Source organism: Euphorbia lathyris, chromosome 8 (assembly GCF_963576675.1).
Source record: "Euphorbia lathyris chromosome 8, ddEupLath1.1, whole genome shotgun sequence".
Taxonomy (NCBI): domain Eukaryota; kingdom Viridiplantae; phylum Streptophyta; class Magnoliopsida; order Malpighiales; family Euphorbiaceae; genus Euphorbia; species Euphorbia lathyris.
The window spans coordinates 68,302,455-68,374,543 of NC_088917.1; the positions used below are offsets into that span (position 1 = coordinate 68,302,455).

Genomic DNA, 72,089 nt, shown 5'->3' on the forward strand with positions numbered 1-72,089 from the left:
TGTTTACCTTCGTACATCCACGCGGAAGGGCCATCCAATGTATCTCCAAAATAAAATAATATAATTAAGTACTTCTACATTTTTGGTAAAATTTTCTTGAATTATAAAATTGCAAGTTTAATTGTATTTTTTTTTTAAACAAAAGACATTTTATGTTAATTAATTGACCATCTAGTCACTATATGTAGGGACCAAAGTAGCACATATTTCTAATTTTCTACACACATAAGGATATAATTTATTATGAAACCTTTTTTCATTTTAGCTAAAATTAGAAAGTGTTTAAAAATGAAAATTTATTTGGTATAGATTAGAGAATTACAAAATCAATTATTGCCACTAAAGAAACCAAGCATCTTCATATATATACCCACCTATATTTGTCTACCAATAATTTTTATTTATTTAATATATTTATATTTTGGATGGTGCAATTAATTTGATTCATATGTTTGTACATAATCATAATTTGATATATAGTCTTGAAAAATGGTCTTGGTAGCATGCTTTGTATTGTATCACATTTTATTACTATATAATATATTTATATATCATTTTTGAAGAAAAAGATGAAAATTGCAAGTGCACAATATATTTCCACTAGGTAAGTGGATATGATATGACATATTGCCTGTCTTTATCATAATAGTATTCTTTTTCTCATTTGGTGGCTACAATTTTTTAGTATGTGAAAAAGATAGTCTTGCATAATTTTGTGCCAAAAACCATCATTACTTTCCTCAACATTCTAATATGTTGGATTAGTATTTAATCTTTTATTTTAATATATTTATAACATTAAGTTTTTATTTGTAAAATTAATTAGTAAACATCTTTTAAAGTTGGACTAGCTTGTTATTGTAGATTTGTTGCAAAATTTTGATAGCTTTTTGATGTATGAATAAATTAAGTAGTTGTCGTTTTATTTTATTTGTTGCGTTTCGGTTGTTATAATCTTTATTAGGAAGATTAACAAGTATCAGGTTTTCCCCACAGTATCCAAGATGCAACGTTATATTCTCTATATTGTGTTTGGCAAAAACTATCAATGAATATTAGCAAGTTCTTCTTCTCTTTTAACTTCTAGTTTCTTCTTCTCTTCAATTAGTTTATCTGGTATTATTTAGGATCAGAGCATCCTTTCTACCCTGTGAAAAAGCTCATCTCGTCATATCCAAAACCTTCATTTCTCTCCAATGATAGATGACATGGGATCTCAGGGACTTGAGAAGATTAAGGGCAACCTCAAATGGTTGGTTAAGGGTCTATTTGTTGAGCACAAACAAGGGCAGTTAGATGAAGAATGTAAGAAGAGCCAAGAACGGTTGATTGAAGAATTGATGACCAAGCAACAGAGCTCCTTCATTAGCGAGCTTATAACCTTCTTAGCAACTCAAAACCCACATTGTTCTTCTTCAAGCCATTCCCAATCAGGTCATACAGTAAACCTTCAAACTAACCAACCCATGGTAGGTTCCTACACTTGGTGAGATCCAATGCTTAGAAGAAAATGGTAGATTAATGGTAGAGGACAACAAAGAACTCAAGTTCAAATTACTTCAACTGGTACATGACTCTTCTATAAGAGGAGATTCTAGGGTCCAAGCTACATATAAGAGGTTACAACAACTCTTTTATTGGAAAGGGATGGAGAAGGACGTGAGGAACCATGTAAGGGAGTGTACATTTTGCTAAACTTGTAAGTACGAGACAGTGAGCTCACTAGGATTGTTGTAGCCTTTACCAATCCTAAAAGGCACATGGACTGATATTAGTATGTATTTTATTGAAGGATTGCCTAAGATACGGGGCAAATAGGTCATTACGGTGGTGGTAGATAGACTGAGAAAATATGCTCATGTTCTTCAATCTTGGTCATCCTTATATAGTCGTTGATGTAATTTCAATTATTTAATGATATATTTAAGTTGCACGGATTACCTACATACGATTGTGTCCGACAAAGACCTAATATTTAAATTGCAGGGAATTGAGCTACTTAAATCTATTGTCTATCATCCTCAAACAGATGTCAGACTGAGGTAGTAAATATATGTCTGGAAACCTATATGCATTGTATGACTCATGAGAATTCTAAGTTATGGGTGAATTGGTTGTCTTTGGGTCAATGGTGGTATAACACCATTTTCATACCTCAATCCATATGACTCCTTTTGAAGTTGTCTTGGGCTACCTCCTCCAATTCATATTCCTTATTATCCTAGTGATTCCAAAATCGAGTCAGTGGGCCAGCTCTTAAAAGATAGGGAGTTAACTTTGCAAGTTATGAAATTTCACTTACACAATGCTCAGAATAGGATGAAACAACATGCAGATTCTCATAGAACATAGAGGCAATTTAGCATTGGAGATTATGTGAAGTTGGAGCCCTACAGGAAGCAGTATGTGACTCAAGTCAACGCCCAAACTACAAGCTTTCACCCCTTTATTATGGGCCCTACAAAGTCGAGTATAAAATTGGTTATGTTCCCTATAAACTGCAACTTTCAGTGGGATCAACAATTCATCTTGTTTTCCATGTATCACAGTTGAAGAACAATGTGTCAGACCGAAATGTCATTTCTACTGAGTTACCAAGTATTACAATTCAACCTCCTATTCCGATTGCAATCTTAGACAGAAAGATGGTTGATAACAACCCAAATTATTCTTGAATAAAGAATAAGGGAAAATTAATAGAAATAATGGCAAACCATTATTCCTTCTAAAAGAGATATTTATGCATGATTAATGTGGAATTAATGATAATTAATGTAGGAGTGAATATGCAAATAATGAGGAAAAGGAAGGAGTTTCTAGCATTATGCCACACCACGTGGACCATGGCGAGATACGCCATAACGAGATACGCCCGATGAGAGCGAGTAATGGAGACCCGCCATTGTTCTCAAGGAGAGCGTACATACGCCTTGACGGATCCAAGAATACCAAAAGGCGCCTTTATTACCATCCATGAATGGGAATAAATACAATTAAATGGCAATTAATAGCCATTAAAGGGGAATAAAGACTTGACTGTTCGAATACCTCAACTCTGAGGGTTTTAATGATAAATGCTGGGATTAATGGAGAATTGATAGCAATTAAAGACGAGTAATGACACGACTCTTCACCTGCTTCCCCATTAATGCTGAAGGTTACAAAAACCTATATAAATACCCCAGCTTCCTAGGATCAAAGGTACACTTACTGATTCTCTACTTTTGTGCTTACAGTTTATTCTTAGAAATATTACTGACTTTGGCATCGGAGTGTCCCCAGCCGATCCCAACGGTGCCTCACAGGGAAGTGCTCCGATCAAGGATTTTTCCACAAGTTATCAATTGGTGCGGTGAAGGTGGATCTCTAACAAACATAAGATCACAAAATCTTGATTGTATAGAGTTTCACAAAGAACAAAATAATGGAGTCAACGGAATAAAAATCTCAATCTCAAACCTTGGCTCAATCAGTACAAACAAATCTATCCAAAGATAGGCTTCTCTATAGATTGGTGGGAAAGAGTTTTCTACATTAAATCTGGAGTTTTATGATAAATAAGATAAGTTTCCTACCCTTTCTTATTCCATTTTTAATTAAAGAAAATTAAAGTTTCTTACCTTTATCAAGTTGCTATGAATATCGTTACATGTTATTATGATAAATCTAATAAACTGTGAAAGATGAAGTCATAGACACAAATCTTTCATTAAATCTTGCATGCTTACTATGCCCTCATATTTTTATGAATGACAAGTGTAATATGATATTATCACTGAATTAGTACAAACGCATGTATAAGACCCGTAATCTTGGGATTTACAAAAAAAAAAATCACTCATTCAATGTGATTTTTCATTTGATATTAAAATATCATAAAAGGGCTCATGTAATTACAAATGATTTAGATCTGATCGGTCTTTTGGATGAACATGCATATAACTATTAGAAGAAATTACAAAAAAATCATATTTGGTTTTTCCTTGTACAATTCACCATCTATATATGGCTTTTCTCCTATATAGTACTTTTAATATCAAAAATTCATATTTTTGAATATTGTTTTGTCAAACAGTTATTTCATTCCCTTTTTACAAGGATGTGTCTGTTCATATAAAAACTGTTTATTTGACATTGTTAGAATTTCTGTTACCAACACAAGAGACTTGAAAATATTGAGTCTATTTGTAATTATCCTGTAATTGTCCCTAACTATTAAGGCCGTTATGGGCTGACGAATTACCAAATTGGATAAACAAAACTTTCATGTCCTGAGCTAACTACAAAATAGTGCAAGTGTCGGTTTCGGATCAGAACATTAATTTATGCAAAATTCTTAGGATATACATGAGAATTCCTTAAAGATTGGAGGATTGTATGTGAAGGTAGGTGAGAGTGGATTTAGAGTAATTTTCCTTACACTCTAAATTGGAGGAGAATCATGGTACATGTATTTTTCTTCCAAAATTACCCATTCTCTTTTATTTTATTCGTACAAATGAAATGATATAAGAGTAATTTTATATATAACTATATTATTAAATCATCACTTACCTTTCTTTAATTACACCTCATTCAAATGAGGCTTTAATGATCTCTGAATGCCATTAATGTATGGATGCACAATATTAATTGCAAGTAAATAGCAACTATGTAAGATATCTTACCCAATATAGTATGTCATAACTTTTATGACGTTTAAAATAAATATGCTATCTTGGATATTAATGTGCATTGAAATACAAAAGGACATTATTCTTAAACCATTCTCATTATGATTACTTATTAAGAATTCATTATGATATTCATGTGCAGTAGCAATCTTTATGGTTATGACCGTTATACGTGATATTATTATTAAAACAAGCAAAATTAAAATTCTATTATGAATTTGTTTGACATATAATATTTACTCGGTTTTATCCTTTGACTAAGTTCATTCTAGAGTCAGGGACCAACGTGAAGGAATTATTAAGTTGATTCCAAGATGAACTAAAAATTTCATAAAGAGACATTGCATTATACATGATATTTGCCAAAAAGGCTAATGCAAACAGTCTTTTGCTATGAAGTATGTTCCGTGGATCAAGCCACTGATCCCTAAGGTAAGTGAATATAGCTTTTATGCCTTACCACAATCTTTTAATACTGGACAGGGTATGCCCCACTTTTAGAGTTCTTTCAGTGCTAACCCACAGGTACAAGGGAATTGCTAATAATGCAACCAGTGCCAAACACTAGCATGAAAAATAAAGCTCAATCCAGAGAAGTGTATATTCAGAGTCGCTTCAGAAAAATTCCTTGACTATGTCATTAGCAAAAAAGGAGTTAGAGCAAATCCAGATAAAGTAAAAAGCCCTGCGAGGAAAAAGGTGAAAAGAGCGCCTAAATAAAAGCCATGCGAGGAAAAAGGTGAAAAGAGCGCCTAAATGAAAACCCCACAATGGGTGAGAAAGATCCAGAGGTTGAACGGGCGGATCATCATACTAGAAAGATTGTCAACAAGCATATCAAGGTATAAAATAATTCCTAGCAGAACCACCCTTGATGAGCAGACCAATCTGAAGGGGAGACCTGCATTTGTATCAATCTGTCATGGATAAAGTTATATGCACCGTGGTTATTCAAGAAGAAGAAGGTCAGCAGTTCTCCATCTATTATGTTAGCAAAATGTTAAAGGATGCGGAGACAAGATATTCGAAGCTAGATAAAATGGCTCCCACGGTTGTGACAACATCCATCCGCGTTAAACCATAGCTCCAAGCATAACCTCAATATGATCGATATCAAGATCAAGAGCCGGATTTACCACCACGATTCAACATTGAACACACGGATGATGAGATTGAAAGATGAGGGCATACCACTCTATATAGACAAGAGAACAATGCAGAAAGGTACGCCATCAAGTTAACATGAATTCGCCATTCACAGCACAGATCCTGGGGTACGAAGCGGACAGAATGTTTAAAGCTTCCAACTTGTCACAATATAAAAGAAAAGATTCAATATAAGCGGGACATTACATATCACGAACCCAAAGGAGGGGAGCATGTAACCGTTGGAAGAAACGCCAAAGCGTACTACAGGTTGGCCACCACACTAAAGCTTGCTAGGAGCTGGCAAACTAGATAGCTTTGTCCAGAATAACAAATAACAAGATGACAATCAGAAGACAGATCCCAAAAATAAATTCAAAAGTGTCATTAATGTCATAGCAGATGGACCAGTGTATCAGCCACCCGTGGAAAAAGCAAAAATATCCGCTCTGGATAAAACATCCCTCTATTGCTCCTTTTGCAGAAACAGGTCCAGTAATCTCTCCACATGCAGATGCATTAGTAGTAACAATGGCGATTCAAGGATGGGAGATAAAATAAAGCGCGTAAAGACACGGGCAGTTCTCGCAATGTCATCACCAAAGGTGCATTCGCCAAACTAAAGGTTGATCCGATCCAAATAGAAACAACCATTATTGACATCATTGGAGTGACGGGTCACACTATCCAGACCAAGGGCTAGAGGTTGCAGCCCTAATTTCCATCCGTCGTCTGACAATGTACATTCCCACCAGCAAAGGAGGAGTAATGATTAGCGGGAACCAAAAGGTGGCTAAAGAGACTTATACTCGGCGTCACTATCAATCCGCCCACAATCCAAAGAGGACGAAGGTGAGAAATATTAACTTGTCACTACAGCTTTGGGCGACACAGAAACGCTCCTTATTGCTGATGGAAAGCGGGTGCGGATCGCCAAAGGATTAAAACTTGAGATCAAAGAGGATGTTAAAAAAGTTCTCATTGAGTCTGAAAGCGTATTTGCATAGGAGAATGAGATCCCCACAGGAGTCAGCCCAGATGTGATTACTCATAAGTTAAACATCATTGAGGATGCGGTTCTAGTTGCTCAGAAAAGACGGAACCATGGGCCTAAAAATCAGTATTTTTACATATTCTTATATGTGCATTAAACTGTTATAGTATCCTATATTTTATAATTTATTCTTTCTCGCCATACTTCTTATATTCATTTGCCTAGCTTTTAGTGCTGATATACGCCCAGTGGCTAGCGAATGAAAAGTTCCACAGGTGGATCAATTACCTCAAAGATAGGACAATCTTTCCATAAAGATAAGAAGCACAGACCCTCAAGAGCTTTCAAATGAGCTCAACTCTCTCCTCAAAGACAGGAAAAGGATTGACCACCATCAAAAGCGGGTTAAAATCGTCTCAAACATGAGATCATTACTTTCTCCTCAAAGATAGGAGAACACTCTCATGGGCGGATCCATCTTTAGATGATCACCATTCGAGAAAGAGTTAAAACATTCCTTGGACGCAAGGACTTTACACTCTCTCACTCCCTTCCCAAAGAAGGGTTCACAAGTCCCACGGGCGGATCGCTTCACCTCAAAGATAGGTAGCAAGTTGATCCCCTAGGCAGCTTTACTTCCTCTAGAAGGAATAGAACAGCTTCTAAACCTTCACAAAGGTTCACACATTGGGGTACGGCTGGCCACCTACCCTAAACAATCAGAGAAATCCTAAACCAGATTCTAGAAAATTACTTGCTAAAAGATATAATGCATTAGTAAAAATAGTTCTGGAAAGCAAAGGGTTCATCCAAATAATGAAGCCTCGTCTTCATCTCCAAATAATGAAGCCTCGTCTTCATCTCCAAGTAATGAAGCCTCGTCTTCATCTCCAAACAATGAAGCCTCGTCTTCATCAAATTAATGAAGCCTCGTCTTCTTTCAATTCATGAAGCCTCGTCTTCATCCAATTCATGAAGCCTCGTCTTCATCCAATTAATGAAGTCTCGTCTTTATCCAAACAATGAAGTCTCGTTTTCATCAAAGTAATGAATCTTCATCTTCATCATAGAAATAACAAAGTCTCGCCTCCACAAAATGCACAAAAGTCCCTAAATGGCTGATCATTCTTACTGATCCCTAAGTGCGGGTCATTCTCCTCAATATGGCAGAACTGAACAAAAGAAGTCCCTAAGGCGAATCATAATCCTATGTCGTAGGAACAAATGGTCCCATAAAGGGCGGGTTATTCCCTTTCTAAAGGAAATATAACTCTGAAGAAGCCCCTAGAGGATAACAATGGATACGGTTGGCCACCTATCCACAAGGAAGCAAAAGCCCCTAAAAGTGCATCATATCCATATATGATCCCACATAGGGCGGATCTTGTTCATAAGATCCCGTATAAGGAAGCCCCAAAAGGCGCATCATTTCCATATATGATCCCCCATCTAGGGCGGGTCCACTTTCCTCCAAGATAGAAAAATAAAACACCATTTAGACAGCCCTAAAGAGCTTTTTATACCTTTAGGGGGGGCTTCTGATAACAACCCAAATTATTCTTGAATAAAGAATAAGGGAAAATTAATAGAAATAATGGCAAACCATTATTCCTTCTAAAAGAGATATTTATGCATGATTAATGTGGAATTAATGATAATTAATGTAGGAGTGAATATGCAAATAATGAGGAAAATGAAGGAGTTTCTAGCATTATGCCACACCACGTGGACCATGGCGAGATACGCCATAACGAGATACGCCCGATGAGAGCGAGTAATGGAGACCCGCCATTGTTCTCAAGGAGAGCGTACATACGCCTTGACGGATCCAAGAATACCAAAAGGCGCCTTTATTACCATCCATGAATGGGAATAAATACAATTAAATGGCAATTAATAGCCATTAAAGGGGAATAAAGACTTGACTGTTCGAATACCTCAACTCTGAGGGTTTTAATGATAAATGCTGGGATTAATGGAGAATTGATAGCAATTAAAGACGAGTAATGACACGACTCTTCACCTGCTTCCCCATTAATGCTGAAGGTTACAAAAACCTATATAAATACCCCAGCTTCCTAGGATCAAATGTACACTTACTGATTCTCTACTTTTGTGCTTACAGTTTATTCTCAGAAATATTACTGACTTTGGCATCGGAGTGTCCCCAGCCGATCCCAACGGCGCCTCACAGGGAAGTACTCCGATCAAGGATTTTTCCACAAGTTATCAATGGTGAAGAGAGGCAACAAGGCTATCACAAATATTTTAGTCCAATGAGTGAATCAAGATCCAAAGAACACTGAGAATTCGCTTTTGACATGGAAAGAAGAGGTTCCCAGATTTCAACTTTGAAAACAAGGTTCCTTAAAAAGAGTGGGTTGATGTGTGAATAAATTAAGCAGTTGTCGTTTTATCTTTGTTTACTACGGTTTTGGTTGTTATAATATTGGTTAGGAAGATTAACACGTATGAAGCTTTCCCAAATCTATTTGCTCAAATTTTAAGTTCTTCCTCAACTTGTTGCAACAAAAAACAAAAAATTAGTATTATATCATTAGTCTTCTCCTAATTCATTACATTCAGGACATGTTTGTTTCCAAATTTAATGAAAAAATTTGAGAGGTTGGAATTTTCTTAAAAGTAGATACTCATTTACTAACAAAAATAACTATTGTAAAAAACAATGTGTTTTAGCATAGAAATGTGACATATGTGCTCACTTTCAATTTATAATGGGATGGTCAACTTATTTTGTGGCTCAGATTCTTTTATGGGTTGGTATCAGTCAACTAATCTTGTAGCTGAGATTATAAATATTTCTTTTTCCATTTTTGCCCTGTTTGTGAAATAGTTTTGGAGATAAAATGAGAGGTTTAAGCTCATTTAGATGTTTTGACTCGTCAAACTTTGAATGGAGTTTATTGGGTTCAAAAACTAATTTTGAAAATGCTGGTTTTATAAACTTTTTCAATTAGCTTATTGTTCTATCTCTTTGAAATGACATTTTTACCTCTAATTACTACCATTTAACTTCAAATAAAGGTTTTACTGTATCCTTATTTTTCATTTTACTCCATAAACAATCAGTTAAGTTTTACCAAACAAGTTTACACAATTAGCTAACCAAAAAAGATAATCAACTAATAGTTAATCGTTATTTTCCAAACAGGCACTTTGTGTTAATATACATATACATGTCATTATATTTATCTGTTTTAGCACATACACTTTATATCAAATAAACTACTAAATATGTCATCGTAATTGTTAATGACAGACAAATATACCCTTATTTGAACAGTTAGCTTATTTGGTATAACTCTGTTAGTCTAATAATCATATCACTAATGCAACACCAATTAACAATAAGGGATGACTAAAATTTGTAGAGGAACGATTTTTATCGGTATGGCCTTTTTTAGCGACAAATTTGGAGAAATCGGTACATAAAATTCAGTACTATAAAATTTATCGCTAAAAGGTTTAACGTGACATTTTTTTTAGTTGAGCTGGAGGTATTGTGATGTTAATGTCATCAAATTAATATAAGATTTTATTAGGAAATGTCACTTTTCTATAAAGTGAGTAAACAAAAGAGCAGTAATTTTCAAGCCTATTCAAAAGACAAGTCTAGTCGCATGCATGCCTCTAAACATCGTTTCAACCACTTCAAAATCCATTGACCTCTCCATTAATTTTAGATTAATTAGACTTCTTAATTGTCATTAACTTAATAATTAATTTAAAAGTTAAATCATACATGATGTAATAGTTGAATGAAATAAAATTTAAACTTAATAATAATAATTAGAAATTGGTAGATTGATTTATAATATAGCAATTATTTAAATTTGTTAAAGAAAGGATAATAAATAAAATGGAAAAATTGCTGTCATAGACGTAGCTTCAAAGTAGAAGAATTCAATTAATTAGCTCAATCTCAATCTTTTTCTATGGAGTAATCATATTGATTTTATACATAAGATAATGGATTAAAATGAAATTTTACATGTACCTCACAAATATTTGCCTTAAAATTAATTTTATTAATTATTGTTTTTTCACAAGTCAGTTCAAGATATATCACTATCAGTACTACATTAAATCAATCATAACAATAATTTAATTCTCACAAAAAATCATTATTGAAACAAAAGATTTTTTTTCGGTTATAATTATCACAAAAAGGTAAATTGGTGATAATTTAATTAAAATTATTACAAATAGATAAATGATTTTGTAATAATGATTTGTTATTTATAACTAACAAAATTTATGTGAACATATATTGGCCCTGTTTGGTAAATAGCATTTTGGGAGAAAAATAGCGGTTTTGACCAACTTTAGAGGTTTGACAAACCGCTAATTGGAGTGTTTGGTGGAGAGAGGTTTGGGAGAGAGTTTTGGGATGAAAACGCTAATTTAGAAAAAGCTCTTAAAGGGAGCTTTTTCAATTAGCGTTTTGCAATATTAAAATTAATGGACTTCTTTAACCCTAATAGATAGATTCTCTCTTCTCCTGCGCCAAAATTAATGCATTTATTCGTCTTTTTGCACAAACCGCTATTATCAATAAGCTAATTTTTACCAAACAGGTCTACACAAACAGCTAGTCAAATCAGCTAATGTAATCAGCCAATAGCTAACAGCTAATGTAATCAGCTAACAGCTAATTCCCAAACAGGGCCATTATAATACATTTGTATTTTCACAAAAATTAATTTTGTGACCATTTAGAAAAAAAAAATTGTCACAATTTATTTGTTTTAATTTTTACAATAAATTTTATTTGTAAAGAAATATTTTTTGTTATAATTAATAGTTATGACTAAAATATGTGACAAGATACTATAGTTGTAATGAAATATACTGTCAGCAATGTAGTGTTTATGATGGATCTGGGCCACAACTGGATCATTCATGTAAAAGAAGATGCACCTTATTTCATTATCCATATTTTTGGGGCATTTTGAATATATTTTTTCTTTTTTCTTTTTTAAGAAAAGCCACTTGCATTAACAAAGAAAGCAAAGTAGAATTTCAAGTAATACAAATCAAAATAAAAGATAGAGAAATTTTCGATAAGAATTTCCAATTGAGAAAGTGAAATAGTTGAAGCAGCGACCGATCCAGGGTTTACTAATAAGGGGTGTTTGTGGTGGATTTTCGTGATTTATAGTTATTAAATTAATATTTTTTAGATGTTTTTACCTAAAAAAAACTAAAGTCCGCACATAGTTTATATAAAATTTTTAGTATTTTTCTGTGATCAATGGGTGCTCAAACCTCCCAAACCCCATCTCTCGATCCGTCCCTAAGTCCAAGCAGCGAAATTATAGGAAGAATTTGCAAGTTTAAAATGCTAACGAGACGGTCTTATAAATTTAGGGCCAATCTACTTTTTTTACATCAAACTAATAGAAAAAACTAGTAAAAAAGTTGAAATTATTACAATTTAGATGGCAGTTTAGTTGTGAAGATGAGTTGATGTAACTTGGCCCAATTTGGGCTTCTTATTATCAATTAGCCCCACAAAATTTATTTCATAAGATACTGTCTTTCACTTTCTTCTCAGCAAGTTCCAATCCAACACATCATATCATATCCAGCGCATTTTATTTTTAGATAAAATATAAAAATCCACAAAACTCTTTCAGACTTTTTAACCCTATTCATAATTGGAATTAGGGTTTAGAAACTAAAATCGTTTTCATTTTATATTTAGGAACCGTAGATCTAGAATCATTTGGTTATTAGGGTTCAGTTATTCCTGTTTGATATTACTGGTTTGATTTTTTACCAAACATGTCTTCCTTTTAGAATTAAAATGCAAAAAACAATTCCGAAAAATAAAAACAAACAGCAATTATTCCTGTTTAGTGGTTCGAATTTTTACTAAACATTTTGTATCTTCTATTTAGAATTAAAATACAAAAAGCACATGAAATCAGCATTTGACTACTAAAGTGTAAAAAATAAACTCATTTAAAATTTCTTTTTTGCCCTTACTCGGACCAAAACCAAGAACGCTTATACTTTTACTGGTCACGACATGGTCCTTGCATGATTATTATTTAAGATATGAAATGACTAAATCAAATTAAGAAAGTACATAACTTTTATTATACAAATGGTATTTTACAAAAGGGACAAAATGATGATCTTACAAAAGATCTCCTTATATAGGAAAAACTTTACACATCACATCACATCGTTATTTTATTGAAAGATAAGAATGGCATCTTACATTTCTTACACACCACACTAAATCCGTATAAAAGTCTTGCTTTATAGTTTAAAACCCGAGCCCAAAATTATTACATATACTCTGAATCCAATATTACTCCAAATTAAAAACACTAGCAAGAATTTTTTTTATATTTATTTCTTACTTTAAGAGTATATCTAGGCTTTTCAAAACAATTCCATAGTCAAATTAGACCTGTCTTTTTTAAAATATAAAAGTTAAATTTCTTCCAATGTTATTAGGAAAAAATGTACAAAATGGTCTAATGTTTCCTCTATGATAGAAATGCTAGCTTAATTTATGGAAATCCTGATTCAACTTTACCCTTTTCTAGGTCGGTATTAAGTCGATATCTATATTGCATTAAGTAGTGTTCCATGTTTCTTTTTCGTTTCAGTTTCTTTTCCGTTTCCATTACTGTTTCCTAATTGTATTTTTTTAGAAATAACGTTTCTCGACATCCGTTTCAGTTTTCAGTTTCCGTGCAACATAAGTCAATACCAACAACAACAACAAAATTACCAATGGCATCTCTTGAAAAATGGTAAAATTGTGCTAGAATTTCAAGGAGGAGAATGAAATCAATCTTCATAATAACCTTAAACACAAACTTATCATCATCCCCTATTCAATATCCATTGATTATCCAAAATGACATAATTTGATACTTGTTTTCATGATTTAACTTTCCCATCATCTAAAAATATGTAGTGGAACCAATGTTCATTTAGTAGAAACATAGTATCTATCAGTCACAATGTGTAGATCATCATCTTTTCTAAAACATGAATATTTTTTCTAAAACTGCTTTGTCTATGAACTCCTTAAACTCATCTTACAAGTGGTATGAGCAAGTACTCTGCATAAAATAGCTGCAAATACAAAAAGGGAATCAGATAAAACTTCTATAATAATTTCTTACACATTCAGACACATCCTCAGTAAAACTTTCCCAGTGTATTTTATTTAGCAAGCAATTTCAGACAAATTCCATTTTTAAGAGATTATGGAGTTAAGTTCTCTCTTAACAAGCTACTAACATTTCTTTAAGAGATCATCAAGTTTTCTCTGGATAACTAGCATGTTCGTAAACCAAACTTTCTCAAGCTTGCTAAGGCTGCCTAACTATTTGTAACAATTCAATCCAAGAGCAAAAAATCTACCTAGGTACATGATACTTGGTGCTAATTGATGCTTGGTTAACAGGAATTTGTCCATACCAGCCATAGTTGTTAAAGGCGTGCCTAAAGCTCCAATGGCAGAAGGAATTAGGCTGAGTACCTAGCACCCCCAAAGGTAAATGCTATCACCAAAGCCGCGGAAAGGCGCGGCTATATGTCACGGTTTTTTTAGGGTTTAATGTCCACTATTGGATTAGACATATCTAGTTCCAAAGTAAAAAGAAAAAGGTGCAGATACACAACGGGAAACTGACTTTGTATGTGAGTATGATGAACATCAGATCCTTGAAGAGATTTGATGATGTTGGAGATGAGAAGGGTGATGGTGATGAGTGATGAATTTGGAGACTTTTGATGACAAGTAGCTATGAGTCAACTTAGGATTTACTATTTAGTTGAACACTTCAACTTTAGAATATGGAGTTTATCGCATGTTAGAATTTATAGTTAATAATATTGTTACGATTTACTATTTCTCGCATTTTGGTTTTAGAATTTATTTTTTCTTTATATTTCAAATATTATCATTTATGGTTTTATATATTTTTATTCATTTAGTATGCCTTGTGTCACTCAAGCGCGTCCAAGGCTCCAGGACCCCTGTGCCTTAGTACACTATGTGCCTTTAATAACTATACCAGCAGGTTACATTAAAGTCAAAAGTTTAGAGCTAATAGGACAGGTCTGACTGTATTAGGGCCTAATTGCAAAAAGAAGAAAAGTTCAGGACTTCATCTGTAAACTTTTCCGTGTCAATGCAGAAACATACCTTCCAAATAAACATGTAGCAGGAAGTTATTGCAGCTTTGCTCTTAAGATCAACAGATTTGGCACGAACCCACAATAGTGAAGCCAAGATCACATGCCCCAGAACCTAAACCCATGGAACAAGAACTTTAAATTACCAAAGTAAATAACATATATCCATGCCACAAGAATAAAGGCTATAGTCCAAACGTGTGAATTTGAGGTTAAGAACAAGATCAAATTACCGTGACACACTTGCTCCAGGTGCACGAAGATGCAGCTCCAACAAAAATAGCAACAGCATAAGCAATTTCAAGAAGAGAAATGCAGGTCCAGAAAACCTGCCAAGGTAAATTACAAACAGCCAAAACCTATTACTAAATCTAAAACTTATAAGTAGTTTGCATTTGATTTAGATATTGAAAACTAACCCGCTCTTGGCCTAAGCGCACAGTAAATGACCGGATACCAAATATTTTGTCTCCTTCAATATCAGGTATGTCCTACACAAATCAAAGTTTAAGCAAAAAATTCAAAATAAGCATGAAACCAAGTGGAAAACTTTTAGTGATTTGTTTACATTAGAAATAGATATATATTTACCTTGAATAATGCTATAACAACTGAGAAGAAGCTCATGAATGCAGTTGCGAAAATGAGAGGTCTGGAAAAGACAGCAGGTCTTCCGAACACATGGGTCTGGAAATTGAGAGCTTAAGAAGTTGAGTATGCAAGGGACTAAATTAGGATTCAACGTCTATTCTATAGAAGATTTTAATTAGAAGCACCTGCATATGGAGATAAAAGGCAAGCTGCACGATCACTGCTCGAACAGCTAAGATGCACATTGCCGCAACTAATGCAAATCTTTTCCATCTCAATAGTGGCAGCTGAAATAACAAAATAGTTCGGCGAAATTCATTAGGTGAGATAGAAAGATTGCGACTCTCGGAAGGTTGATGCGACGAAGACATAAATATCCATCTTAAGAGCAACTTATACACTAAAAGGATGCGTAAATTAACTGTACTAGCAAATACAAATAGCTAGTAGGAGTTTGTGTGTTCTCTAATACAACTTTGTATACGAAATTGATATTTCAATTTACAATTAAGCTACGTGATGTGTTGTCCACTAAGTTTCCTATTTTTTTTTATGAAAGTTTCCTGTTTAAGTGTTCAGGAATTAACTGAGAACCATATTTTGTCAAAACTTACATTGATTGAATATGCTGTTCCAAGAACAAAACTGACGAAAAGAGCCCAAAATAATGGCCATGAACCAACAACCCATCCGAGCCAAAAACTCTGAAAGAGAAAAACAATCATCAGTACTCTTCTATAAGGAGTTATACAATGTATTTATGCATGTATGTGAATATTTTTATATTTCATAATTGTCATGGAACCGGTTGAACTAAAAGCTCGAGCTTTTAGCTAAAACGGTTCCATGACATGGTATCAGAGCCAGTGTGATAAAACAGGTCCAGGGTTCGATTCCTGGCAGCCCCATTTGTTGAGTTATTTGCAGGGCATGGTAATTTGGGCCTGTGTTGTGCACGCTTCAAGCCCAGTGAGCATTTGTGTGTGGGGGTGTGTCAGCTATTAATATGAAGTGGAGCTCTAACTATCAGTTCGAGCTTTTAGTTCAACCGGTTCCATGACAATAATGAAGGAAGAATACCGAAAAAATAAATTCTCGAAATATAAATACCATTAAGGAGAAAGTTGCAACAATCATGATTCCAGTGACCAATGAATATTCTCCAGATGCCAATGGAAGGTATGGCTTGTTAACCTGCAATGGAGCATGAAGCAAACCTCCATAATAAGAAAATAGAACTAAGCCTATCTATTTATCTAACATTTTTATGGAATTAATTCCTCCTCCTCCCAGAAAGTGAAAAGAGACTTTCTTTAATTGTCTAACATCAATTGGGCAAATCAAAACCTATCAAACTACATGATCAATTTCCATTAGTAACTACAACAGACAAGAAGGTCTCTAGACTGTTAATCAGTTTAAGAAAAATGTGTCTATCATGTGATTTTCCTGTTGGAAGACACCATATATAATATGGGTTAATACATAATTAATTACACACCTAAACTCATCACTTTTTGCCATTTGGCACCCTGAACTTATACTTGGATCTACCATGCACCTAAAGTTGTCAATTTTGGACTTCCAACGGACCGACACCCTTATTTGCTGACAGTGACATGGAACATGCTTAAGTGGAAGTTTAACTCGACAATGCCATGTCAGCTTTGAAGCTTGCCAAATCAGCAAATAAGGGTCTTGAAGGTCTAAAATTGACAAGTTTAGTTGTGTGATAAGTCCAACTATAAGTTCAGGGTGCCAAACCGCAAAAAAGTGACAAGTTTAAGTGTGTAATTATTTATTAAGCCTATAGCGTAACCTGGAAAAGTGGGCGGAGACTGGCTTGCATCAATACTCGCCCATGCCCCGAAGACGATTTTTCACCAATATTAATGCCTTGATTCTTCAGGTATATCAATTAAAGTCTTAAGGAGACCTTGAGACACAACATGTATAACTTACCTTGTCTATTTCAATGTCTGTCAACTGATTTAAGCCAACAATATATATATTCATCATGAGAGCTGCAGCCACAGCCTGAATACAATAATTTCAAACAAGAAATTAAATAAAACAAAGATGTCAACGAGCTCTTAAATATGACTCAATGTTATTTCCACATCACCTCCAACACCCCCGTCAAGAATAGTGGAGAAAGATCTGAGAGCCTTTGGACTGCAAGGAGAGAAACCGACACGATGCTCAATGCCTGTTCAGAATAACAGTAATGTGAGCGAGCCTCAGCCTTCTCTTTGTTTCTCCTTAATTCTCCCTTTAGATATTTATTTATTTTAAAAGGACCTTGTAATGAATCAAATCAACACTTAAATAGATAACAACCATGAAAGCCGGTAGCAAGTCAAAATAAACATTATTGTCAGCAGATTCACATGATTGAGCTTCAACTTAACTGTGCCAATAACGGTGTGAGGACGTGAAAATCTGTAGAAAGCATCTACTGCATTGAGCACATGTTTTGAAGTACTCTTAGTATCATAGACTTCAGCATCGGATTCAAAAGGTTGTCCAGAGGCAGCACGCACCGTGAAACTGGCATCATTTTTGTAGTATATTTGATATTTTTGAAGACTATGTCTAAGATGATGTCGAAATGGAGAATGCTTTAGAGTGTTCCATGAGCTGCAACGAGAAACTTTAGCTGCTGCAGCAAAACCTGTTATAACAGCATATTGCTATCAGATAAGAGTGAAACCCAAGCTACAACATGAAAATAAAAAGGTAAAAATGCTTAAATCAGAATCATTGAGACAACCAAGGGAATTTAAGACGATCTATGTTATGGACCGTGGACTAAGATCTACTTAAATAACAATGAACTGGAAATAAATTGGCCTTGAAACTGCAAATTGTGCTTCTTAGATTTTCTTCCTGGGTGATTTGGAACGTACCAACAATATCCAGAGCTCATTACGAAGAACTCTGGATCTCTTCGATTGAAGTAAACTCATCTTGCTGAAAATTCATTCTTTCGTGTTTTAATACAATCTGGAATTAGAGAAAATATATAGTAGATAATAGCCTATGTTGCACGGACACGGAAACATTATTTTTAAAACATAACCTTTATAAAATAGTCTTCAAACGAAAATGAATACGGACACGAAACGGACATGGACACGGACATGAAATCTGGAAACGCTAATAATGAGAAGTGTCCGTGCAACATAGAGCATCCCATCACCAGACCGTCCCATATCCAGAAACACTATAACTACCAAACAAATGATGATCTCCTCCTTAACTTCTTGCTTTCTTAAGTTCATTATTGATCTAGTCTTGACTCTAACTAGAATTACTTCACACATTTCTTTATAGTCCTATATGATTAGAACTTCTGAAAAAAGCTTTTCAATCAGAATTGTAAGTCAGCTTTTTGACATTTTCACTCTGCATGATAATCAACATCACCCTTCCATCTCAAGAGTGTTCCGCTCACAATTTAGTCAGCAATACATAATAATAGTAATGAAAAAGCAAACATAGTGAATCTTCCTCTTCAAATTTAAAGTCAACTCTTTCCCATGGATCAATTTGAAGGCATTTTTAGATGATTTCTAATGTCTGTCCCTTCTTCCATCTTCAGTTGAGATACATGGATCTTCTCCATCTTCCTCCTTATGCTTAAGACAATAAGGAACATATATAATATCTAGTGGAAGAGCAAATATGGTCGTAGCCATTGCTTTAATACAGACAATGCTTTAATCTATCTTTAGGCATGCCCTCCTTAACAAAATTGACAGAGCAAACAACAACAACAACAACAAAGCCTTAGTCCCGAAATGATTCGGGGTCGGCTAACATGAACCGTCATACGAAACCGTGAAATCAAGTCGTGTCAATGACATAAATTCTCTCCCTCCACTCCGTCCTATTAAGTGTCATATTTTCCTCAATCTCCAATAAACTCATATCACTCTCAGTCACCCTCTTCCAAGTTTGCTTAGGCCATTCCCTACCCCCATTTCCAACTTTTCATTCACTAGCATTACTTCAACATCTCTTACATCAACAATTAGGCCAAAACTCAAACAAAAAAAACTTCTAGAAGTTCATCAAATAGCACAAGATTTTTTTTTATTTTGGGTCAACTTTTACTATGATATGAGTTAACATATGACTCAAATTGTTAAGCAAACATTGAAATTACTTTCCCATCAAAAAGGCACGCCTTAAATTTTTCACTCAACATACCATTCATTTTCAACATCTCTTATTTACTTATTTTGCTACAGAAAATTTCAGGTGGGACAACAAAAGAACACAATAGACCAAAACCTATAAACCCAATTCAGAACATCCAATTGCTCTATCACCAATTCTACCAATATAATCAATACACAACAATATGTCAATGTCATAAGTTTCTACCAATAAATCCAATTAACATGGTAAACAACTGACCGTGAACTAGACACATAACAACTAAATACCCAAGCAGAAAAGAAAACCAGAAATTTTACCCGGCCATTTCAAGTTGTACACACCTCCACATGCAAATGCCTTTTGGGCTTGCAGCGTGTACAACACAAGCCCATCCCGCCATGTGTTTTTAATTCCACAAATTAATGAGGTTGTCAGGACTCAAACCCCCAGACCGTTTGGTCTGCGAGGACCTGATACAATGTCATTGAACCAATTTAACCAACCGCTCAAGCTGACAGTTAAGAACCAATCATAGATCTTATATTAATATCGGACACACCCCACACGCAAATTCCTCATGGGCTTGCAGCGTGCACAACAGAGACCCGTCCGCCATGTGTTTTTAATTCCACAAATTAATGAGGTTGACCGGACTCAAATGCGCTATCGTTTGGTTCAAGTTGCTCTGATACCATATAATGTAACCGATTTAACTAAAAGGTCTCTAAAAGCTCATGCGATAGTTAAGGCCAATCATAAATAAGAAATGAAATGATTAACTAGAAAGCTGAAAGTAGTAGAATAGAGTAAAGAGAGGTTACCTGGAAAATGACCCAATTTGAAATTGTTACTACTCCAGCAATTCCCACCTATTATAAGAAGAAGAAAAACAAAGTTAGAACAAAAGGAGAGAGCTCAAAACAAGCAAAACTAGAAGCACAGTGCTCTTATCGCAAGTTAAACAGAAAGGGATACCAGAAGTAAGTGAGGAACACATAGGAGTAGATCCAAGAAGCAGAGACTCCATATTTTGCACTTTCAGCTTGACGGAGAAATCAATACTCCTTCAGTAGAATATGAACTGTGAAAACAACTGCTCTCTGCTTTTACGAGTGTGCAGAAACAGAGAACAGGGAGGGAAAAAAGTAATGGCAGAAAATTTGATAGAAAGTTTAAGACTGAAATTTGTGTACTTCAATTATTTTATTTTCTTTCGTCTGGAAAACACGAAAAGTACCAAATTTACAAGTTAACAAAGGTTTGGCTGTAAGCGACAGATGTTTCCGTTTTTGGCAGCTTTAGCTAGACCTATAAATTACAGTGTTCCAGTCGGTGTTCATGTTAAGATGAGTCAATTTGGATTAGTATTAAGATGAGTAAATTACAGTGTTGCAGTCGGTGTTTACCTCAAATTCAAGGGAAAATTACAGTATTGAAATGGGAGGCGCATTTACATATTTAACCCATTTACTTATCCTACTACATATTTAGACTGATTTTGTGTGACTTTCCCATAATACCCTCAATATTTACGCGCGTCTGTCTCCCTTCCGTCTGACTTCGCAGATTCGACCATATGCGAAGCCTGCGAAGCTAATGTTTGGATTTACTTAATGAATTTAGTTCGAAGCTGAAGTTTGTTTTGCTGGATGAATTTAGTTCGGATATGCGAAGGCTGGATATGTTTTGAAGCTAATTCGCGAAGTGGTATATAACAAAAAATGGCAAACAACAACGGATTCTAACATTAAAATCATAACATTATCAAACTTTACAACAAGATTGCCACAATAATAACATTCAAATCATAACATTATCAAAATTTACAACAAGATTGCCACAATAAACTCCTAACAAATCACTTCAAAGTGAACCTAACTAATCCGGTACCAATTTTGAAGCGGATGAGTAATCTTGGTGTGCACCATGAGACACATCCATCCCAAAAGGTCTGAACTTCCATTTCTCATCCCAGAAGGTCTGGACTTCCAGACCTTTTGGGATGGACGTGTCCCACGGTGCACACCAAGATTACTCATCCGATTTACAATTGGTACCAGATTAGTTAGGTTCACTTTGAAGATTAGCACCATGGGATGGACGTGTCCCATGGTGCACCCCAAGATTGACACAACCTCTCCTAACCAAATATTTTAGGAGTGAATGTGTCAATCTTCAGGGAAGTTAATCCCTATACAGGAAGGAAAATCATCTCCCATGCAGCCCAGTACGTCGCCTTCCAGAAAGGGACGTTACGTATTCAACCACCTTCAGAAAAAATTAATCGTGTTAAGCAGGGAAAAAGACGACTTTGGCTTTGCGAAATGAAGATTAGCGAAGCATGCGAATGTAAATATGCAGGGAAAGAAGTAATTTTACTTCGCTAATCGATTTTTTCGCGAAGTCTGCAAGGTCTGAAACGTGACTATCTACGTCGCATATCGATGCTTTCGCGAAGTCTGCGAGATTAGAAACGTGAAGATCTATTCGCAGACTTCGCGAACTAATCGATTCGCGAGGTAGATCCATACGTTTCAGAATCTTTCTCTTCGCAGATCTTCGCGAAATCATCGATTCACGAAGTAGATCGTCACTTTCCAGACTCGTTCTCTTCGCAAAGCTTCGCGAAACCATCGATTCACGAAGTGTATTCATAAAAAAAACGCAGAAAAAATAACAGATACTTACATTTTTCGCCCCTTTCACCCCCAAAAGCGACAATAACAATATGATAACATGGGAAGAACGAAGGAAATAACGTAAAAAAACCATTTCTTTGATGGTAACAAGAAGAAAGAAACCAAGCAACGAACATGAAGATGAAAAACAATGGCTTCGTTTTCTAGGGTTGGGAAGTTGCAGAATCAAGAGATGAAGAGAGGAAAAAGAGAAAATCATTGTGATTTTGACGAAATAGTGCAGATTTCGTGCAATTTAAAGGAAGAAATGAAGATCAAAAGTCTTGAAATCATTAATGCAGGAGCAACTTTTCGCATAACCAAGGAGATAGGGGGAGCGGCCGTTCGCGAGTGGTGGGAAGTGGGAAGGTTAGGGGTATTATGGGAAAGTCACACAAAATCAGTCTAGATATGTAGTAAGATGAGTAAATGGGTTAAATATGTAAATGGGCCTCTCATTTGATCCAGTTTTGTAATTTTCTCCAAATTTAAACTCAATCCAAAAACTCTTAATTTGTTTGGATTAGTATTGATTTTCGTAATATGTTTTGGGATTATATGTAATTGTATTATGTATATATTAATGATAATTTTAAAAAATGTAAACAAATATAATATTATTTTAAATATTTTATATCATTTTTAGGTTAGTAGGTTAATACTACTAACTATTGAAAAGTCTGATGATATCATATTAGGGGTCATGTGTGTAGGGGACTCAAATCGTCTAGTCATATAAAGTTGTTCTCTTATTTCCTTTTCAGGATCCGTAATAATTATAATTTTATTATCTTTATTAATAAAATGATATATAAAAACATGATAGCATATAATAATAATTTCAAATATTCATTCTCATAAAAAAAAGTCGTGTCATTTTCGGATTAGCATATCAACTCTAAAAGCATTCATACTAGTGATATCAAACTTTTAGTGTCACATAGGTACAAATAACAATGAAAGATAACTAGTTTCAAAAAAAAAAAAAAAAAAAAACAATAAAAGATAACACTCCATTAGAGTTTATTGTTACTTTAAATTATTGTAGGATAAAAAAATTATTAGGAAATTTTGAATAAAATTATATATTAATTTAAATATCATCAAACACCTCATTTCATGAACAGTTGTGTCTATCGTGAATAGTCATGTTCGTACATAAACAGTCGTATTTGTCTGTATACAATCGTGTTCGTTCGTGAAAAGACATATCCTTTCAAGTTCTATTTATATAAAATGGATTGTCAAATTTATAAGTCGTTGAAAAAACTATTTGTCTGTTCATAATGTTCTTGTTTTCCTACTACGTAATCTGTTGTATCTTAGGTGACGATTATCAATAGCGATGACATCTGTCTTAAAAAAAACTGTTAATATAAGCCTCAGATTTATCTAACTCTTTCTTTTTAATTTTGTTTATATGTTTTTATGTGTTCGATTTGTTTTTTGGTTAATTATATCTAACATTTTTAAGACAAATTTGAATTGTTTTTGCTTTACACACGCATATAAAGCAAAATGCTGCTAGAGGAATGTACGAAATAATGTACCAAACTTCCTGGGTTATTGGCCACCATAGTTGAATTATATACTTGTTATAATTTATACTTTTTGAAAAACAATTGTCACCTATATTTGTTTTTAGAAAAACAAATACAATTATTTTTAAACTTTCGGGATATTAATTTTGTCAATTTAAAAATAATATTTACTTTTAAATAAATGAGTTGGTATACTAAAGAAAGAGAAAAATGTTATACAATCTAGATTCATTTATAAAAAAATATTTAGATTATTGTAAACTACTCTAAAAAAAATAAGTAAATAATTAAATTATTTATAATGAAAACTTACTATTCTATTATTTGTTAATGCATGAATTTATAAAGTTTATCACCTATGAAGTAAAATGTTGTATGAAGTGTAATGTTGTTCAAATTATTATGCTTTGTTTTTCTAATAAAATAAAATATTAACTACTTATTACTTTACTTTATAATCTAATTAATAAAAAATATTATTTCCAGTATAATTACTACACATACCTTTCAAAATAATTTTTTAAAATAATTTCTTTTATAAATTTAAATTATTTTAAAATAAAAAATTATTATTATTATATGCAAATGATATATAATTAAAAAATATTAAATTTTTAAATTTTTGTACAAAAAATTAATCGACCAACGCAACACGCGGAAATAGTACTAATTAGTCATTAAAAAGGAGATATATAGGTAGTATTATCTTTTCAGACCCTATTTAATGACTTCTTAATTTATAAAATTTTGATATACAGTATGAGGACACTTTGATAGGTGGTTAGGGGGTTCGAACCAGAAACTCTTAATCTACACTCCACATTACTTACCACTGAGCCAATTACTTATTTTGTGTATTATGTCGCGCGCTGCTTAATATACCACTACCCTTTTAGCTTCTATTGTTTAATATTTGACGCATGCACTTATTAATATCGATTAAATATGCATAATAATGAATTATTAATAGAAAAAAAAAGAAATGTGCGTAATAATGAATTATTAATAGAAAAAAAATTGTGCATAATAATGAATTATTAATAGAAAAAAAATCCAAGAACATGCTCTAATTTCTTATTTATTTAATTCCTTTATATTTTTGTAATTTATGTTATATAAGAAAATATATTTTTTAAAACATACGTTAGAACATATATTTTAACTTTTAAAACACGAACTATGAAGTTTAGAAGGTACGACATATTTCTTAGAACATACGTTATGTTTTTTAGAACATGTGTTATGTTTTTTCGAACATGAGTTATAAATTATATTATAGAACAAATGAAAAAACGATCCAGATATCTACTGAGTTTTTTAGAACATTATACTTAATTTTTGGAACACAAACTATATATTTTTTAAAACAAACGTTAGAATATATATTTTAACTTTCAAAACACGAACTATGAAGTTTAGAACGTACGACATATTTTTTAGAACATACGTTATGCTTTTTAGAACATGTCTTATGTTTTTTCGAACATGAGTTATAAATTACATTATAGAACAAATGAAAAAACAATCGAGATATCTACTGATTTTTTTAGAACATTATACTTAATTTTTAGAACACAAAATATAAACTTTAGAACATACGTTATGTTTTTTAGAACGTACGTTATGTTATTTAGAATATGGGTTATAAATTATATTATAGAACAAATGTAAAAATGGTCCATATATTTACTATTTTTTTAAAACATTATACTTAATTTTTAGAACACAAATTATAAAGTTTAGAACATATGTAACAATCGTTCTTAACATTTTAAAATATAAATTACAAAAATATAGAGGAATTAAATAAATAAGAAATTAGATCATGTTCTTGGATTTTTTTTCTATTAATAATTCATTATTATGCACATTAATTTTTTTTCTATTAATAATTTATTATTATGCACATTTAATCGATATTAGTAAGTGGATGCATCAAATATTAAACAATAGAAGCTAAAAGGGAAGTGATATATAAAGCAGCGCGCGACATTATACATAAGAAAAGTAATTGGTTTAGTGGTAAGCAGTGTGGAGTGTAGACCTAAATTCTCAGGTTCGATCCCCCCAAAGTAACAACGTTTTTTTTTTTAAATTTTCCTACTCAAAACGACGTAGTTTTGAGTGTTCTCACCTCCTCACCTAAAAAATGGTTTTCACAAGAACCATCTCCTATATATATATATATATAATAAACAATAAGAAAATCTATGAAATTTTGCAAGTTTAGGGATATGATTTGTCATTGTTCCAAACAATATTAATTGTAGAGTGAAAATGACAATAAAAGGGCTTCTTTCTTTTTCCAACATCAATACTAAATACTAAATCTGTAGCTAGTAATGCTGAGGTGTCATCTTTAGAATTATCTACCGCTTATGTGTAAATTTCTCAATATTACTCTTCTTTGCTCCTTTTATTCTCCGCGCATATTGACTGTGATAAACGGTTCCCCAAACCCACGAATTCTCAATCTACTCCTACTTCCACTTTTGTTTTTGGGATCTCTTAATCTTCTACGATTTCTTCTCTATGGTAACTGCTCTTCCTTTTCTTCATTTTTCATGTCGAGTCTTCAATTGATTTCTCATTTCTTCTCTTCTCTTTCAATTGTTCTTGAATCTGAAAGTTTGAAAGGATCTGAACTTATTGCTTTGTTTGTCCAGAATTAATTACATGAGCACCAAGATAGTCTTTCTTTGATTTGCAGTACTGTCGGCTCCAATGCGTGGCTTAGATCGTGTCTTCCTTTGTAGATTCGAAAAGTTTCTAAGCCAGGGGACGGTTTTTCCAGGCATGCTACGATTTCTCACTTCTTTTGTTTTGATTTTCCTGGCACGCATCGATTTCTCACTTCCTCTGTTCTATATGGTAACTGCTCTTCTCGTTTTCTTCATTTTACATGTCGTTTTGTTCATTTTATTTATCACTTCTTCTGTTCTTGGAAAATTTCTTTTCAATTATTCTTCATCTGTTTTTAATTAGAAAATTATGATTAATTGAGGGTTATGTTTCATTCTCTTTTATCAATGTCTTTTTCTGCCTCTTTATCAGGAGGGAGTAAGCCAAAGTCTGCTTCTTCAAAGAAGCTCTGATCTTATCTCATTCAATCCCAAGGTAATATTCAAGTTTCATTCTATTTTCTTTTCTCAGATTGAAATTCACTTTTAATTTGGGCTTTTGAGATTTCATCCTTTGTTTATTTCCTTCAATTTTATTTTTACTTTCGTTCATTTGATAGTCCTTCAATTTTGTTTTAAATTTTATCCATTCATTTGATGTTCAAAATTTCTTTGCTGTGCTTTTGGATTATGTTTTTGCAGTGAATGTCTTCAATGGAGTGTAGACTGAAGCTCTAAGGTTTGTTCCCTTTCTTGAATTTTTTTCTTTCCTCATTTAGTTATGCAAGGAGCAGTTCCATGAACAGTAAATGATAGTCGGGTTCCTGATTGTTTATCCATTTTCCAGTAATAAGAAACGTTCCCTATTAATAAACAGTTCAATGCTATTGATTTTATTTTATTTTACCATTCCTTTTTTCTGTTGTAAATAGATGAATATCTTTTGATTTTGTTCTATCTATTTCCATGATCTGGAACTATTTTTGTATATTCAGTTGTATAAGAGGTTCTCGAGCATGCATAAGGACTCTGCTGCACTTTTGGCCGATGTCTGGTCAATCGATTTTTTGGACTTTATCACCTCTCCATGTATGTTTTGATTTTTCAGCGCTAAATTGGTGAAATTGTGTAGAAGTTTGGTGTGTTTATTTGTGCCAATTATGTGCATTTATATCTTAATTACTAGAATAGTGCTATTGAATGGTGTGTTTATTTGTGGCAATTAAGAATTAATGTGCTATTGACAAAATTATAGTATGTTTATTTGGGAACCATTCAACCATTAATAGAAGTCAATAGCACCAAGTTGAATACCATAAATTTAACATCTCTCTTTGTATTTTAATATCTGTCTCTAAATTAACTAGCCAAATCCCTCCGCTGCTTCCTTTCTAGGCATTCCTTTCTACCGTATTTAAGCCTTTTAACAGTTTCTTAAATTCTTTTTGTACCTTCCATTGAAGTTCGATTTGTATAAATATAAGTTTCGTATAACTGCTTTGACTGCCTAAGTTCTTATGTTCTTGCTTTTTTGTTTCATAATTGAATTTTCTAGCATCTTCTATTTGAAATTTTGGACTTGAAATTCAAATTCCTTTTTCTTTTGAACTACTCTTTGTTTCTAATATCTTTTTTCTCTTATTTACAGGAACTTTGTTATCCACAGCGAATACGCTACACTCTTTTCACCATTACTCCGTTGGTAACTCTTTGACTCAAACATATATATGGGTTCCTTAATGTAATTGTTCTAATTTTGATTGTTATTTGCTGCTGGCTTTACAATTCTGTCTTAGTCATTAACTGATTGTATTGTGAATTGGAATAATTTGCTTAACCTTTCCTAGATATCAAATCTTAAAATTTTTGCCTTTCATTTGATGTTTGGAATAATTTGCTTAATCTTTTGTTTCCTTACATTTATCTCTACCTAATCTTTTGTGATTTCTCTTTGTTTCAAGGGACATGAAAGCTAAACAGCAAGGTTATTTTATCCAGGTGCATAACATGTTCAAATTGATGTTCAAATTGAAGTTAAATGTGCTAATAATAAAGATAGTTAAATGTGCAGCAAAGTCCTTTGAGTCAGCATAATGTCCATGAATTTACATTGCCTATTTGCTCTCCAAAACTTTAGAAAATATAAAGAGAAGTGCTAAATTTTGGATTAAAATGAGTATTGTTTTATTGAATTAATAGGTATGTAAGTAATATAATGTTGAGTTATGTAGGAAAACATTTCACATAAGATTTATGTTGTTAAAACTTGTGTAATATAATGTTGAGTTAAATTTGTAGTATAATATTCTCATTTCATTTTCTATATATTTGTTATATTAATTCTTAAAAATATTTTTCAAAGAGTAATGGTTTAACTTTTAATATTCAAAATAAATAAAATTTCCAATTAATTACTATTTTATTTGGGTTAAGGTGCAAAAATACCCCTAACGTTTTGGGTCTGGAGCAATTTTACCCTTAACGTCTAAAATGGTGCTATTTTACCCATAACGTCGGAAGCCAAGAGCAATTTTACCCCAACGTTGATAAATTGGGTCAATTTCAGACACTATTATAAAACACATATATCTTTGTTCATTATTCTGCACCAATTGCATAATAATTCGTTCTAAAAAAATATTTCATGTTTTTTATAATTTAATAATAGAATTTGAGATTAATATTTATAAATTCGGTGGATTTTTTTGATTTTTTTTGTCTAATCTATACAAAAAGACAGTATATTTTTTTATTTTTTTTACATCCCAACGAATGTTTGTGATTTGTTACTGATAAAATGACATACGTATGAAGTGTAGATAACAAGATTTATGAAAATTGACCCAATTTATTAATGTTAGGGGTAAAATTGCTCTTGGCTTCCAACGTTAGGGGTAAAATTGCACCATTTTAGACGTTAGGGTAAAATTACTCCTGGTCCAAAACGTTAGGGGTATTTTTGCACCTTAACCCATTTTATTTAAAGTAATATAAAACTTTCATATCATGTAGCACCAATTTTTTACTACTATTTATAAAAGTTGAAACAAACATCTTGCTTGGTTTTTCTTGGTTCATTTAGTCTGGGTTTTGAAATGTTTTAATAATATTAATTGAATTATTCATTATTTTTTAATATGCTATAAACTAAAAAATGATTACATTAAATTTCAATATTTATATATTCATTAAAGTAATAATCTGTAAATTTCTAGATATCTATAGCATGGTGATGAAGCCAAATAAAAAAAAACCGTGCAAAGCACGGGTCTAAACCTAGTTGTGTATTATTTATCATTGCTTCTTTCATCCAAAACGTCATATTTTGTCATTTTTCTTTTTTTGCAAGTTTTTCTATTTTTGTGCATTTCAGATTTTCTGCTTCTTCTTTAGGTGTTTTCTATTTTATTTGAGAAAATTACATGTGGAATTCAATTTCTATACCTTAAACGTTTTTTTGTTTTTTTGTTTGTTCTTTTTTTATACCTTCTTACTTGTCCAAAAGTTATACGCAACTACATGAAATGTTATGTGATAGGTTTCTAATTTTTTTTTTAATTTAGAAAATGTAAATTTTCTTTAATTTATACGAAAAAAAGAGGATATATCTACCGCCATCAAGACATCTTTACAAGTAGACTTGGGCATGGGCTGGCGAGACCGCCCCGCCCAGGCCCAAACCCATTTAGCAGGGTTTGGACACATGAAAATGTTGTCAGGTCCGGTCCTGTCCAAGTCCATATAAGCTTCCAAAAACTGGATAGACTTGGGCTTTACGAATTTTACATCGGACCGGCCCGACCCAATATACTACATATAACAAAGTGTTTTGATTATTTTTTATTTATTTATTTTTCAATTGTTTTGAGATGTAGCCAAATTTCTCTATATACATGCATTTTGTTTTTTTTGTTAGGTGTTAGCAATCATATTTTCATTTATACATATGCATACAGCATGTAATTTGGTTTAATTGCTTTTTGGATTCAATTCACCATACAATATGTTTTTTGGTTTAATTGCTTTTTGGATTCAATAGGCTTGGGCAGGCGGGTTTGGGATTCATATCTTAGGCCCGAGCTCGAGCCCGGGTCAATTTCTTGCTTGTTGGGCTGGACTTGGGCTCGTTATTAAAAGCCCGACAGGCCCAGCCCAGCCCAGCCCATGTCCAAGTCTACTTACAAGTAAGTTAACAACACTCTCCTGAATACTTTTCAATATCTATTAATTTCAAATTCCATTACTGACTTTATCATCAGAGGTGTCATGGCCGAACCTAACGACATATCCCCAACGACATAATTATCATCAAACGAAGGAAGTGTTGTTATCAATAATTATTTTGGGTGTTTATTTCTATGTTTATATCTAGAAATTTTCCTCTCATTCATTCGCACACAACGACCAATATTGGATGCACAACCATATTGAAATTTGGCATTTTTTAACACTGAACAAAACATTTGTTTATCTTCATTTGTCATATCAAAATGTGAAGGCCCATAATTTTTTTATACCGTCATCAGAATGAGTAGGATGCAATACCTTTCTAATACCCATATCTTGTAAATCTAAACGAGCTTATAGATGATCATTAGTCTTTCCATGAATATTTATTAAAGTCCCTATAATGTTATCGTATACGCTTTTCTCAATATGCATAACATCAAGATTATGGCGAATCATAAAAAATTTAAATATTATAAATTAATAAATAGAATAGAATTACTAAAATTAGATAACACATAAATTATCATTAATTAAGATAATACAAATAACTAAAAATCTAATACAATCCATTGGATAATTAAAAATAAGATAAAACAACAACAATTTCACACATTACGTTAAAAATAAGCATATTGAGCAACTAGACATATAATTAAAATACTTATTACATACAATTTTAGTTAATGTATACGTGTAATTATATGTTTGTTTCTAATTCTATTCCAGTTTAATGTGTAAGTGTTTCTTAATATTAATAAATAAATAAAATTAGTAATTATTATATTCTCATTATAGGTTACACTTTAATGTATATTTTTTTCATTTAATATATAATATTTTAATGTTTAGTCTAAATTGATCAAGTTAATAATAATAAAAACATATGTAAAAGGTATTATAATATTAATAAATATTGTATATGAAATGGAATAAAGAAGAGAGTATTCTTTTTATAGAAGAAATTATATTAGTGGATTGAAGAAAAAATAAGAATTTGGAAAGAAAAAATGAAAAATTAGAGATAAAGAAATGAATTAAGGGGATTTTGTTTGGAGATGCTCTAATAAAATAAGAAAAAGAAATCTAAATAATGAAAGACAATACAATATTATAAAATTTAACATATTTGCACATGTATGCAACTAATGAATTAAAGTTCAAAATTGCCTCCTAAGTTGGGAGGGAGAAGTTTAGTATGAATTCAGTAATAGTGCCAACTTCAAAACTGAGTTAATATATAAACATCAAATTGAGTTAAATTGATTATAGTGCCAACTTCAAAAATCATTTTAACCCTTAATCATGCAACCTATACAAGCTATTTCTTGATATCTTGAACCTCGTACTATAAATGGAAGTGTAAAAGGAAGTAGGGAACACGTAAATCCAACCCTTGACGGTGAGTTAGTTCGATTTAACTCTTAACTTTTGTTTACATTATAATTTTAGGGTTAGGTTTATAACGATGAGTGAAATGGGAGTTGATGAAAAAGAAATGAATGAGATAGAAGTGATATAGAATGAGAGAGGGTTTAGGTAATCTCCAACTATCTACTCTATTTTATTTATTCGAACTCTATTTCAACTATGTAGTTACTATAGTAACACTTCAATCATTTACTTTGTTTATACTTTCAAAATGAACATTTTTAATATATAATTTTATTATTATTATATTAATTAAAAAATCACAATATGGGTACATTGAGTACATTGCTGCAGATGTCGCAAAGGATGCATTTTGCCTCAAGGAGTTTGTAACTCATTTAAGAGTCGTTCCATCCATCCTAGACCTAGTTGACATCTTCTGTGACAACAACGAGGCTATAACACAAGCCAGGGAGCCCCAGTCACACAAAAGGACCAAACACGTACTTAGGAAGTTTCATCTCATTCGAGAGATCATTGATAGAGGAGATGTGAGAATCACTTGGATTGTGTTAAAAGATAATGTCACAGATCCACTGATAAAAAAAAGTTGGCTCAACTGAAGCATGAGGGACATGTTAGGCCTATAGGAATTAAGACTATGCCTAGTTCCGACTACGCAAGTGGGATACTATTAGTGTATATCCTAATCTTGAGACATTATAACTTGATTATTCTATTAATAAATAAGGCATCAATCTATTCCGTTCATTTATCTAATGCAAATTTACTTTATATACTATTCAAGTCTAATTATATGCTCATATTTGTCGGGTTGAGGATCCAAGCAAGTAAAACTATGAGGCAATAAGATAATATTCTAAAACATCCCTATTATCGTGGGAACAATAATGAACTAAAGATTAGTATATGTTTTGATTGTTAATAATGTTTCACTGGTCATGGACATTAGATGTTAACCAAGGACATATGAGCTTATGAAATAGTAAATACTAGATCGATCCGCTTATGAGAACACTACATGGTCGTGTGTTATAGGCGTGACTCATGTAATACTTATAATGGACTATTTAGACCTGAAGTCACTATGAGCCTAAATAAAATACAATATACTTAGATTATTCACCTAACGAGTCCTAAATGGGTGCTAAGTATGAGTTTAGTTGGGTATGCTTTGAATCATTCTTAGAAACCATGAGTGAAGTAAGAGGACTGTTGTTCTCCTATCCAATTGATTAGTGAGACTAAGAAGTGTACGACCGTATCTAAATAAGGTAATGAAGTTTGTCGCTCATTTGAAATTGACCAGTTCACATGGGAATCAAGAAATATCTTAGCAACATATGAGGGTGACAGAATCATGCCTTATGCTATACATCGATATCCAATAGCAGGGAACAACATAAGATTACTTATATACGAGATATTGGATGGTCATACCGGCTTGCTAGAGTCCGCTTATGATTTGTGGTCCAAATAATAGTTTGTGCCCACTACTAGTTCTAGATGAGTCTACATGATCACATACAAGCTAAATTATATAACTCTAGTTTGAGAATAAATATAATAGTTAGATATATTTCGAGAATATTTATGCAGTTGGATTCGAGTAAGCGACTGATATTAATTGGATTAAAACCAAGTTCAAGTCCAAGCTCATTGTTGGAGGAATTCTACCAAATTATTTAGTTCATATACTTAAATAGTTAAAACATAGTTATTAATCAAACACTATATATTTATATATCAGAATATATAAATATAGAAAATTAGAATTTAATTTAAAATTAAAATCCTGACTTTGTTTTGAAGAGATTAAAATCCTAATTTAATTAGTTATTATATTTAATAATTAAAGATAACAACCTCTCTCTAAAGGGCGGCCCGGTGCACTATGCGTCCCCGTTGAACGAAGGTCCGGGGAGGGGTCCCATCACAAGAATGTACTGGGGGACAGCTTTCCCCTACCAATTTATTTGGCAAGAGGCCGCTCCTAAGATCCGAACCCGTGACCTCTTGGTCACACGACAACAACGTTTACCCCTCTCTCTATATATAAAATGTTAGATTTAATTAGGATTGGATTTAGAATTAAATTCTAACTAAATCGGGTTTGAACGAAGATAATTATTTTAAATTAAATTAATTTTTTTTATCTCTCTTTCATCTATCCTAGCCGCCTTCTAAGGGCTATTCTGTCTCTTAGACAAATTGATATTTTAGTCAGAAGCAAAATTTAATATACGGAGAATTTTTTCTGCACAAAAAAAAACTAAATACACTTTTGATTCAATTGGAGAGTGCTAGCACACTATTGGATTTGACATTTTTTTTCGCGAGTGTGACATTAGAGTGAGTTCATATCATGACTCATTGTCTCGTCACAGATAATCTTTGTGTACTATTTTCAATTCGAAGGAGAAAGGTAAACAAGTTTTTCTAACTTTTATTACATGCTTGGATCCTTGGGGCCGTCTCTAGGTTATTTAGAAAAAGTTTTAGTCATGGTTTTTCTTCGTTTTAAAACCCAACATGAAGGACAATTTCCTTTAGTCTCGCATCAAAGTGTTGATTGACAGTGTTGTCACTGCCATGATGTTTCATTAATGGATAACTTTTCAGGTATAATCAAATACAAATGCATATATTGGACAACGTGAAAATAGCACTCATAACAAAATGAAGGACCTATTATGCATTTTGGGTTCAAGAACATGAGAGCTACCCATCAAAGAGCGCCCACCACCCTTTTGCACGACATGATCTATAAGGAGATGAAAGTCTATGTGGATAACATGCTTATGAAGTAAGATGCTTAAAAAAAAGATCATAGTGCATTGGAAAATTTCTTATACAGAACGAGTTAATTACAAAACTAGGTCAAATGAGAAGCTCATTTATATATTTAACCCATTTACTCAACCTACTACATATCTAGACTGTTTTTGTGTGACTTTCCCATAATACCCCCAATCTTTCATCTTCCTCTTCCTATTCCTCTTCCTTACGGTTTTCTCTTCATCCAAAATGGCTCCTCCTCCTTCCACAGGGATCTAACCTGCAAAATCTATTGTTGTTTGACGGCGTTCTCCGGCAACTCCTACTCCGGTGAGAGAAAAGGGAAGTGAACGGAGGTAGAGGAAAAATGAGAGGGCGATTTTAGGGCGAACAACGGTGAGAGAAGGTGAACGACGGTAGAAGAAGGTGAACAGTGAGAGCAAAGAAGAGGAAGAATGCGAACATACGATAGAAGAAGGTGAACAGTGAGAGAAAAGACGAGGAAGAAGGCGAACAACAGAGAAAAGGGAAGAAAGAGGGCGATTTTAGAGCGAACGGCAACCTCGTTCCGTGAGGCGGAAGATTGGGAAATGCAAAGAAAATGCCTAATTCTATAAATCTCACTGAATTATTGTTGGTGTATTCATTTATGTTCTGATTTTTTTTTGTTAAATAATGTTAGAATCCGTTGTTGTTTACCATTTTTTGTTATATACCACTTAGCGAATTTTGTTAAAAACACATCCAAACTTCGCATATGCTAACTAAAATCATCAACTAAACCAAACATTCGCTTCGCATGCTTCGCATATGCTAATTAAAATCATCAACTACACCAAACATTAGCTTCGCAGGCTTCGCATATGCTAACTAAAATCATCAACTAAACCAAACATTAGATTCGCAGACTTCGCATATGCTAACTAAAATCATCAACTAAACCAAACATTAGCTTCGCAGACTTCGCATATTTAGCTTCGCAGGATTCGCATATGCTAACTAAAATCATCAACTAAACCAAACATTAGCTTCGTAGGGTTCGCATATGCTAACCTCTGCGAAGTCAGATGGGAGGAAGACAGCCATGCGTAAATATTGAGGGTATTATGGGAAAGTCACATAAAATCAGTCTAGATATGTAGTAGGTTGAGTAAATAGATTAAATATGTAAATGGACCTCCCATTTGACCCATTTTTATAATTAACCCATACAGAATATACAAGTACAATCTAAAACTCAATTCCTTAAAGTGTGTTTGGGTTGACGTTAGGAAAGTTGTTGGGTCACAATGTCAATATTAGGAATATCACGATCGATCCAGATAAAGATAAAATGCATAACTGTGATATCAGGCTAAAATTTGAGAAAGAAGTAAGAGTCTTTATAAGAAACATTCAGTATGTCAACTACTTCATCTCAAAGTTTATAACTATTTGTGAGCCTATGACCCTTTTTGTTTTCCGAAAAATATTGTGTATGGAAATATTTTTCTGATTTTCCGATGTTTATTTGCTTAGGAAAGCAAGTCAACCAAAAAGTCTAGGTTAGTCGACAGAAAAGTTTATGAAGAAAGCGAGAAAAATGTTTTACATTTTAAAAAGAGTAAAATATTTTCCTAAACTTTTGAAACGCTACTCAATTTCTTCTTATCATTTTGAAAACAATAATCATCCACCATTTGTTTCCATTTTTCGATTTTATAACCAAACACTGGAAAATATTTATATTTCAACTCAATACTTTTCATTACCCAATATTTTTCAAAGCACAATTTTCCATCAAACAAACAAACCTACATTACATGCTTTTGAAAAGATCAAACAGTAGTTGATGAATCTTCCCATCCTCAACCCCGCCTTGTAAACAAAAGACTCTCTAAAATCATATCGTATCTTCGAAATATTCCTCCGACCCCGATTCCAACCCCGACTCCGACCCCGACTCCGACTCCGACTCCAAAGACTCTTGTAGTTTCAAATTTTTAAATATTCTTTTTGTAATTTTATTTCAAATATGTACTTTTAGCATTTAAATTCAAGGGCCATGAATGAAATTTAGCATTTTTACTAGCGAGCCCAAATTAGATTTTGGGAGATGATAGCTTGAAAATGCTATCCAAGATTGAAACTTTTAAGCCCAATCTTCCGCCCCAAAAAAATCAAATCTTGAATGAAAGGCCAATCATCCTTTCTTCATCTCTTCCAACTCTACTTCCTTTCTCTAACCTCTGAACTTCCATCATCCAAAAAAAACCATTTCTGAATTCATGCCATGGAAGGTACTCTTTTCCCCAATAAACCTGTCTATCCCCATGCCAACACTAGACCTCCACAACCTTCCTCACCTCTGAAATTCAGCTCCGCAAAACTCCCTCCTCATCCTCTTCCTTCCTCTTCCCATCTCTCATCCCACTTCGACTCTCTCCTCCAACACCTTCTCCATATTTCTTCTCCATCGAACGCTCCTGTTCACAAATTGAATACCCCCAAATTCTCCTCCCTTCCAATTTCTGATGGTTCAACTCAGAAACAGCTCCGGCATTCTCATGGTAGGAGACCTGTTTCAGTCCTTGAATTTGAAATTGCCAAAGAAGAGGAGGTTTCGAATAGCGTTTCTCTTGATTACTTGTCGAGAATGGGTAAGTTGATGTTTGATTCAATTATGGAACAGCCTTTGCATAATTTGAATTCTTTCTTTGATTCTTGTAAGGTCGACTTGCTTCAAGTTGATTTGTTTAGTCTATTGAAAGCATTAGATCATTCGGGGAATTGGGAAAGGTCACTTTTGTTGTTTAAATGGTTAGTTCTGAATTCTGCAAGAACAAATGAGAAACTAGATGATCAGGCTATTGAATTGATGGCTAGGATTCTCGGTAGAGAGTCTCAGCATTCTGTTGTAGCCAAGCTGTTTGATGAAATTCCCCTTGAGGAATACTCGCTGGATGTTCGAGCTTACACAACTATTCTTCACGCATATTCTCGTGCTAGCAAGTACAGGAGAGCAATTTCTATATTTGAGAAAATGAAAGAATCAGGGGTTTTACCAACATTAATCACTTATAATGTAATGCTTGATGTTTATGGGAAAATGGGTCGTTCTTGGGATAAGATTTTAGGTCTCTTAGATGAGATGAAAAGTAGAGGACTTGAGTTTGATGAGTTTACTTGTAGTACTGTTATATCCGCTTGCGGGAGAGATGGCTTGTTAAGTGAAGCAAAACAGTTCTTTAATGGATTGAAATCTCAGGGTTATGTACCAGGAACTGTTACTTATAATGCTTTACTGCAAGTGTTTGGTAAGTCCGGGATATACTCAGAGGCCTTAAGCATATTGAAAGAAATGGAGGATAACAATTGCCTACCCGATGCTGTGACTTATAATGAGCTTGTTGCGGCTTATGTGAGAGCGGGATTCTACGAAGAGGGAGCTTCTGTCGTAGCTGCAATGACTGATAAAGGGATTATGCCGAATGCTGTTACATACACTACTATAATAAATGCTTATGGCAGAGCAGGAGAGGTGGACAAGGCTTTAGAGTTGTTTGCCCAGATGAAAGAGCAGGGTTGTGTTCCTAATGTGTGTACATATAATGCTATTCTCGGAATGCTGGGGAAGAAGTCAAGATCGGAGGAAATGGTGAAGATATTATCTGATATGAAATCAAATGGATGTGTTCCTAATCGTATAACGTGGAATACCATGCTTTCAATGTGTGGTAATAGTGGGATGCACAAATATGTGAATCGGGTTTGTCGAGAAATGAAAAATTGTGGGTTTGAGCCTGGCAGAGACACATTCAATACTTTGATTAGCGCATATGGGCGTAGTGGTTTAAATGTTGATGCTGCCAAAGTCCATGAGGAAATGATTAAAGCAGGGTTTACTCCATGTATTGCCACATATAATGCACTTCTGAATGCTCTGGCTCGACGAGGGGACTGGCGAGCTGCAGAATCAGTCATCCTCGACATGAAGAACAAGGGCTTCAAGCCTACCGAAGCCTCATATTCTTTGATAATTAATTCATATGCAAAGGGAGGGAATGTGAAAGGGATAGAAAGAATCGAGAAGGATATTAATGATGGTCGTATTTTTCCTAGCTGGATGCTTTTGAGAACACTTGTCATTGCAAACTTCAAATGCAGATCATTAGGAGGTACGGAGAGAGCATTTCAGGCATTGCTAAAACATGGATACAAACCCGATTTGGTTTTATTTAACTCTATGATTTCAATTTTCGCGAAGTATAATATGCACGACCGAGCCCTTGAAATGCTGCGTCTGATTCATGAAAGTGGCCTGCATCCGGATCTTGTTACATACAATAGCTTGATGGACATGTATGCTAGAGGTGGAGACTGCTGGAAAGCGGAAGAGATCCTTAGGAAGTTACAAAGTTCTGGCGGGAAACCAGACGTGGTTTCATATAACACTGTAATCAAAGGATTTTGTAGACAAGGGCTGATGCAAGAGAGTATTAGACTTTTTTCTGAGATGACTGATATGGGAATTGCACCCTGCATTTTTACATACAATACTTTTGTTACAGGCTATGCAGCTCAGGGAATGTTTACCGAAATAAAAGAAGTGATTAGCTACATGATTGAGCACGGTTGCCGACCAAATGAGCTAACCTACAAGGTTGTCGTAGATGGTTATTGTAAAGCAAGGCAATATAGAGAAGCTATGGACTTCGTTTCAAAGATTAGGGATATCGATGATTCTTTTGATGATCATTCTGTGCAAAGACTTGCTTCACGAATTCGCAGCATTATGGATTCACGGTAACTTGAAGCCATGATGTTATGGAGTATCTAATCAAATTATTCATGTTTCTCACTTGGAGATATTTGAGATGTCCGAGGCCAAAAGATTTTGTGCATAGCTTCAAATCTTGTCAGGTAAAGTACCCCAGATCTGAATTTGAAACTTCAGGTCTACGTTTTCGAGATATTGTATGTCAATAGTTGTTTCAATTCTAAACTTGTCCTTGATTTTTCATTTCACAAGCTGTTTGCTAATGGATGTATATGAGGAACCACTATAAATAGAAATTAAAGGAGCTAGACCTATGTGGTTGTTGTTTTTCTCTTTAACTTATTCTCGTTTATATTAAGTTTCTATATCGCTATCGAATTCAGAACACGATTACTTTAGGAAGGGAGATATATTGACAGCTTTTGAAACCTCTACATAGAGTAACACTGGACACAAATAATAGGAAGAAATGCATGAATTATAGCTCATTTGAAGGTGATTCAAGCATTTTCTGATACAAACTGAAGAAGCTCTTCACTGGATTCAAACTTGGCCATGTCATTTTCCGTCATGGTTATCCACGCCTCTATCCCGTCACCAGATCTTGTGGCCATCAAGGTAACACAGTTCCTAACTGGAATATTCATTGTACAAGCTCTAATAGGCTTTCCCCATCCAAAATCAATTTCATACACAGGAAATCTTGTCCAACTGCTGAAAACGAAGACTTCACCCCCTCCCGAACCCACTTGTCTTAGCATTTTAAGAGGTTCTATTGCTTTTCCCAAGCCATCAACTCCTTGCAGTTTATTCAGGTAATCGCCATTGATCTTTTGTATTGATTTTCGAAGTATTCCTATCAACTCTTCTAACTTCATCTCCTTACTTACATCTATGTGTGCTGCTACAGCATTCTGGCAAAGGTTACCCAAAGAATTCTCAAGCAACGGTGGTTCCATCCTTTCGCGAATGTTCACCGAGTGAGTCACAATTGAAGAACAAAGCTTATATTCCATAGTAGACTTCCAAATAAGCGCTGTCACCGCTTCAACACGCGTAGGATTAATGTTTTCATTCCCAATCTTTGATTTTAGATTAGCTAAGTTTTCTCTGTCGAATATGAATCTTCTTGTTACAACTTTTTCATTGCTAATCATATCACTTGGTTTGATAAGATTCAAACCTCTAGGTGGGAAGAGAACAGCTGAATCGACACGCGGAGAAAGCGTAGTATCAGTACAAGTTGCAGTTGCAGCCCAAGCTTGAAGGAAACAACACAAGGAAGCAGCATCTACAATCTTGTGAGAAACACAAACACCAATTGCAACACTAGCACAAGCAAAAACATTAACCTGAACACCGGTGATCATTGTTTCGGTCTCTTCTGTCAGTTTGTAAGGATCGAACAGTAAGAGCTGATGCAACATTTCAGTCTGCGGATTGTTGATGATTTCGGAGGCTGCAATGTTTACTTTAGCCTCGACAAAGAGAACACCTTCATCGTTACAATCAAACGAGATGTTTCCTTTCAACTTCCCTGCCAGTTTCGGACAAGGACTTCTTCAACTTGTCCGATACAGAAACAGCAGGAGGATAGAAAAGAAGAATAGGGACATAAGAAGGAGGAGCTAACTCATCTAAAAGGCAGATTTTGAAGTATTTAGTATGATCAGAAGATGGCTTTATGGTTTCTCTAGAAATGATTTCAACTTTCATTGTCTTTTTTTTTCTTTTCTTGTGTTGTTTCTATTTGATTGAATTCCTGCTCCTTTTGTAGTCTTAAAGTTGGATAAAATGAAACCTTTATTAGATGATATGATGCAGATGTGATATCATCTAATGTAGAAAACTTCAAACATTTTTTGTCAACTGTTCTTTTATTTATTTCTTTTTTAGAATGCAGTTGCACATGAGATAATATTTAATTTAAGTAAAGAACTTGAGATATGAATTCAAAAAATAGAATTATATTACTTATGTGATACACAAAGTACATGGATGGATGTACAGGATTATACGTGATAATATATTATCATGGCTTAATATATCATTTGCCCTCTGAACTTGTCCAAAAAGTTTGATTGGCCACCTGAACTTTCAAAGTGTTCCGATAGTCTCTCAACTTGCATAAAATGTTTAGTTAGCCCCTTGAACTTGTGTAGAATGTAATCAATTGATCATTCGGTCGTAAAAAAGTAAGTTAAATACGGAAGATGTATTCTTAGAATGTTATTACATAATTTAAAAATAGATTAAAACTGAAGTTATTGCTTGCTCAACTATACAACTTGTCTTCTCTAATATTAGAACCATATACCCTGATTTTGGTCGTTTTACTTTTTTTAAGACTCGTGCAATACATCTTCCGCATTTAACTTACCTTTTTTGCAATCCAATGATTAATTGATTACATTTTGTGCAAGTTTAGGGGGCTAACTGAATATTTTATGCAAGTTGAGGGGGGCTATCGGGACACTTTGAAAGTTCAGGGACCAATGAAGCTGTTTGGACAAGTTCAGGGGGCAAATGATGTATTAAGCCTATTATTATTATATTATTACTATATGTTACTTGACTAATTTCAAAGTCTAAATAGGGTTGTCAATGGGGCGTCCGTTGATTTTCTATTACTCGGTAGATCGTTTTTCTTCCAAAAAAAAAACAACGTTTTTTTTTCCGAATAAGCCAATTCATTTGAGACCCTGCGGATCCACTCTTTTTCCTATTCAAAGATGAGCCCTTTGTCTCTATGTTTTCACATCAAGAATTCTTTGCAGATAAAGAGATGTCAAAGGGGTTTCTTACTTCCCAAACGGATGAATAGAATCTAATTCATATTCATGCTAACATAAGAGCGAGTCGCAGGGACATATTTATTAAGAAAGTAGTGGGTTAGAGTGAGTGAAAATTTAACTCCCAGAAGAAAAATAAACCAATTCTTACAAGTCAAAGTATGAGAGCTTAAGAGTCACTATCTTACCTGCATACACGCCTCTTTCAGAAATCGATTCCTTACATGGGCTTTCTCACTACACTAAGTAAAATAGCTTAACCGAACTAGAGAAGCTCATAAACTCATAGAGAGAAAAAAGAACTCATAAGCAATTTGATTTCCTAATGTTTCGATTTGATACAAACAGCACAGCTTATAAGCTTTTTATACTTGCTAACTAATTGCTACTAACTAATTGCCAGATCAGCCCTAACAGTTACAAGTTTTTCTTTCATTTTTATCACTCTTAAAAGCTAATACAATTGTCACTTTTACTTTTTACTTTTTACTTCTAACACTCCCTCCTCAAGATGGAAGACTTAGACTAACAACTCCCATCTTGCTTAAAGTTGATGACATATCTTTCTAAGTTAAAGGTTTTGTAAGAAGGTCTGCTAATTGATTCTGAGATGGAACAAAAGGTGTGGAAAGAAAACCAGTATCAAGATGCTCTCTTACATAATGACAATCTATATCAAGATGCTTTGTTCGCTCATGATAAACTGGATTTGCTGTAATGCTGATAGTAGCTTGATTGTCACAAAATAATGGTATTGGCAGACTTACTTGCATTTTGAACTCCCTCATCAAGTAACTCAACCATTTAATTTCACCAGCCGTTGTACTCATGGCCCTATATTCTGATTCCGCGGATGACTTGCTCACAGTGCTTTGCTTCTTCGATTTCTAAGAAATTAACGAATTCCCTAAGAAAATGCAAAAACCAGTCACTGATCTCCTTGTATCTCTGCATCTAGCCCAATCACTGTCACAATAAGCTGTTAAATTAAAATCATTGTGAACAGAATAAAACAAGCCATTTGTTGCAGTTCCCTTCAAATATTTTAGCACATGAAGTGCCACATCCATATGGAGTTCTGTAGGATTGCTCAAGAACTGACTAAGTTGTTGTGCACAATAAGAAACATCAGGCCTTGTAAAACCCAGATAAAGCATCCTTCCTATGAGCCTTCTATATTGTTCTGGGTTATCAAATAATGGAGATTCATCATCAAGTTTGACACCAGATGGGAAAGGATTGGAAACTATGACTGCATTCTCTAAGCCAGCATCTTTGATTAGATCCGCGATATACTTATACTATGAAAGAAACATTCCCTCCTTCGAACGAGCCAACTCAACTCCTAAGAAGTACTTTGCTTGCCCCATATCCTTTATAGTGAAAACCGAATTCAATTTTCGTTTCACATCCAAAATCTGATCCTCTGAAGTCCCAGTTAAGAGAACGTCATCGACGTAAACAATGATAATGAGAAAATCTGAACCTTGCTGGCGAGTAAAGAGACAGTAATCATGAATAGACTTCTTAAAACCAAAAGAAACAAGCGTGGAAGTGAACAATTTGTTCCACTGTCTTCCAGCTTGTTTTAAGCCGTAGATGGACTTGGATAAACGACACACTTCACCTGGTTTTGCTCCGAGATAGCCAGCAGGGGGTAACATATAAACTTCTTCATCTAAGTTGCCATGAAGATAGGCATTGTTTATATCAACCTGGTGAATAGGCCACTGATTAGAAGTAGCAACTGCTAAGAATAATCTGACTGTGGTCACTTTGGTGACAGGGGAAAAGCTATCAAAATAATCCACACCTCGTTGTTGATCAAAGCCTCTTGCAACCAAGCGTGCTTTGTAACGCTCGACGAAACCGTCGGGATTGTATTTTATGCGAAAAACCCATAAGGATGTAAGAGCCTTCTTGCCAGGAGGTAATGATGTCATAATCCATGTATCATTAGTTTCAAGGGCAGTTAATTCTGCTTGCATAGCAGAAATCCAATTAGGATCTTTCTGAGCTTCATGATAGCTAGTTGGCTCAATGGTTTGAGAAATTTTGGTGAGAAAAGCAAAGTGATTATTTGTGAAAGTATAAGGTTGAACTTGCACCTGATTAGTAACATAATCTTGCATCCAAGATGGAGGTTTACTAACTCTAGTGCGAGTTTTAGGAGCTGGTATGATTTGTGCAGTAGAGATAGGAACTGAGATAGAAGGTTGAGGAGATGAAGAAGAAGATGGATCAGGATGTTGTAAATAAACAGGTTCTGATTGATTGTCAGATGAAGTTTCATTTTGAGAAGAAGCAGGACAAGTTGTGTTTTCAATTGGAGCAGTATTTGTGTCTGACAGAATGGTAAAGTACTTTCTTCCAGATTTAAAGGAAGAACAATGTTTGTTGAAGAAGGCACAAGAGGATTTTGAAAGGAAGTGTCCAGGAAAGGAAACACTTTTTCATAAAAAGTAACATCACGTGAGACTATGATATTACGGGTTTCTAGGCAATATACCTTATAACCCTTTTGTCCACTGGATCCTCCCAAGTAAATGCCCTTAAAAGCTCTAGGCTCAAATTTATTTTTGTGAGGCAGAGTATTGGTGAAGAAGCACAAACAACCAAAAATCTTTAAAGAATCAAAGCATGGCAATTTACCATAAAGCATTTGATAGGGACTTTTCCATTGCAAGACTTTAGTTGGATGCCAATTAATCAATGTAGTTGCATGATTCATAGCTTCCCCCCAGAAAGTAAGTGGCAACCCTGCCTGAAAAAGAAATGCTCTGGCTACATCTGACAAATACCTATGTTTACGCTCCACAACCCCGTTTTGTTGAGGAGTGTACACACATGTGCGTTGATGAACTATCCCATGGTTAGCAAACAATGACTGAGTCAAACCACTCAAAAACTCAGTGTCATTATCTGTACGGATAATCTTTACAGTTGCTTCAAACTGAGTAGAAACCAATTTCAAAAATTATTCCAGCAAACTTGGAACTTCAGTTTTGGATTTGAACAAAATAGTCCATGTCACCCTGGTATAATCGTCAACAATAGTCAACATAAACCTGCAACCTTGCATAGAAAGTAGATTGTAGGGTCCCCAGCAATCTATGTGTAACAACTCAAAAGCTGTAATTGAACTGATAGAACTGTTACAAAAACTTGCACGAGTTTGTTTAGCCTTATGGCAAACAGTACATGGACGTAAACCGTCAACATCAGTAAAGGAAGACAAATGTTGCAATTTGGATACAGATATGTGGCCTAACCTAGCATGCCATAGTTCAGCATCATCATGTAAAGAAGTCAATACATTCTTAGTTTGCATAGTAGCAGAAAAACAACTATCTTGAAACTCCAGCAACTTCTGTGAATGAAAATCATCAGGTGTTAATTGATAAAGGCCTCCATGAAAAGTACCAACTGCTACGATGCACTTAGAAGTCAGGTCCTGCAGAACACAATGCTTAGCCAAGAATACTATTTGCATATGTTGTTCTTGAAGCAATCTTGCAACAGATAACAAATTGAATTGAAAATTAGGAACAAAAAGAACATTTTGGAGCTTGAAATTGTGATGAAACACAACAGAGCCAGTTTGTATAACAGTTTGAGCCGCTCCATCAGGAAGAAACACTCTCATTGGCTTTGACAAAAGAACCACACCACTCATAAAAGACAAACTAGTGCTCATATGAGCAGTAGCCCCAGAGTCAATTATCCACACATTAGATGATTTATAAGAATAAGAATTACCTGAGCAACCAGCAACAAAAGCAGTGAAATCATCATGCTTTGAAACAGGAGAAACGAGTGGTTGTTTGCCTCGCATAAGTTTGCCAACCTCCTGTTGAACCATGGTTAGAATTCCTTGCTGCATTTTGGATAATTGGTCTCTATTATCCTCTAAATTTGACTCCAAATCTAGTGGTGAATGTTGCTCTTGGGAAAATAATGCTTTTGCACCACCATTCTTGACACCAGAAGAATTCCCTGGACCTGTTCTCCTAGGGCCTTTATACCATTCCAGATAACCAACCAGCCTAAAACAAGACTTGCGCTCATGGCCATTTTTGTCACAATAATCGCAATACAAAGATTCTTTGTTCTTATCAACAACAGAAGCATTTGAGTTATTAGGTCGAGAACTTTGGCCCTTAGAAGATGAAACCTTAACTGCAGAGGATTCAACAGTATTGTGTCTCTGTTTATCAATACACATTAACATGGAAAGAGCTTTGGTAACATTTGGGAGTGGTTCAACCAATAGAATCTGATACACAACATGTTCATAGCCAGTGTTCAATCCAGACAGAAAATGCATCAATTGATCTTCATCCATAATATTTTAAACAAGTTTGCGCATGTCACCACATTTGCAATTGGAAATTGGCCTAAGAACTCTCAATTCATCACACAATCGTTTTATCTTGTTAAAATAGTCTACAACAGTTAAATTCCCTTGAACAACTGAGTTGATTTCCCTTTGCAATTGAAAGATAAGTGGACCATTGCTAGATCCATATTCTGATGCAATCTCCTTCCATAATTCTCTGGCGGAAGATGCAAACAGAAATGTTTCGGCTAAATCTTTCGAGAGCGAATTAAGAATCCAGGAAAACACTAAACTATCATTATTTTTCCAATTTTCATATTCAGGAGTACCTTTTTCTGGTTCTAAATCATCTTCTAAAATATACTTAATTTTGCGTTTGGCATGGAGCGCAAGAGTCATGCTCCTTCGCCAAGTAACATAGTTATTTCCATTTAACACAGTGGAGACAAGAATCAAACCAGGATTATCATGATTTGATGAGCGCTCTTTGTCATCTACGTTGTTGTTCTTTGACTGCATTTCAAGAGATGATTCTGGTTCTGAATTTGATCTGGTGAAAGTTGAATTTCGCTTTTCTTGATCTTCTTTAGATGCGGACGATTCACTTGACACAGATTTGTTGTCTACAGATTCCAGATCTTCACTTGCTGCATCAGATTTTTGCGACATCACTTTTCATGATCGTAACGACCGCTCTGATACCATCATAAACTCATAGAGAGAAAAAAGAACTCATAAGCAATTTGATTTCTTAATGTTTCGATTTGATACAAACAACACAGCTTATAAGCTTTTTATACTTGCTAACTAATTGCTGCTAACTAATTGCCAGATCAGCCCTAACAGTTACAAGTTTTTCTTTCCTTTTTATCACTCTTAAAAGCTAATACAGCTGTCACTTTTACTTTTTACTTTTTACTTCTAATAGAAGCAAGCTAAGGTGTTGAACGTCCGCTATGGATTAAGACTACGTTTCAGATGGAAAATCTTCAAAAACTTCTCTACAGACTTTGAAATTGGGGGCATGGATGGAAACAAACGATGCATTACTTTTGTTAGGAATTCACGGTATTATTAATAAAGTTAAATATATTCTTCAAATATTAAGATTGACTTTCATACTTAATAAATCTATTTATAACACTAAATATGAAATTTAAATATATTATTAGTATTTAATTAAAATATTAGATGATTATAATTTTTTATTATTATTAATTTGATATTTTGTTTTGTATTATGGGATCGAAACGAGAAACTTGCCCCGTTGAAAGTACTAAAAACGTAAATTTATAAGGAACCAACGTAATATGACATATTTGGTGGTTACGTCCTGCTACATAACTACCCTTTTTTTTGCACGTGTATCTTTTCTAAATCTTCATTCTTAAATACCGTTATTTTTTTGTGTTTTGTATTTTATTCGTACCATTTATTGATCCTGTTTGTTTGGATTGTCTTCTTTTTTGTTTTCAATGATGACTTGTTTCATTTCATACATTTTCTTTCATTTGAACTTATTTTTGTCTATGTTTCCTTTTGTCAGGTACTTTGTTTCTTTTGTATTATATTATTGTTGTTGATCAGAATGGTTAAAAGTGAGAAAAAAATTGGATTTTAGTACTCTTTTTGCGAATGAGAAACTTTCTACTTCTTTTAACTCTGATGATTATGAATTGAAGACTTTGGTTGAATTGATGCGCGATTTGAATTGAAAGAGGAAAATTGTTGTGAGTGGTGATGACTATGTGAAAAATAGAAGCAAGGTTTGGAAAAGAAGTTGCATGATGATGAAAATAAAGCAGTTTCTATGAAAAATATTGTTAATTCTTATAGTGGAAAAATAGATCAAAAGATGATAGTGACGAAGTCATGAAAGAAATCATCAAAGAAATCTGGTTTAAAAGTTTTTATAAGGCAAAAGCTAACGAGCGTCCCCGGGACGCTCGATAAGGAAAATAATTGTCATTAATTACTACATTGAAAGAATAAATAAAAGGATGTCATTATTAATTATTAATGACTTTTTTTTACTAATTGATCATTAATCATTTTTTTTACTAGTCATTTAATCATTTAATTGATCATTAATCAATTTTTTTTTTACTCTTTTTTTTTACTAATTGATCATTAATCATTAAAGAAATCTGCAAAAATTAAAAAAAAAATCTCAAAAGGAAGATGAAATGGTGAGAAATATTATGGAAGGAATGAGATGTTATGGTGGGAAGATGAAAAAAAGTTGAAAAAATTATAAAATTTCTAAGGGAAAATGAAATGGTGAGAATAGAAAACAGAGGAAATGAGATTTTATGGTGGGAATAAAATGGAGTAATTAATAATCAATTAGTAAAAAAATGATTAATGATTAATTAGTAAAAAATGATTAATGATCAATTAGTCAAAAAAAATAATAATTAATGATCAATAATGACATCCTTTTATTTATTCTTTTAATGTAGCAATTAATGACAATTATTTTTCTTATCTAGCGTTTCGGGACGTCCGTTAGCGGGCTCGTTTTTATAAATATGATTTGGTGGAAATTTTATCTGTTAAAAAATTGGAGGTATGTAGATTTTTTTTTTAAATTTCGCTCTATTTTAGTCAATTTCATAATTTATGTATATACATTGCTATAGTTTGATGTTTCTTATTGTGTTGATTTTTTTATTTAGAGATTTAATTGGATGAAATTGAGCGAAATTCAAGTAAATCGCGGAAAATGGAATGAAATCATATGAAAAAAAGGTACTAAAATGACCTAAAGACTGAAATAGTTTAATTGACATTTTACTGGTAAAATGTTATATTTGATAATTATTTCTGAAATTGGTAGTAAAAAAAACCCATAAAAATTTAAAATAAATAATTAGTTATACAAATTAAATGAGTTTCTAAGAATAAAACCGTCTTTTAAATTTTCAATAATATCTAATTCTTTCATTTGTTCATTAAATCCTGTAACTCTGACCTTATGTCCTTTAGATCTTTTCCATTTATGGGAAACTAGTACATCTTGCTTCGCTAAACATATATCAGCTCCACTATCTATAAATATGCGGCGTTTTATAATCTTATTAGGTTTATATTCTACCGGTGCTTCTACATATATGGCTACCATTAGTTATTAGTTTCACTATCTTCATATTCTATTGGTTCTAATTCTTCTGAGTTCTCACCTTCTGTTTCAGTAATATAAAATTCATCTTCTTTATGCCATTTATCATCGCTGGCTCTTATTTGTTCTAGACTCATTATAAATTCTGTTGTTCCTATATATTTGACACCTTTTTGTTTTAATTTAGGGCATTTATTAGCATAATGTCCTTTCTCATTACAATTCCAACATTTACATTCTGTAAGTTTAGTATTTTTATCCCTTAGTGGTCTTTCTCGTCTTTTCCTAAATTTTCGTTTATATCTAAATCTGTTCCGATTTTCGGGATTATTTTTATATCGTCTAAATCGTTTTCGTCGAAATCGTCCATTATCATACTTGTTAGTATAAGACTTCTTATATGTCGGATTATGTCTATAAGTGCGATTAGGAGTATATCGTCTATATTTTCTCCTAATTTTATCATCACAACCAAAAACTAACCGTTTTTCCGTGAATCCACATATTTCTCGTAACCCGAGTTTCTTATCCTTTTTAACCTTTTGTTGAACTCTATATTCTTCACATTTTCGCATAAGATAAGCTCGTAGTACTCTAATTCTTTCTCCTAATGTATTTTCTTTTGGTTCTAATTGAGTATATTCTTTTGAAACTTCTACGTTGTATGGGTTTGGTAAGTGGTCATAATATAGTTGTTGGTATATCAATCCTTCTTGTGGTAAAAACCTAGCTTCATAAAAGAACTTAGTAAAACTGATAGTATATTCTGGTAATTTACTAATTTTACAACATTTCATGTTATTCAAATTCATTATTATTTCAGCTTTTCTTTCAGCAAATACTGTTTCTCTAGCCACTAACCATCTTTCTCCTAAAAATTCTCTTTTTAATACCATATCGAATAATAATAACATTGATTTCCAATCATGAGCACAAGCTTCTATTTGTGGTCTTAACTGATGAGTTATTGATTCCATCCAAAATCCTACTTTTCCTATCATTGTTTTAGATATTAGGTCATACATATAGTCTAAATTTTCAGTGTGAGATGAATTCATTAAGGCTATGTACATTCCTAAATTCCAATCATTTATTCGTCTACTTATTTCTTGTTCATCATAGACATTATCTAAGTCTAAAAAATATCCATTTGGATTTAATCCTTGAGACATAGATCCTATAAATTCTTTAAAGTCTCCTTGTTGGCCTATAGGTATATGTTGTGGAATCGTAGGTACTCTTTTAGTTACTACGTCTAAATTGGGGTCTATCATTTCTTCTTCTGGATAATTATCGGCATCTTCGTTTATTATATTTTCTGATCCTATATCTGATTCTTCATACCTAGTGTATTTGTTGTTGTATTCGTTGTTTTCTATATCACTTTCTGGTTCTTCTTCTATTATTGCATTAATGTTCTTCATTTGTTCTAATGCTTTCATTATTTGATGATTTTCTTCTATTAATTTTGTTTCATCTTTATTTTCTTCTTCTATATACCCAATGATTTTTAGTTTATTTTCACTTTGAGTATCTGAACTATCTGAACTATCACTACTACTGTTACTGATGTGAATAGTTTTCCCTTTTACTTCTTTAACCATTGTTCTTAAGACTCTTACTTCTTCCTTTAATTCTTTTAATTCATCTGTAATGTGGATTAGCTCTGTTTTTGTTTGTTTTAATTCTAGCTTTGTTTCTTTTAATTCTTTTTTAGTATTTTTAAATTTGTGTTTATATTTTTTATATTTTTCGACCCATTCTGTACTCGAATTTATGACTAATTTTATGTTTTCTTTTTGTAGGTCTTTGATTTCTTTATGTTGTTTTTCGATTTTTAGTTGAAGGTATTCGGCTTCGGTGCTTACGTCTACATTGGATGGTTTAGCATCATTGTCTTTGAGTTTGCTGTTTTTTAGCGGTTCATATTTGTATTTTTCCTTTTCAATAATTTCTTGGGCGTGATTTTTAAGAAATGTTATTACACTATGTTCTTGTTCGGCCATTAGATTAGAATTGTCCTTTTTTGTGTAAATCGGTTAACAGATCTAAGGTTTTATTTACGGTTGTAGGGATTTTAGGTTTTATTTCACTTATATCCATCATTATTGGGTCCTTGCTTCGTCTCCAAGCATCTATGGGTACTATTTCTGGAGTTTTAGTTTGTGTTATAGTAATGTTTAGATTTTCTCCTGAGGTAATGCTACAGCTTTCTTCTATGGGTCTTTTTCTTTTGTCTATATTAGCTACTAACATGTTTAATTTTTCCAAAATTATCTTAAACGTTGGTATTTCCGATGTATTCCACAGTTTTGTTAATTCATGTGTTATCATTTCTTGGATTTGAATATGGTTTTCTTGTATTAAACTAAGAGTATTCTTTAATTGTTCTTTTGCTACAATCTCTATCCATATTTGGTCCAATTTTTGGTTAGGATCACTCATCTTTGTAGATTCTTTTTATCCATCCGTCTTCAAGTTTGATCCATTCTTTCTTAGGTGGTTCTAATAAAGAGTTTAATTGTTTGATTTCACATTCTAGTCTCTGTTGTTTAGATTCAATTTCTAAATATTTTAGTTGAGATTCTATGATTGTCTCTGCCATAATAGTTTTTATTATTTGTAATTTTTTCTCTTTTTTATCAAGTTGTTGTCGTATGTTCATATTTTATTTATATACCGTATTTTGTTTTGGTCCTCTATCGTAATTCCTTCATTATTTATCTTATATTTTATTTTATTTAAAAAGTCGTATCCTAATAATAGTGCATATGTACTATCATATTCTGTTACTCCTACAATTATCTCATATTCTAGATCTTGAATTTTAAATCTAATTCTTATGCTTTTAGTTATGATTATTTCTCTTGTACTATTTGGACAGTTATAAGTTTGTGGTTCGATTAGTTCACATTTATTCTCATTTATTTGGCTAATATGTACTAAACTTTTGGTTCCTGTATTAATTTCAGCTATACAGTCAGTTGCTCGTAGCTCATTAAATAATATTACTTTTATTCGTAACTTATCTTCATAATATGTATGTAATAAATCTAATGTTCTCGGTTGTCTTATTATGTCTTTCTTAAAACTTAACCTTCCTCCTTCTATCCTAGGTAATAATTTCTGGATTGGTTGTAGTTTTCTAGAATTAAAATCTATACATATTTCGTCTGGTATTGTTATGATGGAATTTTCCTTATGTTCTAGTGGTTCTAATATTTCCTGATATAATTTTGGTACTAATATATCCCTATCATTTTGTTTTCTGATATGATGATTACCTGTAAGGGCATATATCATTTTTGTTTCTATACTAATTACTTTACTTCCTGGGGGCATTCTTATTCCTTCTAATTTATAATAGAGTGTTAAAGCTAGATCTTTATGTTTATCTTCTAATGAGATACTAAAATCTGGTTGAATTGTGAATTTAAGTTTCTGATAAATTAAGTTTCCTCTTACTACTGCTATTAAGGCATCTTGGATATTATCTAATATTCTATCATCTAATACATATATTTGAATAGGAGTATCGATATTTTTCTGAAAATATGCTTTTATAGTGAATTCTATTCCTCCAAAGTAAATATTCCTATATTTCTTTGCTTCTTTATGTGATAATTTGGATAATTCTCTTTTTATTACGTCATTTGTTATTAAATTTATCCTTGCTCTACCATTTATAGTAGTTGTATCTATAATATTCTCATGCTTCTGAACAATATATCGTATATTTTTATTTCTCTCAAACCATTTTGTTTTAAATATCTTATTTACAGATAGCTCTTCAGTTTCATCTTGTATTTTCTGATAAATATCTGGTTTAAAACTTAAAGTTTGAGTTATACCACCTTCATAAGTATCCATTTGATAGTAGATATTAGTATTTTCTGTATGGGTTTGTTCTGTTATTTCTTTATTCTCTTCCATTGATTAAAACTTGAATATGTCTGTAACTTTCAGTAATTATTTGTTTTTGAATTTCTATTGTCTCTTCTTGCTCTCTATGTTTTTCTTCTAATCGTTTTACTTCATCTTCTAAGTCAAAAACTCTTTTTTGTAATTTTATCTTTTCAATACGCTTAGCATCTAAAGCACCTTGTGCTACTTCTAATTGTCTATCTTTTAATTCCATAATTTGTAATGCTCTTCTACAACTTATAATATGTTGATTGATATCCTGATTATAAATTAATGGTTTTTCAGCAATAATCCTAAGACTTTCAACTGGTATATCCATTATCTAGTGTGTATAATTCTGAAAAATCACGATTGTGAAATTAATTAGGCATTTAATCATTTCTACTTTTCTTATTAACATTATATGCCTATTTAGATCACTAGTTCCTATATTAAGGAGATGTTGGTAATATTCTAATAATATAATTAATTTGCCTAATAGAATAGAAATTTCTAAACTATTGTTTAAATCTAATTCAATTATGCCGCTTGTAATTTTATCAACTGCTTTCCTATGAATATTAAGCTGTGATGCAAACATACTGGTATATGAAGATGACATAGTGATTTCAAAAAGTTCTAACTATTTGTGAGATCCTTTGAAGGCTCTGATACCATTTTATGTGGACCGTTTTTTCTGATGTGTATAATGTGTGCAGGATTATAGAGGAACTCTAGTATACCTTTCAAAGCAATCCTCAGTGGAGACTTCTGAACTCTGCCTGACACCCTCTCATCATCATCATGGGTTATGGCTGTGTTCCAGCATCTCTACACACCTCTTGGATTTGTCTGAAGGCTAACTATTGTTGCTTTATAACTCTGGATCTTTTTAAACTAATATGCTATACGGAAGTTAAACTTAAGTAGTTAACAACTATGGATGCTAAAAGGGGAAGTTTAGAAAGCCATGGATATAGAGAGAAAGAAAGCTTTTATTGCTCAAAGCAAGTTATATCTCATACATCATATGTCTTCTCCTTATATAGGTAGAAGATCAAAGGTGAAATTACCAAAAAGGAGATTACATCATCACAAAAGTTAAAAGTACAAACTTTTAGGTTACACGTGTCGAATGCTTCTTATTTTGCTCTTCCACCTCAAGCTTTACATCTTGCCACTAATCTCTAATGTTTCCACCTCATGCTTCTTCTTTGGACACATGTCTCTTCATATCTTCATGTCTTGCCACGTGTTGATCTTATTGCCACCTTTTCTTTAGGTATTGACACCTCGTTCTTATATTTCTTATTTTTCTTATCCATTTTTATCTCATTTTCTAAATAAATGGATCCTCCTCTTTTCTTGGATGGGCTTCTTCTTTGGGCCTTATGGAGTCAATTCTAATTAAACATGATTTTCTTGGGCCATATATAGATTCATAATGGGCTAATGTATCTGAACTATGTTTATATTTCTTATCCATCAATTTCGTATGCATTTCTATCAAAATTTGTTGACTCGTTTCATCACCCATTTCCATTAAATAGTTGATAGTTATCATTTCTTCAACTTCTCCATGATTCGATCTGGCTATTATAGCCACCTTTTTATTTCTAATATAGTCTTCGAGTCTACATTTGATCGTATGGATTCCATGTGCTCGTTTTTCTCCTAACCAAGATTTAAAATTTTCTAATTTGCATGGAATGTCCCATTGATGGTCGGAATTATCTACATCAATCTTAGTGTTTCTACCAGTCTTAAAAATCTGAGCAATTATTATCGGTTTCCCTTCTAAGTCCATAGCAGCATCAAAAATTTGAACACAAAATATTCCTCTTCCAAATCTTAATCCAAGTTCGTCAATGGATCTGGGTATGATAGATGGGAGTTTTGAAACACTATTAAGGCTCTCATCAGTCATGACTTTGTCCAGAAATCCATATCGAAATAGTTTCTGAACAACATCTGGACTGCAGTCTTCTGAGCATATATACCTAGGGTATTTGGTCATCTTAATGGTTCTATATACGGTTTGACTCTTCTTATATGTAAAAAATTTCATGATATTCTTATATGCTTCTGTCATTTCTGGAGGGAATTGTATAACCTGGGAGGTTGTGATTTCTGATGAGTTCTGATTAATCAGCTTAGAATGGTTCAAGGTGGTGGCTCCTGAGAGTCCACTAGATGAAGTTGGCAGCTCAATTGGCTTCTTATGAAGATCTCCTAACAACTCATAAGATGATCTAGGAGTCATGGTTCGTATATTCTGATTGTTCTGAGACTGGAGTTTCTTGAGTTCTTCCTCAAGGTTGTCCAGAAAGTTCTCATGATTTCTGATCATTGCCAGCATCTGGCGGTTCTGATTTCTGATTTCTGATATTCGCTGGATCATTATCTCCATTCCTGCTCAAAAAATCAGCTAAGATATTTCGTTTTCCAGAGATAGGTTTAACAACAAAATTATAGCAATTGAAAAAACTTTGCCAATGCCTTCTTTTGTTCAATTCTGGTAGGGGATCTATTTTATTTCTGATAAATGCTCCTACTTGTGTATTATCTGTTCTTATGATAAATTCTATAGGTAACAAATGATACCTAAATCCTTTAATTCCATTTTTAACAGCTAGTAATTCTTTTTCATTGATATGATAATTTTTCTCTGAGGGTTTCCAAGTTCCTGATCTATAGCCACATATTAAAGGAGTTTCTTTGTCTATATCTTCTTTTCTATATGCGATGAGTACTGCTCCCCACCCGATATTACTAGCATCTGTATATAATTCTAATTGATCATTATCTTTAGGTAGTCTTAATTTTGGGAGAACTTTTACTGCTTCTTTTATTTTTCTTATAGTATCAGTGTGAGTTGTCGTCCATTCAAATACTTTATGTTTCTTAATTAGCTCTTGCAAGGGTTGTCGTAATTTTGGTAAGTCTTTTATATAATCTGATGCATAATTTATTATTCCTAGAAATTGTTGGACTTCTTTCTTAGTATCTAATTTTTCTTTAAAATTTTCGATTCTAGTTACGATATGATCTTGTAGTTGTAATCCTTCACTATCTATTATATATCCTAAATATTCTATTTTATTTTTAAAGATTTCTGATTTCTTTTCAGATAAAAGGATTCCATGTTGTCGTACTGTTTTTATAAATGCATCTAGGTGCTGTAAATGGTCTGCTATATTATTGCTATAGATTAATATATCATCGACATAAACTACACAGAAGTCATTTAATTTTCTAAATATCGTATCCATTCGTCGTTGAAATATCTGGGGTGCATTTTTCAAACCAAAAGGTAACACAATCCATTCATAATGTCCTTGTGGTGCACTAAATGCTGTTAAAGGTCTTGATTCTTTAGTAAGCTTAATTTGCCAAAAGCCACTTTTACAATCAAATTTACTAAACCACTTTTTTCCTGATAATCTATTAATTAAATTTCTCTTATAAGGTAAAAAATATCCATCAAAAATCGTTTTCTTATTTAGTTCTCGATAATCTATTACCATTCTTGCTTTGCCTCTCTTTTGTTCGCTATGTTTTCTTACTAAGAATGCCGGGCTACTATGAGGGCTTTTACTTTCTTGAATTAATTTTAAGTCTAATAATTCTTTTATTTGTATTTCAAATTCCTTTTGATCATCAGGACTATATCTTATTGGTCTAGTGCGAACAACATCATTAGGGTTTATGAGTTCTATCTTAGCATATATCTTTTCTTTTTCCCACAACGTTATAGGGTTTTCTCCAAAGTTGATCTTTAAATGGTCTAAATATTTTTGTTTTAAAAGTTCTAAATTAGTATCTCTATTTGTTTTGATATTATGTATTGTGAGTGGATATAAAGGTAGGACGCGCTTAAGGATAATCCATTTATTACAAGGAGTTAAAAGACTTATGGTTTCAGGTTTGATTAGCTGGACTTTAAAGAAATCAAGAAAATTATTTCCTAATAATATATGTTGTTTCATATTATTTTCTTGATAAATTATGGGTAATCGAAAGATTGTCTTGTTAAGTATTAATCTCATATTTTCGGCTATAATATCTAATTCTTTCATTTGTTCATTAAATCCTGTAACTCTGACCTTATGTCCTTTAGATCTTTTCCATTTATGGGAAACTAGTACATCTTGCTTCGCTAAACATATATCAGCTCCACTATCTATAAATATGCGGCGTTTTATAATCTTATTAGGTTTATATTCTACCGGTGCTTCTACATATATGGCTACCATTAGTTATTAGTTTCACTATCTTCATATTCTATTGGTTCTAATTCTTCTGAGTTCTCACCTTCTGTTTCAGTAATATAAAATTCATCTTCTTTATGCCATTTATCATCGCTGGCTCTTATTTGTTCTAGACTCATTATAAATTCTGTTGTTCCTATATATTTGACACCTTTTTGTTTTAATTTAGGGCATTTATTAGCATAATGTCCTTTCTCATTACAATTCCAACATTTACATTCTGTAAGTTTAGTATTTTTATCCCTTAGTGGTCTTTCTCGTCTTTTCCTAAATTTTCGTTTATATCTAAATCTGTTCCGATTTTCGGGATTATTTTTATATCGTCTAAATCGTTTTCGTCGAAATCGTCCATTATCATACTTGTTAGTATAAGACTTCTTATATGTCGGATTATGTCTATAAGTGCGATTAGGAGTATATCGTCTATATTTTCTCCTAATTTTATCATCACAACCAAAAACTAACCGTTTTTCCGTGAATCCACATATTTCTCGTAACCCGAGTTTCTTATCCTTTTTAACCTTTTGTTGAACTCTATATTCTTCACATTTTCGCATAAGATAAGCTCGTAGTACTCTAATTCTTTCTCCTAATGTATTTTCTTTTGGTTCTAATTGAGTATATTCTTTTGAAACTTCTACGTTGTATGGGTTTGGTAAGTGGTCATAATATAGTTGTTGGTATATCAATCCTTCTTGTGGTAAAAACCTAGCTTCATAAAAGAACTTAGTAAAACTGATAGTATATTCTGGTAATTTACTAATTTTACAACATTTCATGTTATTCAAATTCATTATTATTTCAGCTTTTCTTTCAGCAAATACTGTTTCTCTAGCCACTAACCATCTTTCTCCTAAAAATTCTCTTTTTAATACCATATCGAATAATAATAACATTGATTTCCAATCATGAGCACAAGCTTCTATTTGTGGTCTTAACTGATGAGTTATTGATTCCATCCAAAATCCTACTTTTCCTATCATTGTTTTAGATATTAGGTCATACATATAGTCTAAATTTTCAGTGTGAGATGAATTCATTAAGGCTATGTACATTCCTAAATTCCAATCATTTATTCGTCTACTTATTTCTTGTTCATCATAGACATTATCTAAGTCTAAAAAATATCCATTTGGATTTAATCCTTGAGACATAGATCCTATAAATTCTTTAAAGTCTCCTTGTTGGCCTATAGGTATATGTTGTGGAATCGTAGGTACTCTTTTAGTTACTACGTCTAAATTGGGGTCTATCATTTCTTCTTCTGGATAATTATCGGCATCTTCGTTTATTATATTTTCTGATCCTATATCTGATTCTTCATACCTAGTGTATTTGTTGTTGTATTCGTTGTTTTCTATATCACTTTCTGGTTCTTCTTCTATTATTGCATTAATGTTCTTCATTTGTTCTAATGCTTTCATTATTTGATGATTTTCTTCTATTAATTTTGTTTCATCTTTATTTTCTTCTTCTATATACCCAATGAGTTTTAGTTTATTTTCACTTTGAGTATCTGAACTATCTGAACTATCACTACTACTGTTACTGATGTGAATAGTTTTCCCTTTTACTTCTTTAACCATTGTTCTTAAGACTCTTACTTCTTCCTTTAATTCTTTTAATTCATCTGTAATGTGGATTAGCTCTGTTTTTGTTTGTTTTAATTCTAGCTTTGTTTCTTTTAATTCTTTTTTAGTATTTTTAAATTTGTGTTTATATTTTTTATATTTTTCGACCCATTCTGTACTCGAATTTATGACTAATTTTATGTTTTCTTTTTGTAGGTCTTTGATTTCTTTATGTTGTTTTTCGATTTTTAGTTGAAGGTATTCGGCTTCGGTGCTTACGTCTACATTGGATGGTTTAGCATCATTGTCTTTGAGTTTGCTGTTTTTTAGCGGTTCATATTTGTATTTTTCCTTTTCAATAATTTCTTGGGCGTGATTTTTAAGAAATGTTATTACACTATGTTCTTGTTCGGCCATTAGATTAGAATTGTCCTTTTTTGTGTAAATCGGTTAACAGATCTAAGGTTTTATTTACGGTTGTAGGGATTTTAGGTTTTATTTCACTTATATCCATCATTATTGGGTCCTTGCTTCGTCTCCAAGCATCTATGGGTACTATTTCTGGAGTTTTAGTTTGTGTTATAGTAATGTTTAGATTTTCTCCTGAGGTAATGCTACAGCTTTCTTCTATGGGTCTTTTTCTTTTGTCTATATTAGCTACTAACATGTTTAATTTTTCCAAAATTATCTTAAACGTTGGTATTTCCGATGTATTCCACAGTTTTGTTAATTCATGTGTTATCATTTCTTGGATTTGAATATGGTTTTCTTGTATTAAACTAAGAGTATTCTTTAATTGTTCTTTTGCTACAATCTCTATCCATATTTGGTCCAATTTTTGGTTAGGATCACTCATCTTTGTAGATTCTTTTTATCCATCCGTCTTCAAGTTTGATCCATTCTTTCTTAGGTGGTTCTAATAAAGAGTTTAATTGTTTGATTTCACATTCTAGTCTCTGTTGTTTAGATTCAATTTCTAAATATTTTAGTTGAGATTCTATGATTGTCTCTGCCATAATAGTTTTTATTATTTGTAATTTTTTCTCTTTTTTATCAAGTTGTTGTCGTATGTTCATATTTTATTTATATACCGTATTTTGTTTTGGTCCTCTATCGTAATTCCTTCATTATTTATCTTATATTTTATTTTATTTAAAAAGTCGTATCCTAATAATAGTGCATATGTACTATCATATTCTGTTACTCCTACAATTATCTCATATTCTAGATCTTGAATTTTAAATCTAATTCTTATGCTTTTAGTTATGATTATTTCTCTTGTACTATTTGGACAGTTATAAGTTTGTGGTTCGATTAGTTCACATTTATTCTCATTTATTTGGCTAATATGTACTAAACTTTTGGTTCCTGTATTAATTTCAGCTATACAGTCAGTTGCTCGTAGCTCATTAAATAATATTACTTTTATTCGTAACTTATCTTCATAATATGTATGTAATAAATCTAATGTTCTCGGTTGTCTTATTATGTCTTTCTTAAAACTTAACCTTCCTCCTTCTATCCTAGGTAATAATTTCTGGATTGGTTGTAGTTTTCTAGAATTAAAATCTATACATATTTCGTCTGGTATTGTTATGATGGAATTTTCCTTATGTTCTAGTGGTTCTAATATTTCCTGATATAATTTTGGTACTAATATATCCCTATCATTTTGTTTTCTGATATGATGATTACCTGTAAGGGCATATATCATTTTTGTTTCTATACTAATTACTTTACTTCCTGGGGGCATTCTTATTCCTTCTAATTTATAATAGAGTGTTAAAGCTAGATCTTTATGTTTATCTTCTAATGAGATACTAAAATCTGGTTGAATTGTGAATTTAAGTTTCTGATAAATTAAGTTTCCTCTTACTACTGCTATTAAGGCATCTTGGATATTATCTAATATTCTATCATCTAATACATATATTTGAATAGGAGTATCGATATTTTTCTGAAAATATGCTTTTATAGTGAATTCTATTCCTCCAAAGTAAATATTCCTATATTTCTTTGCTTCTTTATGTGATAATTTGGATAATTCTCTTTTTATTACGTCATTTGTTATTAAATTTATCCTTGCTCTACCATTTATAGTAGTTGTATCTATAATATTCTCATGCTTCTGAACAATATATCGTATATTTTTATTTCTCTCAAACCATTTTGTTTTAAATATCTTATTTACAGATAGCTCTTCAGTTTCATCTTGTATTTTCTGATAAATATCTGGTTTAAAACTTAAAGTTTGAGTTATACCACCTTCATAAGTATCCATTTGATAGTAGATATTAGTATTTTCTGTATGGGTTTGTTCTGTTATTTCTTTATTCTCTTCCATTGATTAAAACTTGAATATGTCTGTAACTTTCAGTAATTATTTGTTTTTGAATTTCTATTGTCTCTTCTTGCTCTCTATGTTTTTCTTCTAATCGTTTTACTTCATCTTCTAAGTCAAAAACTCTTTTTTGTAATTTTATCTTTTCAATACGCTTAGCATCTAAAGCACCTTGTGCTACTTCTAATTGTCTATCTTTTAATTCCATAATTTGTAATGCTCTTCTACAACTTATAATATGTTGATTGATATCCTGATTATAAATTAATGGTTTTTCAGCAATAATCCTAAGACTTTCAACTGGTATATCCATTATCTAGTGTGTATAATTCTGAAAAATCACGATTGTGAAATTAATTAGGCATTTAATCATTTCTACTTTTCTTATTAACATTATATGCCTATTTAGATCACTAGTTCCTATATTAAGGAGATGTTGGTAATATTCTAATAATATAATTAATTTGCCTAATAGAATAGAAATTTCTAAACTATTGCTTAAATCTAATTCAATTATGCCGCTTGTAATTTTATCAACTGCTTTCCTATGAATATTAAGCTGTGATGCAAACATACTGGTATATGAAGATGACATAGTGATTTCAAAAAGTTCTAACTATTTGTGAGATCCTTTGAAGGCTCTGATACCATTTTATGTGGACCGTTTTTTCTGATGTGTATAATGTGTGCAGGATCGCTCTTATGACCCTAAAAAGGGTAGGAAGACAAACGACTGCTGAAGTAAACATTGTTAAATAATATGAGATTAATACTTAACAAGACAATCTTTCGATTACCCATAATTTATCAAGAAAATAATATGAAACAACATATATTATTAGGAAATAATTTTCTTGATTTCTTTAAAGTCCAGCTAATCAAACCTGAAACCATAAGTCTTTTAACTCCTTGTAATAAATGGATTATCCTTAAGCGCGTCCTACCTTTATATCCACTCACAATACATAATATCAAAACAAATAGAGATACTAATTTAGAACACTTTTAAAACAAAAATATTTAGACCATTTAAAGATCAACTTTGGAGAAAACCCTATAACGTTGTGGGAAAAAGAAAAGATATATGCTAAGATAGAACTCATAAACCCTAATGATGTTGTTCGCACTAGACCAATAAGATATAGTCCTGATGATCAAAAGGAATTTGAAATACAAATAAAAGAATTATTAGACTTAAAATTAATTCAAGAAAGTAAAAGCCCTCATAGTAGCCCGGCATTCTTAGTAAGAAAACATAGCGAACAAAAGAGAGGCAAAGCAAGAATGGTAATAGATTATCGAGAACTAAATAAGAAAACGATTTTTGATGGATATTTTTTACCTTATAAGAGAAATTTAATTAATAGATTATCAGGAAAAAAGTGGTTTAGTAAATTTGATTGTAAAAGTGGCTTTTGGCAAATTAAGCTTACTAAAGAATCAAGACCTTTAACAGCATTTAGTGCACCACAAGGACATTATGAATGGATTGTGTTACCTTTTGGTTTGAAAAATGCACCCCAGATATTTCAACGACGAATGGATACGATATTTAGAAAATTAAATGACTTCTGTGTAGTTTATGTCGATGATATATTAATCTATAGCAATAATATAGCAGACCATTTACAGCACCTAGATGCATTTATAAAAACAGTACGACAACATGGAATCCTTTTATCTGAAAAGAAATCAGAAATCTTTAAAAATAAAATAGAATATTTAGGATATATAATAGATAGTGAAGGATTACAACTACAAGATCATATCGTAACTAGAATCGAAAATTTTAAAGAAAAATTAGATACTAAGAAAGAAGTCCAACAATTTCTAGGAATAATAAATTATGCATCAGATTATATAAAAGACTTACCAAAATTACGACAACCCTTGCAAGAGCTAATTAAGAAACATAAAGTATTTGAATGGACGACAACTCACACTGATACTATAAGAAAAATAAAAGAAGCAGTAAAAGTTCTCCCAAAATTAAGACTACCTAAAGATAATGATCAATTAGAATTATATACAGATGCTAGTGATATCGGGTGGGGAGCAGTACTCATCGCATATAGAAAAGAAGATATAGACAAAGAAACTCCTTTAATATGTGGCTATAGATCAGGAACTTGGAAACCCTCAGAGAAAAATTATCATATCAATGAAAAAGAATTACTAGCTGTTAAAAATGGAATTAAAGGATTTAGGTATCATTTGTTACCTATAGAATTTATCATAAGAACAGATAATACACAAGTAGGAGCATTTATCAGAAATAAAATAGATCCCCTACCAGAATTGAACAAAAGAAGGCATTGGCAAAGTTTTTTCAATTGCTATAATTTTGTTGTTAAACCTATCTCTGGAAAACGAAATATCTTAGCTGATTTTTTGAGCAGGAATGGAGATAATGATCCAGCGAATATCAGAAATCAGAAATCAGAACCGCCAGATGCTGGCAATGATCAGAAATCATGAGAACTTTCTGGACAACCTTGAGGAAGAACTCAAGAAACTCCAGTCTCAGAACAATCAGAATATACGAACCATGACTCCTAGATCATCTTATGAGTTGTTAGGAGATCTTCATAAGAAGCCAATTGAGCTGCCAACTTCATCTAGTGGACTCTCAGGAGCCACCACCTTGAACCATTCTAAGCTGATTAATCAGAACTCATCAGAAATCACAACCTCCCAGGTTATACAATTCCCTCCAGAAATGACAGAAGCATATAAGAATATCATGAAATTTTTTACATATAAGAAGAGTCAAACCGTATATAGAACCATTAAGATGACCAAATACCCTAGGTATATATGCTCAGAAGACTGCAGTCCAGATGTTGTTCAGAAACTATTTCGATATGGATTTCTGGACAAAGTCATGACTGATGAGAGCCTTAATAGTGTTTCAAAACTCCCATCTATCATACCCAGATCCATTGACGAACTTGGATTAAGATTTGGAAGAGGAATATTTTGTGTTCAAATTTTTGATGCTGCTATGGACTTAGAAGGGAAACCGATAATAATTGCTCAGATTTTTAAGACTGGTAGAAACACTAAGATTGATGTAGATAATTCCGACCATCAATGGGACATTCCATGCAAATTAGAAAATTTTAAATCTTGGTTAGGAGAAAAACGAGCACATGGAATCCATACGATCAAATGTAGACTCGAAGACTATATTAGAAATAAAAAGGTGGCTATAATAGCCAGATCGAATCATGGAGAAGTTGAAGAAATGATAACTATCAACTATTTAATGGAAATGGGTGATGAAACGAGTCAACAAATTTTGATAGAAATGCATACGAAATTGATGGATAAGAAATATAAACATAGTTCAGATACATTAGCCCATTATGAATCTATATATGGCCCAAGAAAATCATGTTTAATTAGAATTGAGCCCATAAGACCTGAGCCCATGAATATTGACTCCATAAGGCCCAAAGAAGAAGCCCATCCAAGAAAAGAGGAGGATCCATTTATTTAGAAAATGAGATAAAAATGGATAAGAAAAATAAGAAATATAAGAACGAGGTGTCAATACCTAAAGAAAAGGTGGCAATAAGATCAACACGTGGCAAGACATGAAGATATGAAGAGACATGTATCCAAAGAAGAAGCATGAGGTGGAAACATTAGAGATTAGTGGCAAGATGTAAAGCTTGAGGTGGAAGAGCAAAATAAGAAGCATTCGACACGTGTAACCTAAAAGTTTGTACTTTTAACTTTTGTGATGATGTAATCTCCTTTTTGGTAATTTCACCTTTGATCTTCTACCTATATAAGGAGAAGACATATGATGTATGAGATATAACTTGCTTTGAGCAATAAAAGCTTTCTTTCTCTCTATATCCATGGCTTTCTAAACTTCCCCTTTTAGCATCCATAGTTGTTAACTACTTAAGTTTAACTTCCGTATAGCATATTAGTTTAAAAAGATCCAGAGTTATAAAGCAACAATAGTTAGCCTTCAGACAAATCCAAGAGGTGTGTAGAGATGCTGGAACACAGCCATAACCCATGATGATGATGAGAGGGTGTCAGGCAGAGTTCAGAAGTCTCCACTGAGGATTGCTTTGAAAGGTATACTAGAGTTCCTCTATAACTCTTGTTCTAATTAAATTAATTTGTTATCATTAGTTACACTTAAAGGTTTAATATATTATGGATGTTAAATTTCATTTAACAATGTTTACTTCAGCAGTCGTTTGTCTTCCTACCCTTTTTAGGGTCATAAGAGCGATCCTGCACACATTATACACATCAGAAAAAACGGTCCACATAAAATGGTATCAGAGCCTTCAAAGGATCTCACAAATAGTTAGAACTTTTTGAAATCACTATGTCATCTTCATATACCAGTATGTTTGCATCACAACTTAATATTCATAGGAAAGCAGTTGATAAAATTACAAGCGGCATAATTGAATTAGATTTAAGCAATAGTTTAGAAATTTCTATTCTATTAGGCAAATTAATTATATTATTAGAATATTACCAACATCTCCTTAATATAGGAACTAGTGATCTAAATAGGCATATAATGTTAATAAGAAAAGTAGAAATGATTAAATGCCTAATTAATTTCACAATCGTGATTTTTCAGAATTATACACACTAGATAATGGATATACCAGTTGAAAGTCTTAGGATTATTGCTGAAAAACCATTAATTTATAATCAGGATATCAATCAACATATTATAAGTTGTAGAAGAGCATTACAAATTATGGAATTAAAAGATAGACAATTAGAAGTAGCACAAGGTGCTTTAGATGCTAAGCGTATTGAAAAGATAAAATTACAAAAAAGAGTTTTTGACTTAGAAGATGAAGTAAAACGATTAGAAGAAAAACATAGAGAGCAAGAAGAGACAATAGAAATTCAAAAACAAATAATTACTGAAAGTTACAGACATATTCAAGTTTTAATCAATGGAAGAGAATAAAGAAATAACAGAACAAACCCATACAGAAAATACTAATATCTACTATCAAATGGATACTTATGAAGGTGGTATAACTCAAACTTTAAGTTTTAAACCAGATATTTATCAGAAAATACAAGATGAAACTGAAGAGCTATCTGTAAATAAGATATTTAAAACAAAATGGTTTGAGAGAAATAAAAATATACGATATATTGTTCAGAAGCATGAGAATATTATAGATACAACTACTATAAATGGTAGAGCAAGGATAAATTTAATAACAAATGACGTAATAAAAAGAGAATTATCCAAATTATCACATAAAGAAGCAAAGAAATATAGGAATATTTACTTTGGAGGAATAGAATTCACTATAAAAGCATATTTTCAGAAAAATATCGATACTCCTATTCAAATATATGTATTAGATGATAGAATATTAGATAATATCCAAGATGCCTTAATAGCAGTAGTAAGAGGAAACTTAATTTATCAGAAACTTAAATTCACAATTCAACCAGATTTTAGTATCTCATTAGAAGATAAACATAAAGATCTAGCTTTAACACTCTATTATAAATTAGAAGGAATAAGAATGCCCCCAGGAAGTAAAGTAATTAGTATAGAAACAAAAATGATATATGCCCTTACAGGTAATCATCATATCAGAAAACAAAATGATAGGGATATATTAGTACCAAAATTATATCAGGAAATATTAGAACCACTAGAACATAAGGAAAATTCCATCATAACAATACCAGACGAAATATGTATAGATTTTAATTCTAGAAAACTACAACCAATCCAGAAATTATTACCTAGGATAGAAGGAGGAAGGTTAAGTTTTAAGAAAGACATAATAAGACAACCGAGAACATTAGATTTATTACATACATATTATGAAGATAAGTTACGAATAAAAGTAATATTATTTAATGAGCTACGAGCAACTGACTGTATAGCTGAAATTAATACAGGAACCAAAAGTTTAGTACATATTAGCCAAATAAATGAGAATAAATGTGAACTAATCGAACCACAAACTTATAACTGTCCAAATAGTACAAGAGAAATAATCATAACTAAAAGCATAAGAATTAGATTTAAAATTCAAGATCTAGAATATGAGATAATTGTAGGAGTAACAGAATATGATAGTACATATGCACTATTATTAGGATACGACTTTTTAAATAAAATAAAATATAAGATAAATAATGAAGAAATTACGATAGAGGACCAAAACAAAATACGGTATATAAATAAAATATGAACATACGACAACAACTTGATAAAAAAGAGAAAAAATTACAAATAATAAAAACTATTATGGCAGAGACAATCATAGAATCTCAACTAAAATATTTAGAAATTGAATCTAAATAACAGAGACTAGAATGTGAAATCAAACAATTAAACTCTTTATTAGAACCACCTAAGAAAGAATGGATCAAACTTGAAGACGGATGGATAAAAAGAATCTACAAAGATGAGTGATCCTAACCAAAAATTGGACCAAATATGGATAGAGATTGTAGCAAAAGAACAATTAAAGAATACTCTTAGTTTAATACAAGAAAACCATATTCAAATCCAAGAAATGATAACACATGAATTAACAAAACTGTGGAATACATCGGAAATACCAACGTTTAAGATAATTTTGGAAAAATTAAACATGTTAGTAGCTAATATAGACAAAAGAAAAAGACCCATAGAAGAAAGCTGTAGCATTACCTCAGGAGAAAATCTAAACATTACTATAACACAAACTAAAACTCCAGAAATAGTACCCATAGATGCTTGGAGACGAAGCAAGGACCCAATAATGATGGATATAAGTGAAATAAAACCTAAAATCCCTACAACCGTAAATAAAACCTTAGATCTGTTAACCGATTTACACAAAAAAGGACAATTCTAATCTAATGGCCGAACAAGAACATAGTGTAATAACATTTCTTAAAAATCACGCCCAAGAAATTATTGAAAAGGAAAAATACAAATATGAACCGCTAAAAAACAGCAAACTCAAAGACAATGATGCTAAACCATCCAATGTAGACGTAAGCACCGAAGCCGAATACCTTCAACTAAAAATCGAAAAACAACATAAAGAAATCAAAGACCTACAAAAAGAAAACATAAAATTAGTCATAAATTCGAGTACAGAATGGGTCGAAAAATATAAAAAATATAAACACAAATTTAAAAATACTAAAAAAGAATTAAAAGAAACAAAGCTAGAATTAAAACAAACAAAAACAGAGCTAATCCACATTACAGATGAATTAAAAGAATTAAAGGAAGAAGTAAGAGTCTTAAGAACAATGGTTAAAGAAGTAAAAGGGAAAACTATTCACATCAGTAACAGTAGTAGTGATAGTTCAGATAGTTCAGATACTCAAAGTGAAAATAAACTAAAAATCATTGGGTATATAGAAGAAGAAAATAAAGATGAAACAAAATTAATAGAAGAAAATCATCAAATAATGAAAGCATTAGAACAAATGAAGAACATTAATGCAATAATAGAAGAAGAACCAGAAAGTGATATAGAAAACAACGAATACAACAACAAATACACTAGGTATGAAGAATCAGATATAGGATCAGAAAATATAATAAACGAAGATGCCGATAATTATCCAGAAGAAGAAATGATAGACCCCAATTTAGACGTAGTAACTAAAAGAGTACCTACGATTCCACAACATATACCTATAGGCCAACAAGGAGACTTTAAAGAATTTATAGGATCTATGTCTCAAGGATTAAATCCAAATGGATATTTTTTAGACTTAGATAATGTCTATGATGAACAAGAAATAAGTAGACGAATAAATGATTGGAATTTAGGAATGTACATAGCCTTAATGAATTCATCTCACACTGAAAATTTAGACTATATGTATGACCTAATATCTAAAACAATGATAGGAAAAGTAGGATTTTGGATGGAATCAATAACTCATCAGTTAAGACCACAAATAGAAGCTTGTGCTCATGATTGGAAATCAATGTTATTATTATTCGATATGGTATTAAAAAGAGAATTTTTAGGAGAAAGATGGTTAGTGGCTAGAGAAACAGTATTTGCTGAAAGAAAAGCTGAAATAATAATGAATTTGAATAACATGAAATGTTGTAAAATTAGTAAATTACCAGAATATACTATCAGTTTTACTAAGTTCTTTTATGAAGCTAGGTTTTTACCACAAGAAGGATTGATATACCAACAACTATATTATGACCACTTACCAAACCCATACAACGTAGAAGTTTCAAAAGAATATACTCAATTAGAACCAAAAGAAAATACATTAGGAGAAAGAATTAGAGTACTACGAGCTTATCTTATGCGAAAATGTGAAGAATATAGAGTTCAACAAAAGGTTAAAAAGGATAAGAAACTCGGGTTACGAGAAATATGTGGATTCACGGAAAAAACGGTTAGTTTTTGGTTGTGATGATAAAATTAGGAGAAAATATAGACGATATACTCCTAATCGCACTTATAGACATAATCCGACATATAAGAAGTCTTATACTAACAAGTATGATAATGGACGATTTCGACGAAAACGATTTAGACGATATAAAAATAATCCCGAAAATCGGAACAGATTTAGATATAAACGAAAATTTAGGAAAAGACGAGAAAGACCACTAAGGGATAAAAATACTAAACTTACAGAATGTAAATGTTGGAATTGTAATGAGAAAGGACATTATGCTAATAAATGCCCTAAATTAAAACAAAAAGGTGTCAAATATATAGGAACAACAGAATTTATAATGAGTCTAGAACAAATAAGAGCCAGCGATGATAAATGGCATAAAGAAGATGAATTTTATATTACTGAAACAGAAGGTGAGAACTCAGAAGAATTAGAACCAATAGAATATGAAGATAGTGAAACTAATAACTAATGGTAGCCATATATGTAGAAGCACCGGTAGAATATAAACCTAATAAGATTATAAAACGCCGCATATTTATAGATAGTGGAGCTGATATATGTTTAGCGAAGCAAGATGTACTAGTTTCCCATAAATGGAAAAGATCTAAAGGACATAAGGTCAGAGTTACAGGATTTAATGAACAAATGAAAGAATTAGATATTATAGCCGAAAATATGAGATTAATACTTAACAAGACAATCTTTCGATTACCCATAATTTATCAAGAAAATAATATGAAACAACATATATTATTAGGAAATAATTTTCTTGATTTCTTTAAAGTCCAGCTAATCAAACCTGAAACCATAAGTCTTTTAACTCCTTGTAATAAATGGATTATCCTTAAGCGCGTCCTACCTTTATATCCACTCACAATACATAATATCAAAACAAATAGAGATACTAATTTAGAACTTTTAAAACAAAAATATTTAGACCATTTAAAGATCAACTTTGGAGAAAACCCTATAACGTTGTGGGAAAAAGAAAAGATATATGCTAAGATAGAACTCATAAACCCTAATGATGTTGTTCGCACTAGACCAATAAGATATAGTCCTGATGATCAAAAGGAATTTGAAATACAAATAAAAGAATTATTAGACTTAAAATTAATTCAAGAAAGTAAAAGCCCTCATAGTAGCCCGGCATTCTTAGTAAGAAAACATAGCGAACAAAAGAGAGGCAAAGCAAGAATGGTAATAGATTATCGAGAACTAAATAAGAAAACGATTTTTGATGGATATTTTTTACCTTATAAGAGAAATTTAATTAATAGATTATCAGGAAAAAAGTGGTTTAGTAAATTTGATTGTAAAAGTGGCTTTTGGCAAATTAAGCTTACTAAAGAATCAAGACCTTTAACAACATTTAGTGCACCACAAGGACATTATGAATGGATTGTGTTACCTTTTGGTTTGAAAAATGCACCCCAGATATTTCAACGACGAATGGATACGATATTTAGAAAATTAAATGACTTCTGTGTAGTTTATGTCGATGATATATTAATCTATAGCAATAATATAGCAGACCATTTACAGCACCTAGATGCATTTATAAAAACAGTACGACAACATG

General features: G+C 32.5%; 3 protein-coding genes and 1 pseudogene across 12 annotated transcripts; 2 read left to right on the forward strand and 2 right to left on the reverse strand.

Moving 5' to 3' along the window:
* Positions 1-13,631: 13,631 nt before the first annotated feature.
* On the reverse strand, positions 13,632-21,061 carry LOC136203840 (homogentisate phytyltransferase 1, chloroplastic). Its single transcript, XM_065995070.1, has 13 exons — positions 20,737-21,061; positions 20,583-20,630; positions 18,006-18,268; positions 17,720-17,803; positions 17,557-17,631; positions 16,705-16,788; positions 16,209-16,298; positions 15,780-15,881; positions 15,595-15,690; positions 15,423-15,494; positions 15,237-15,332; positions 15,014-15,118; positions 13,632-13,935 (listed from the first exon to the last, which is right to left on the reverse strand). The coding sequence occupies exons 1-13, from the start codon at positions 20,786-20,788 to the stop codon at positions 13,894-13,896; spliced, it is 1,209 nt and encodes a 402-aa protein (XP_065851142.1). The 5' UTR covers positions 20,789-21,061; the 3' UTR covers positions 13,632-13,893.
* Positions 21,062-26,340: 5,279 nt separating this feature from the next.
* On the forward strand, positions 26,341-32,958 carry LOC136203624 (uncharacterized). 6 transcript variants are annotated; one of them, XR_010674929.1, is made up of 9 exons: positions 26,375-26,515; positions 26,691-26,851; positions 27,035-27,097; positions 27,304-27,340; positions 27,597-27,690; positions 28,250-28,303; positions 28,563-28,599; positions 30,641-30,785; positions 32,554-32,958. XR_010674929.1 is itself a non-coding variant. In XM_065994821.1 (8 exons), the coding sequence occupies exons 1-4, from the start codon at positions 26,359-26,361 to the stop codon at positions 27,304-27,306; spliced, it is 384 nt and encodes a 127-aa protein (XP_065850893.1). In that variant the 5' UTR covers positions 26,341-26,358; the 3' UTR covers positions 27,307-27,340; positions 27,597-27,690; positions 28,250-28,303; positions 28,563-28,599; positions 30,641-32,285. The 6 variants fall into 6 exon arrangements, 3 of the variants coding, with proteins under 3 accessions (XP_065850893.1, XP_065850892.1, XP_065850894.1); XM_065994821.1 differs by lacking the exon at positions 32,554-32,958 and having other exon boundaries at positions 26,341-26,515; positions 30,641-32,285; XM_065994820.1 differs by lacking the exons at positions 30,641-30,785; positions 32,554-32,958 and having other exon boundaries at positions 26,341-26,515; positions 28,563-28,912.
* A 4,194-nt stretch (positions 32,959-37,152) lies between these two features.
* Positions 37,153-41,615, forward strand: LOC136202470 (pentatricopeptide repeat-containing protein At2g18940, chloroplastic). 5 transcript variants are annotated; one of them, XM_065993111.1, is made up of 3 exons: positions 37,153-40,572; positions 40,668-40,813; positions 40,933-41,615. In XM_065993111.1, exon 1 carries the CDS (start codon positions 37,271-37,273, stop codon positions 39,785-39,787), a length of 2,517 nt encoding a protein of 838 aa, XP_065849183.1. In that variant the 5' UTR covers positions 37,153-37,270; the 3' UTR covers positions 39,788-40,572; positions 40,668-40,813; positions 40,933-41,615. The 5 variants fall into 5 exon arrangements, with proteins under 5 accessions (XP_065849183.1, XP_065849185.1, XP_065849184.1 ...); XM_065993113.1 differs by having other exon boundaries at positions 40,668-40,737; XM_065993112.1 differs by having other exon boundaries at positions 37,153-40,375; positions 40,455-40,572; positions 40,668-41,615.
* On the reverse strand, positions 40,258-41,473 carry LOC136202471 (stemmadenine O-acetyltransferase-like; annotated as a pseudogene).
* Positions 41,616-72,089: the final 30,474 nt, after the last annotated feature.

Coding starts and splice junctions, on each gene's coding strand:
- LOC136203840 (XM_065995070.1), bottom strand. CDS start 20,788: ATGGAGTCTCTGCTTCTTGGATCTACTCCTATGTGTTCCTCACTTACT. Junction 17,804..18,005: donor CTCACACCGTTATTGGCACA/GTTAAGTTGAAG, acceptor TATTCTGAACAG/GCATTGAGCATCGTGTCGGT. Junction 15,333..15,422: donor TGCGCTTAGGCCAAGAGCGG/GTTAGTTTTCAA, acceptor TTACCTTGGCAG/GTTTTCTGGACCTGCATTTC.
- LOC136203624 (XM_065994821.1), top strand. CDS start 26,359: ATGTGTAAATTTCTCAATATTACTCTTCTTTGCTCCTTTTATTCTCCG. Junction 26,516..26,690: donor TCTACGATTTCTTCTCTATG/GTAACTGCTCTT, acceptor TTTGATTTGCAG/TACTGTCGGCTCCAATGCGT. Junction 26,852..27,034: donor CACTTCCTCTGTTCTATATG/GTAACTGCTCTT, acceptor CCTCTTTATCAG/GAGGGAGTAAGCCAAAGTCT.
- LOC136202470 (XM_065993110.1), top strand. CDS start 37,271: ATGGAAGGTACTCTTTTCCCCAATAAACCTGTCTATCCCCATGCCAAC.